The sequence below is a fragment of the Bombus flavifrons genome, chromosome 12 (assembly GCF_040668555.2).
Source record: "Bombus flavifrons isolate JBK064 chromosome 12, iyBomFlav1_principal, whole genome shotgun sequence".
NCBI classification, from domain to species: domain Eukaryota; kingdom Metazoa; phylum Arthropoda; class Insecta; order Hymenoptera; family Apidae; genus Bombus; species Bombus flavifrons.
The window spans coordinates 12,667,553-12,739,641 of NC_138453.1; the positions used below are offsets into that span (position 1 = coordinate 12,667,553).

General features: G+C 40.9%; 3 protein-coding genes and 1 non-coding gene across 27 annotated transcripts in view; 1 reads left to right on the forward strand and 3 right to left on the reverse strand.

Moving 5' to 3' along the window:
* Positions 1–2,435: 2,435 nt before the first annotated feature.
* Positions 2,436–34,244, reverse strand: LOC138185425 (echinoderm microtubule-associated protein-like 2). Of its 12 annotated transcripts, none has more exons than XM_069124365.1 (18): positions 33,685–34,244; positions 24,407–24,511; positions 17,280–17,510; positions 16,486–16,648; positions 15,678–15,791; positions 14,475–14,624; positions 13,586–13,654; positions 9,271–9,576; positions 8,702–8,774; positions 8,187–8,393; positions 7,623–7,860; positions 7,091–7,248; positions 6,497–6,754; positions 5,988–6,125; positions 5,783–5,899; positions 4,310–4,397; positions 3,917–4,143; positions 2,436–3,760 (listed from the first exon to the last, which is right to left on the reverse strand). In XM_069124365.1, the coding sequence occupies exons 2-18, from the start codon at positions 24,450–24,452 to the stop codon at positions 3,632–3,634; spliced, it is 2,712 nt and encodes a 903-aa protein (XP_068980466.1). In that variant the 5' UTR covers positions 24,453–24,511; positions 33,685–34,244; the 3' UTR covers positions 2,436–3,631. The 12 variants fall into 12 exon arrangements, with proteins under 12 accessions (XP_068980466.1, XP_068980467.1, XP_068980465.1 ...); XM_069124366.1 differs by lacking the exon at positions 33,685–34,244 and adding an exon at positions 24,607–24,631; XM_069124364.1 differs by lacking the exons at positions 24,407–24,511; positions 33,685–34,244 and adding exons at positions 17,797–18,108; positions 20,778–21,175.
* A 2,421-nt stretch (positions 34,245–36,665) lies between these two features.
* On the forward strand, positions 36,666–36,747 carry TRNAS-CGA (transfer RNA serine (anticodon CGA)). The gene has a single exon. It is a non-coding gene; the product is annotated as a tRNA-Ser (tRNA).
* A 309-nt stretch (positions 36,748–37,056) lies between these two features.
* LOC138185502 (MD-2-related lipid-recognition protein) lies at positions 37,057–39,157 on the reverse strand. Its single transcript, XM_069124481.1, has 4 exons — positions 39,008–39,157; positions 37,905–38,030; positions 37,545–37,714; positions 37,057–37,236 (listed from the first exon to the last, which is right to left on the reverse strand). Exons 1-4 carry the CDS (start codon positions 39,108–39,110, stop codon positions 37,153–37,155), a joined length of 483 nt encoding a protein of 160 aa, XP_068980582.1. The 5' UTR covers positions 39,111–39,157; the 3' UTR covers positions 37,057–37,152.
* A 5,056-nt stretch (positions 39,158–44,213) lies between these two features.
* Positions 44,214–72,089, reverse strand: part of LOC138185423 (GATA zinc finger domain-containing protein 10) — a 65,040-nt gene continuing 37,164 nt past the window's right edge. For 7 of the 13 annotated variants that reach the window (XM_069124356.1, XM_069124355.1, XM_069124351.1 and 4 more), the window contains 13 exons: positions 63,120–63,403; positions 56,727–56,864; positions 53,824–53,891; positions 53,451–53,743; positions 52,243–52,547; positions 48,530–49,754; positions 48,042–48,222; positions 47,359–47,492; positions 47,120–47,268; positions 46,795–46,974; positions 46,153–46,257; positions 45,343–45,543; positions 44,214–44,943 (listed from right to left, as the gene is read on the reverse strand). In XM_069124356.1, coding sequence (XP_068980457.1) covers positions 44,782–44,943; positions 45,343–45,543; positions 46,153–46,257; positions 46,795–46,974; positions 47,120–47,268; positions 47,359–47,492; positions 48,042–48,222; positions 48,530–49,754; positions 52,243–52,547; positions 53,451–53,743; positions 53,824–53,891; positions 56,727–56,864; positions 63,120–63,403 — 3,425 coding nt within the window. In that variant the 3' untranslated portion in view covers positions 44,214–44,781. Of the gene's footprint in view, positions 44,944–45,342; positions 45,554–46,152; positions 46,258–46,794; positions 46,975–47,119; positions 47,269–47,358; positions 47,493–48,041; positions 48,223–48,529; positions 49,755–52,242; positions 52,548–53,450; positions 53,744–53,823; positions 53,892–56,726; positions 56,865–62,246; positions 62,418–62,816; positions 62,966–63,119; positions 63,404–64,400; positions 64,700–72,089 lie in introns of those variants that run through there. The other 6 variants (XM_069124352.1, XM_069124354.1, XR_011174612.1 and 3 more) reach the window with 5 other exon arrangements.

A 72,089-nucleotide genomic window follows, 5' to 3' on the forward strand; every position in this document is an offset into this window, starting at 1 on the left:
TCTTACTCTCTATAAATTTTTATCTGCGCTTTTTACCTACGATAAAAGTATCGACCTTTACTTACGAGGTAACGTTTAAAACTTTTGCGTTTCACGCATTCGCTTTCAAGTTATCGCGGTTCGAAGCGATTCCTTTTTCAAGCGAACGCTTTTAACGTTCTTAAGCTTATTTACGATTCTCTAGCGAAAAAAATGTGATTTATCGCTAAAGAATAAATTTTATTTATTTGCATAATTCGAGCTGGATGCTGTTAACGCTCTTTAACGAGGAAAGTTTTTAGTTGGAATGATAATCGGAGAAAAATCGCGTGTGGGAAATGTCTTGTTCCTTCATGGTCTAGTTGCTTTACTACCTAAACACGTTTCAACTGAAAGTAGGTTCCTTTTTATAACAGTTGCTTGCGTCAGATTTAACAGCGCGGGAATAAACAACTCGATTTTCGTTATCTTTTATAGTTTTTCCTTTTTTTCCCAAGCATTTGAAAGTCAATTCGAAGTTCTAGTTATTGATACGACGAAACGATATTTACGTTCGAGTTTGCCATTTCGTTGATTTAAGCATTGCCTGATATGCGCAATTTAGAAGACAGGTACGCAATTATTTCCAACTATAATAACTACCAGAGCCAAACGAAACGATGTTCGATGTTCGTTTTACAAATAACAAAACCAACGAAATTAACGTAATAAAGATCAGAGTGTGGCAAAGATCGACAAAGGTATCGTTGTAAGCAGGTATCGTATGTTCCTGTCTAATTGTTCAAAACGTATTTGTACTTTTTAGATAAAACCGCTACTTCTGAGATACAGGAAAAATCGATTAACGAAAAATTGCAGTAGCGTTGCTGCGAGTCGATACTTTGTGCAAATTATCGAGCATAAAGAATTTCTGTTTGAACGGTCAACCGTGGATGGCACGTAACGTCAGGTACAGTGCGATTAAGGGAACTTTTCATTTACTCTGCACGGTCGGCGATTCCGAAACAGCGAACGAGAACAATCGCTCGATTATAGAGTTTGTCTCAACGGTGTGTCAACGGTTATAAACGGACGTGAGAAAGTGCAACTAAATTTCGCTGCAAAGTTTACGCTCCTTCGTCGTTGACCGACCATTTCTTATCACGCGATTCCTCGCGAATGGATGAACGCATATCCGAATTACAAAAGTTTAACGCCGAATTGCAGATGGAAGAGTAATTCGAAATCGACTTTTTACGTTTTTAGGTTCAACTGTTCGAGGATAAGATCCAAGTGCCAATAAAAAGCCACGGTAAAACGGGATTCATCGATTATCGTACTTCTAATCATAGGCGATTATGAGTCATGTAGCCTCGCATCGACTGGCTGCATAATATTTTACGAATTAATGCACGAGCAGGTTCTCGAGACTCGTTCTGCGTTTAAACTGAATTTTAAGCCGTGGAAACTTGCGAAACCGAGGCGACACGGTTGCCAGCGTATGACGTCCGCAAACTTTTACGCCTTAATCCTAGAGAATATGACCAAAGAACCGGGCCAAACGTAAGTTGAAAGGACACTAATCGCGCAAACCTTACATTTCAATAATCATACACAACTATTTTCCTATGTCATACGATTACGATGTGATCCGTTGTTCGATAATTGCGCCGATCAACGTGGCTATCCGTAGTCTATTATTATACGCGAATACGTCACTTTAATTTCTCTAACTTTAACATTAGTTTAATATCAATAAGCTCGACGCACAACGTGATACTTTAAACGACGCTGTATCATTTAATTCTGTTTATTAATTGAAAGCTATAACGCATTACACATAGTATAAATAATAACTTTATTTAAGCGTCGAATATTAAGAACAGAGTGTAATGTAGATTTGATAGATTTGGTCGTGGAATAGGTGATAGATAATACAGACTTAATTAATCTGCAAATCAATAATTATCTCTTATTTATCGAATGGTAACACGAAAGCACGATAATTATTAATTACAGTAGTCATTATTGCTCATTTGGTTTTCAAATATAATATCTATTTATAATATTATATCGTTGCATTATAAATTTGTTATTCTCGATAGTTTTACTTGGTCATCTGATTCGAAGCATCCTTCGTAATACGACTGGAATTATATGAATTACACATAGCAGACCGATCGATGTAACAATTCGACAAATGTAACGTTGAACGCGATATTTTCAATTTCTTTCCATTAGAATGTTCGTTAGGGTGCATCGATAGAGAACGATAGATACGGAACGAATCAAGCTATCGATCTAAAACCAACAACCAGTGGCCAAACTTCGAACAACGTGTATACACACACATATATAGGAATGCGGTAAAAGCTTCGACATAACATGAAATGAGAAAGTGTATGCCTGTTGATGACCGTAACAGATTTATACCTACGGTGCGTGACAAGAAAGTAATTAGGTGAAATATAATCCAGTTATTCGATAATATTCAAGACGTTCTTCGTCCACGTTTTTATTCATATTTTCAGAAGCATTACAAAAAAGCCTGCATTACAGAAATATCGTATTTCTGAAAAAGAAGAAAAAAAGAAAAAATTAGTAGCAGACCAAACATAAATACACCACGTGTGTACCACGATTTTCCGACGAAATAGAACAATTTCGATAATTTTAACGATTTAACCAATTAATCGTTTATCCTATTATCTCGCAATTTCTTTCGCTCTCCCCAATTGCATACTCTTCGCTCGATCTATCTCGGCTCTCGCTATTTAAAATTGCTTTGAGGGCTCGTACCGCCACAAAATAAGCTTACAGTAACTAAGATCGATGACGACCTATTCGCGAAAAATTTTTTAAACACATTGTTGGATGGTGGCTGGTAGCGTGATAGCCAACGTTCTGAAGAAATAGAATTTACGTGGCTGCACAGGCTAGAGGATAACGATGATCCTAGCTTTTTACGGGCACGAGCAATTGGAATGTCGACGTTTCCCATCGAATCGGTTGAAAGTCACTCAACTTCATTTTATCGCTACTAATTATACGAAAGTACGTATCTACTTATGTACGAACTGTGCAATTTGTGTGTTTACGTGGAAAAGATCACGGTGCGTTTCGTCAGCGATTACTAGACGAACAACACTCGCGTAAATTTGTAAACTCGGCGGCGCTTCGGCGTTCGAAAAATAGTCGTAAATACATGAAATATGAAAAAGACACTTTGTTACGTTACATTACATACTAATTGACCAAGTATAGTCTGTTATATCGTTCGCCACATTGGCTGACAAGATTTCACTAATATTTTCACGTCGTCTTGTTTTCGCAGCGCAAAATTACGGATCAAGATCGTTCGTGACTAACAATAATAAGAAATTAGCGTCATGACTTTCAGTCATTGATTCGTGAAGGACACTTAAAGAGTAAAATTATTTAACTGTACGCAGCATTTTTTCCGTTCCCCTCTCCTTAAACCAGCAGTTTTCCTTTCCGCGGTCGCAACCGACGCCGCTTGTTTCTTTCGACTCCTCCTTCGGCCAGCAACGAGAACAGTGGTCACTGAGTTCGTGGATTAAATTCGGCAGGTTATGCCGAATGCTATTTTGTGGTGCTTCGTACTTTCACTGTTTGTCCGTTTTCCACTCGACTCGATCGGTAGTTAACAGAGTTAGTAATTTACGATCCATTGAAGAACGCTCGTGTCACTTCCGCCAGTGGAAATTAGTCGCGTATCGTCTTGAAGGAACGATACGTTCGTAACGTGACTCGAATGACCACCGTACGCATGACACAGCGACTGAAACAGGCAAATTTATTCTCCTTTATAGCTATCGAGTATTTATCGCTTTCTCTTCTTTATAGGCATGCCCGAGCTCCGATTTCTTATATCGTAGCTCGGACAAACTTAAAACGTACGATTTACTTAGCTAAATAATACTATATCGAAGGTTACCTTCGGTTGACAAGCGGGATAAGAGAACAACTTGACTTTTCCGAAGTCGTCGCCGGTTGCGAGCAACTTGGAATCACCGCTACGGGTACAATTATTCACGTCTGTACCATCGGCTCCTTCCGGCCATATCCCAATCGTTTCGAAGGATATTACACAGGTGTGACTCGCCCAGTCCATGTCCCTCATCATCGATGGTTGCGGGATCTGACGACAAACTCCGGGATTCCCTGCGGTTTCATACGTATCGTTGATTATTAAATGTAATATAATGAATCATTATTAAAGCGTAGATAAGCCCTTCAACTGGCAAACGTTCTACTTATAAAATGCAAAAGCGTTGCACAAGCATATAGAAATTATAATTACAGGTAGGACGCGAGTTAATTTACTTACAATATAGCAGTTCATAATCTCCGCTGTTGCTACGTAAATATTGTCCGTCCATTGACCAATCCAAATGAGTTATGAAACTGGAATGTCCCTGAAACAAAATTTTGCCGTCTAAGTAATGAAAAAATATTCCTCGTCTCTCTCTCTCTCTCTCTCTCTCTCTCTCTCTCTCTCTTTCTCTCTATAAGCTGCGAATAAAAAAATGATATGACATTATAATAAAATGATTAGCTTGGCGATGTGTCCGAGTTTACAGCCATTACTATGAAAGGAGCGCCAATAATTTGTGCAGCAGACAATGACTACCGTGCGTGCTTGACGTAAGCAATTTTTAAAAAGAAATATCTGCTCATATGCGGCTATAAATAGCTGTGGCAATATTGTATCATTTTTAGAGACATTATATCGTCTACGAAATAGCACATTTGCATGATTGTTCGCGACAATCGCGTCTTATTACATAAATAAATCGGTAGAACTAAATTGCTTTTACGAAATTGTAGAATAAATGCTTTTGTAACATAATGTCTCTTTTTAGTTCTTTGATCAACTAAAAACGTGTCTTACACCACGCCTGCGTATCCTCTTTGGCTAGAAACGAAGAAAGAACGTGTGTATTATGATATTTTTGATTTTACGACGTTACTCTAACCCTAAGTAAATCTATATCGAACGTGTGGTTGCGAGTTGTTACCAGCTTTCTTCGTAAATTAAATATTACGTACGATGGGACTACGATATCGCTATGATGTACGATGGATGTGTATGTCCTAATTACGTGTACTTCGCTTAAATACATGTATCGATCCTTGCGTCGATTCTCTTTAGCGATCGCTTTAATATCGTAGAACGAGTAACGAACAACGAAATATTTACAATGCGTGTAGTTTTACATTCAGCCGATACATTTAATTCCATTCATATTCCATGAGAAACTACGTATACATTTTTCAAACATGGCGTGTATTTGTCTGAAACGAATCGTCTCTGTATGCATATATATATACATATATATATATATATATTACAACACGCTCGTAAATGAAAGTAGCTCGCTTTACTACGTAGAAACAATGGTCGAACGAACATCTAAAAGTACGAGTATCGTCGAGTGCCTTTTATACAAATGGTATGGTATAACTTTAATACGTAAAAGCAGTTTGTACAGCAAATCTTAAACCCATCGATTCGATATCAAATATACGAGTATGTTTTCTCATTTGTTTATACATGTATATATGTAGGACATTTACAGTATACGAAGAATATGAAAAATTAGAATTATTACGCAGTTTGAAATTGCACCAGTTACTACAATGCGTATAATAAAATAATATATCGAAAAGTTAGTCGACTGAAGAATTTCAATGCCAATAAGAATCGTATTATATGTACGTGGTAACAAATCTGTGTTTTATAGATGCGTTAATTTTTTGTATTAGGTAAGGAAATTTGTAACAAAGAAAACAATCTTACCATACATCGTCCAACTCGACTATATTTGACCGCGTCTTCGTTTACCTGATAAACGTAAATATAGTTGTCTCTGGAACCCAGAGCTAATAGCGTTCCATCCGGTGAAAATCTAACGACCTGAAAGGAAAACACAGGATCGTTAGAGAGTCGTTAGCGAAGTAAAGTTTATCGCGATGGGAAATAAGACAATTATAAGGAGTTTTACCTGAATAGGTTCAGACCCATCGCTGTGATGAGTGTATAATTCTCGAGTTTCACTGTCGATCGCTAACCATTTTCCGGAAGTGCATCCGACCACCATAACATTACCGTCTGGTGTGAACCCGATGCTCTGTGCTTGCTCCTAAATGAATGAAAATTCTGTTCAATCGCTGTACAATTATATTTACGGTACGCTCGTTCTTTCTCACAATCTGCGCGCGAAGTATTCAACGTTTATCTTTATTTGTGTATAACGATTGAGATACGGTGGACGCGCCGTTACGAATTATCGTTTATTTCGAAACCTTCGGCAATCCATATACAAGGTGAGTCGAAACGAAAAACAGCACACGAAAATGTCATCGCTATTTTATAACAAAGTTTAAGTTACACGTTCGCGTAGAACGTCGTATCCCAATACGGTTATACCAACAACGAATTCATAGGTTTGGAATGTTACGACGTTAAAGCGAGCTTGGGGCCTTTAAAATTCCGATCTAAGTTGTAATTTACCCCGATATCTTTGCTCCAGACCACAGTGTGACTGAGACTATCCCACATTTGCAACAATCTATCGTGGCCTGCTGTTGCAAACTGCGGTAAAGTCGGATGAGCTGCGAGTCCCCAAACTTCTTCCGCGTGTCCCAACATCGCCGGACTAAATCCCATTCCCACATCGCCGACTAAAATGCAATTCCTGGTTGTTCCGATCAGCAACTGTGAACCTCTGCCTTCCGCGAGTGTTCGAATCCCGCCAAAGTGATCCTCGATCTAATAAATCGGATATATTGTATTAACGTTAACGCGATAATACTGCCACTGCGTGTACTCCAAGTACTTCGAGGAAATTCAACGAAAAAAATTACGCTTTTAACGATCTAGTTTACCTATGCAGGCTTGCGTATCTTATCGATCGCATCTCTGTTACCATTAACGCTAGGAAGTATGATATATAAGGAAAGATCGATGGGCAAAGCGTTAACTCGAAACGATAAACGTCGTAGATAAGAATAAGTTTAGGTAAATTATTGCGTTTTAATTTCTAAGGGTCGCGATTAACCTTAGAGAACAGCAGTAGTAGCATTGGTATTATTTTCTTAAGCTTACTTGTGCTTCATCCCCCGTCAGGTTTAACGATTCGTCAAAATACAATATTTTGCCATCTTTGCCACCTCCGGTGACGATAAAACCATCTTTCAAAACGCAAATCGAAAATATAGATCCTTCGTGAATGTTCCTCGCTATCTTCGAAATCGTGTTTGTTCCTATAAAAAAGATGTTACGATTGTTACTATTACAAATATAGGATGTTATATTATCTTTACACATATAATATCGTGATTATGACGGCAAGTATCAAACGCGCGACCAAAACTGTTCATTTTTTACGTTCAACGATCTATGAGCGATCTAAGTGGCGTAAGTCGAATCACTTAGTAGTAATATAGCAGCGATATCTTGAAATAACCCGAAATACTTTTAGGCTTGAAACTTGAAAGAAAAATGCATTTGTATCTTATTGTCCTTTCGTCAACCTGAGTTGGCTGCCCGTCTCGCGGCATACTATCCTGTATACGGAAACATGTACGCGTTATATACGCGTCGGTCGGTGCGATCAGTAACACGAAATTCCTCTTACCTCTGCCCCAAACGATGATGTTACCGTTGCTATCGCCAGTAAGAACATCACCGCTCTGATTAAAAGCCACGCAGGTAACGTATCTTGGTTTTTCTCTGCTCTCGAAAATGCCCATCCGTTTGTACAGCATGCCACCGTTATCGAGGGACCAGAAGGACACGTGTCCCTTTCCGCAGGACACGATCTGGTTCCGTTCCAGCGGATGCCATTCGGCGCATACCACCGTGTCCACCGAGCACTGCAATTGACAATCGTCGTTCATAAAATGGGCCGGTTCCGGTTTCGAATCGCTGTGAAGCATCGAAGTGGGTATCTTTGTCAACCAAACTCTTTTTCTTCCTTCGATCCGTTCAGACGGCATCCAGTCGAATATACGCGCGTACATACACGGTGTCTAACAAATAGCGCTAAAATATCAAGTATCGTAACAGGAATTTCAAACGTTTTTTAATCGAAGGAAAAGTCGCAACGAAAGTACATTCGTACGAGATTAATCTTGACGAGTCTGCGTTACTTAAATCCGTAACCGCGCATAGAGCGAAACCAACGTTGATTGGAACGTACCTTTGTTTCCGTCACTTTGGTACCCCGTTCTCCTTTCTGCCAATCCCAGATCGAAATGTTGTGATCGGAAGTCTCGTCGATAGCGCACAGGTAATTTCCACCGTCCGCTTTCGAGAACGAGAGACAACAAATCGAGCCATCGAACTCGCCGTTACCAATCACACAAAGAGTGGTCAAACTGACCGAGTTCCATATCCTTATGTGAGGCTGAGAAAAATTCGCAATATATTTCTTGCACGTACGTGGTATGTGCGAGGGTCGAACCAGGAGCAATACACCTTCGATGTTACAACCTCCTAACGGAGGTAGTAGGTAAATTTTGAACCGAATCATATCGAACAGTCATTACGCGATCGTATTCACTTCAACTACAATTGCACGATAAATTGCCGCGATTTCATCACGCGTTCCAAACATATCGTTGGCACGTCAAGCGTCTCGGTATCGTCGATCATCGTTTTTAAAGTATTACTCTTCGTCCAACCCTGGTAAAATCTAATATAATACGTTCTTACCATAGCATCTCGTCTGTCGGTTCCACACACTTGACCAGTGGCGACCACGAGTTTGTTTGGGTGGATCGCTATGCTAAAATATTTCTCTATTAATACAAAATCACACGACAAGTCGAAAGGAGAAAGAGAGGGGCGGAGAGAGAGAGAGAGAGAGAGAGAGAGAGAGAGAGAGAGAGAGAGAGAGAGAGAGAAACAGATTTACTAGTTCAAATAAGTAATTGTTTTGACGGCAGACATTGAATCGAATCTTCGGTAGTAAATTGCAAGTTACTTTTCATTTCGTTCACCTTTAGAGACCGCGAGAAGAATGTATCGAAACTATCGAAAGAGATTCGGAGATTTTCTTAATTTTTGTTAATCTATTCGTTGCACGAGCGTGGCATCTTGGATTTTACAACCGCGAGTGGACGATCTCGTTTCCGAAGACGGAATCCAATTAATTAACATCCTTTCGGTTCGGTAGAACGATGGAGAAGAAAGCCGTTTGAAGACGCGATACCGCCGCCATTAGTTCCGCACGATCATTAAGATCGACGGAGCAGATCCACGCATGAATTCAATTAACCCACCACTTGATATCGTCCGTATGACCCAAGTAGTGCCTCTGGCTATGCTCTTCCATGTTGTACAAGACCACCACGGCCGCGACGAAATAAACGATTTCCCCGGTTGGCAGCAGATGCAGATTACTTCGACAGTCTCTGCCTCGGTAACCGTACACCCAGTCGAGTTTTAGTTTACTCTGGGGCGGTGTGCTGACTTTGTGAAGGTCGTACAACTCCATCAAAGGCGTCGGGACGTAAAGGACGACGGGCCGACCCCGTAGGTACATGCGGACGGTGCTTTCCTCCTCGTTGTACTGCATGTCTCTGGTACTGCGAATTCACAGATACGTTCCTTTTAATCTGTTCGCGCGAACCAACTTCTTCTTTCGGTACGAAAGTGGATTCGATCGAAGCGAGAATTTATATAGACGCGGATAAGGATGAGAAACGGTGGATACCAAGGTAGGTAAGTTTCGATCGTTCGAGGCGAACAGCTACGAACACGCACTCGTAATATCTCGAAATAACTTTCTTTCGTTCGCTATCGCGTACGTTCAAATTTCCATTATTACTTTCCACGATACTTTCCACGATCAACTCGGAACGATCGGTCTTTCTTGCAAAAACGAGAAACGTTCGCATTTCACGTTCCCTCGGTCAACGCGTTACCGCGTGGCAGTACTACTTTCCACTTTTATCCGTCATTTATCAACTTTCGCGTCGATAGCCGTACCGCGACAATCGCTTTATTTACTTTCATTTCAGTTTTTATCAGAGGAACGAACAGGTCTCGATATAGTCGATCGGGGACCGCTCTAAAAGAACGAAAGAAGAATCACCGTGTCTTATCGATTCGTTTTAGTTTCACGGATAGCGTTACACCTATCGGGCTTCAACGATATACCGATATACCGATCGAAATCACGAAAACGCGCAATTTACCGTGGCGACGTGTTCGAGAAATCAGGCAACAGTGACTCACGCGTGGTGCGCGAGACTGCTTTTATTACTCAAGCCGGGCATAGTTCTGCGCGTTACCGCGTTACGTCACTTTGGCCTTCCTTTTTGCTCGGTCGTCTGTTCTCCTTCGCGACTGGATTACGATCAACGACTGTTTACCATTCGAGAGGCGATTTACGACTCGTTCGAAATGTCCGAAACCGGTGATTTGGCGAGGCGCGGAGGTCGTTCGTTCTTTTCTCGATCGAAACCACGTTTTTCCGTTAACGGCGACCGTGAACCATTCCGGTGAATGCCAATCAGAGTGAACTGAATATTATCCAGTTGCTGCCGCGTCAGATATCTCGTCGAATCAAATATTCCACAAGATATACGACGCAGATTATTCCATCGACACAAATGAGAAGAACACGTCGCAGAGTGTGGCTCGCGGAGCATGCTACGATATCGTTCTACTTGGCTATGCGTCGAATAACCCCTAGTTTGAAAACACATTAGGTGAAATCTATCTACTTGTAAGGTTGAAACAATTTCTGTGTCGTGAAATTGTTAACTGTTACATAGCATGCTGACAAAAATTACGCAAGCTCGACCGTATGCAGTAGAATTTTTGCATGCAAGTAAACTTTCTGACCGGATGGTCAAAGTAGAGAGACGCGTTCGAATACCGAGCCAGAACGGTTAAACAGATAGCCGGTAAATGAATCGGTAAAGCGTGAAAAGCAACTTTCGTTACCTGACAAATTTTTTGCCAAGCGTCTAAGGTACGCTGAAAACGCATCGGCGTGTACCAGGAAACGGGGGATTCACGGTTGTATAACGACAAGAATCGCGATTCACTTTCTTCGGGAATGCAATGGCGGTGCTTGCTATGCGCTAAACGGCCCGTTATCCACGTGACTTTCGTTCGTACCTGTTGCCTCGTAGTCGTGCTTTCAGCCAAGTATTCCTTGGATTATCGTGTCCGAATCTATACGGGGCAACAACGTCTCGCAGTCCTCTTTACGTGTATCGCGGATAGCCTTTAACGCGCGAATTCGCGTGATTCCATGCCGTTTGCATATCGGTATACGCTGCGGTCTTTCTTCGTCTCGAATCGTTCAACGGAATTTGCGATTGCGTTTTTCGAGTCGGTCTTTAACCCGGCGACGCTTTAACCGTATCCTGAGAAAATATAACGATATGGCGCGGATACAGCGTGCTTCGATCAATTTTTTCAAACGTTTAAAGAATTACGCACATTTTTCACGATTAATCGTCGTACTTCTTTCTTTTTCTTTTTTTTTTTTGTCAGATATCTACACACACACATATATATAAATATATATATATAGATATAGATATATAAAGTAAAGTAACATCGCTGCGAGGAAAACATGTCGAACCATCTGGTATTCGATAACTCACCCGTTCGAATAGACGTGTCTCGCTATTAGGCCGAGTCTTGGAATTTTTATCACGATCACAAATCCAGAGACCGAGAAATGCGTCTCTGAAACGTTCCACGAATGTGCAGTGGATTACGGAGGGCTGATCGAGGAGAAATAAGAAGGCGAACCGCGTTCCAAACAAGATATTCCTTTCACGAGCGAAAAGAAAGTCATGCTCGAGTTACTACATTCCAAATAAGCGTTTCCCATTTAAAATTAAAACAAAAATTAAAAAGGTTCTTCGTGGTTCTGGCGAAAAAACGTAACGCATGCACGGACCTTTTCTTCGTTCTACGCTGCGAAGGTACGTGCCCATCATCGCCAGCGGCAATCTCGTGCAACCTCGTGTTATCCGCGTGCGAGGTCGAACGTCGAAGGCAACTTTTATTATGGTAATTAACGGCATGCCACGTTATCGTAGTACGATATCGCCATGTTCGCAAAATTCAGTAATCTTACTGAAATTCAGTTCCGTTACAGATATAACATTAACTGGTACATCTGTTGCAACCATACGGGATGGTCCGATGATTTTCATCGTCTTAACAATTATTTTCGTCGTTTTCCGCATTACAAGGATACAATATTTACATCGTACGGATACGTAACGCGACATTGACGACGTGTTTCTCGCTTTATTGGGCGTCGATTCATCGATTAGTACTACTGAAAGAAATTAATCGTAAAAGATCGCGAGAAGTAACGCGCGAACGAAAAATTATCCATGCCTTTCACCACTCACCTGAAAGAGGTGAAAAAATGTACGTCTTAAAATCGGCTGTACATGTGTACAACGTACAATGTGCACCATGCAACGTGTAACGTGCAACGTGCAACGTGCAACGTGCAACGCGCACATGGCGCGTTCATCCGCTTAACCCTTTCGTGACTAGTGAAACGCATATGTCTCACTTGAGTATTTAAACTGTAGAAGATACAGGGTGTTTCCAAAGTCGTGGTAAAACCGGAAAGCAAGCGATGCAAAAGTAAGTCGAAAATATAGAATAAAAGTTGGTCGAGCGATCTTCTTAGTTCATCCGGTCTGGCTAGCCAAAGCTTTACTTACGATTATGAACGATATCAGCAAGCATGGAGTTAAATAATGCAGATAGCTTTAATGGCACGTTTACTTTAATCGTTTACAACTTAGCGAAGACGCCGCGTTCGACGTGGCAGACAGATTCTTGCTCGACGAATTAAAGAAGCGTGAACTAACGATAATGATTTCCACGTCTCAAATTTCATACTCCTTACTTCAGTTTCCAGGCCTTAAATTCTCTACTCCGTATTCAACGTGTACACGAGATCCTAATTACTCCTTAATTATTTCCATACAAATTCCCCTCCTCCCGATATTTCCCATACCGTTACTAGTCTGGTCAAATACGCAAACACATATACGCCGACGTAAACGTAGGCCATAGAGACGTTACGATAACGGCCTCTTCGTTAACGTCACTGGAATCGCTCCCTTTCCGTTCGTACGATATTACGATTTCGGAAACATCCTATATATATATATATATATATCGAATCGTGCTTTTACTACATGTCAAATTGCATTTATCCACGCAAAGTCGTATCGAATTCCTTGAGGTTTCTCGCCTGATGTAGAAAGGACGTCTTATAGGATATCGATACTCTTTGTCATTCGTATAGATAGATTTTATCCGGTATCGGAGCAAATATCTTATATTTATTTGCATTAAATTAAAATTGTCTTATAGTCATGAAATGAAAAAGAGAGAGAGAGAGAGAGAATACACTGTTGCTTTTTATCGTATAAGTTAATAGGTTGACAACTAAAGTTGTTATTTGTTATTCAACGAGCTTTTGATTATTAATTTACCGACTTGCGTCTAAACAATGGCTTTATGGCCACGAAAAGGTGAAGCTTCCAAAGGTTGCACTACGAAAATCGGAAAGTGCGAAAAAATATCTTTATTTACCCGTGTTTCACGTTGTTCAGCGCCGGTGGCTTGAAGAGGTTGAACAGAGACTTGGTGGAGGCTGAGAATCTATAATGAACGAAAATGCAAACGAAAACCATGCGGTGCAAAACAAAGAGAATTATAGTAATACAAAGAAAAAAGAAGAGAGAGAAAGAAACAGGAATTTCGCGACGGAACGTACGTGCTTTTCTTTTCTTTTCTATGGACGATTTGCGCGCTCTCCCCCGCGATGAGCAGAATTATACGCTTCCGGCAGCGCTCTCTCGATTCAGTTGCCACCAAAGGGAAGCTCGAGCGAATGAAAAGCAACCGGGAGATAGTTACACGCTTTTGACGATTAATGAGCTGCGAAGTGAATTCACATCGCGAGACACAATCGATAGTCCGTTGCCCTGTTCGCCGCTTTGTCGATCGACGGCTGATATTTACTCTTCAGATTCGACTTGTAAAGTGCCAAGGGTAGAAATACGTAAATACGTATTTTACAAGGAAAACCACGACGACTCGACATCCAGAAACGAATTGCATCGTTTTGACGTTAAAACAAGCGACGAATGGTTTCTTTGAGACTTTAACGATGGTTATAGATGATCGTTCACCGTGACGACTGTTGGAATTTTTTCGAGAGGAAATTGCACTTTAATGGTTCGACAAACCGAACGAGGTGTTTCAAAGGCGTTCGTACTTGTGTAGGCGCGCGCTCGGTTTACTTTCATTCATTCAAGAAGAAAAAGCATGTTCGACCGTCGCGTAACGTAAAACGTTCATAGAAGCGAAAATGTGCACCGAGAGAGGGTTCGACCAGAATCGGTGTGTGAAAAAGGGGGAAATCACGAAAGCAGGCAAATGTGCACTCGCTCGTTAATAATATCGATCCCCTGCTTACCTGTTACTGACAAGTTGCGAATTGCTTCCCTGATTTTGCGGGGAATGCGTAAAGTCCCCTGTCGACGACCACCGTTTCGCCCTTCTTAAGCTGCTTTGCGGTGGTCCGTTCGATCTCGCTGTCGGCGATCTATCGAATAACAGGATTACTCTGTGACGAAAAAATCTCGTTACCTGTATGACGAAACTGTCACTCTGTAGCCAGGATTCGATTTATCTCGAGTTCAATGAAATTCGCCCCTCTCGTTCTCCGTTATTGTACGATAATCTCACCGACGATTCGTTCCAACGATATCGACGTTTAAATATCAAACGATTTGACAGGCGCAGGCGACGACTCGATTCATCGCCCTTTTACCGATTACCACTCGCATTGTTAATTGCTTAACCCCAATACGCAGTTTTTCTCCTCTTTTTTTTCTTTATTCTCGCCCGATTCAAGGCGGACGTTCCTGTGCGTGTGCGTACGTGTACAACGTTTGTTCACGATTTTTAATCGGGTCACGTCCTATTCGATGTAAAAAGAAATCCTGCGAATCCAGCGTTTGGTACGTGGCAGAATTCTACATCTTTTGTCTACTATAACGCGTTTCCTCTAGATACGATCCGAAACCTGAAAGATACGTATACGATTCGGCCGAATATCGTTCGAAAGGATTAGATTTCTCTATATCTGGCGTTTCGTCTCTAACATCTGCAATAAATTCGAAAGCAGAAGACCATACTACTAAGAACTTTCATGCTCTATAAAATTAACAAAACAACGACAGAGTAATAATTTATAGCAATAACATCGATAAATATATGGTTTGCATTTCACTACGAACAAGTACCAAAGAGAATGATTTCTCAAAGGGTATTTATCCAAAGAATAGAAACTTGTTTCCAATTTATACCGCTAAATCGTAATTCGAACAATTGTAATTGTATTCGACGACATGCACATCGAGAAGAATATCTACTTAAATCCTTAATCTAATGGGAGCAGTAAGTTTTGCATACAAGGGTAACGAGTTGGTAAGCAAGGCGACCACGTTCGTTTCGATTTGTTCCGTTTCGAATGATCGTCGTTTTCTGCTATACTGTCTACTAATCTACTAATCGTTTTCTTCATCGAAGATAACGAAATTGCTGGCATTCTTATTTAAGTAAGGAAACTACGAACGAAATAGAAAACGAATGAATTTCGTTGAAAAACGTGTACCTGGCTACTGGCAGTGGCGTGGCTCTAGGACTCGGCGATGGCACCGGGGAAACGCTACTACTACTGGGACTGTCCGAGTGTAACGAACCCGTTGATTGGTAATGAACTGACCTTCTGAAAATTCAGTTTAATTTGCTCCGTCTATTCCAGCCCATAACTGGAATTCTTGCCAAACGATATTCGTATATAAGATACTTTGCACAGTGAGTAAAGAAGGTAAGCGCAACGAGGATCGTAGCGTGATTCTAAATCTTGCAATCGACGGAGATTTCTAAACAAAATTTCGCCTTTGAAACGCATTTAAATGTCGCAATATTGGCTGTCGTGATCACGAAATTGTTAAATTAATCGTTGAAAATCATATTGTCGCGCGTAAAATTCTTCCATTATTTCTGTGTTCCGATATATCTGTAATTATTGATATATTCTTGCTGTTTCATTGGCAGCACGTTATTTCTTTTACTAAAGGTAGATGTACGTATAAACGTATAAATATAAATATATGGCGAATAAAGCTGCTTCAAGAATTATTAAAACTTTAACATTTTTTCCGTGAGAAGCGATCATTTGCGTCCCATTATTTTCTCCAAACTTTCGTTCCTGCTGATCGGTAGATCGCAATACGTATGACGAGTAGGTTGCGATAAAAACATTTGATCTTGAATTTCAAAATCTTTCTACTTACTTACTTACGTTCTTTACACCCTGTACATATCGTGGCACATAGGTAAATACACGTGCATTCAAGAAAAAGAGATATCGTATATTCCGATGATTCGATTGGAAAAGTTTCAAATGATATAAATACCGTTGAGGAAGTTGCGACGAGTGCGTGTAACTGACCGGTCTCCGTGGACTGGAGATCGAGTCTCGAATATCCTGGGAAGATCCTGACGAAGACGAATTCCTCAGACAAGAGCTGCCAGTTTGTCGTAAACGTATGTCTTTCTGGGGTGTTGAATTTTGATTACCTGAGACACACGAAATATCAACAAGGTAACATTATCGATCACTTTTTACAGGAGCAGACGAAGAGACGTTTAGATTCGTTTAGAACCAGTAGCAGCCCGGAATTCACCTCGAAGCGCACCGATTGCTCGATGAAACGCGAAGGTAACGAAACATGACCCTAACCAGTCGCGTGCTAACAGCTACACCCGATGAACTTTGTTTTAAATGGGCTGAAACTCGCGAGGCTTCCCCGTATCTGCGATTTGCGACCTGCCTCTACGGCTTCCGTAACAATTAGCTTCGAAGCTTTGGAATTCCTAGCCGCGATACGGGCTTTCGTGTCTCGAAAATTTATATCCTTCCGTTTTCTAATCAGCGGTCCATTTTCGCAAGTTAATCGAACCACCGATTTTCTCCATATCCACGTGAATCTTTTCTTCGTCGGTTCTTCCTTTTTCCGCTACTCGCTAATAACTGCGCAACGAATGTACATATACACAGACTCTTTTATTTCTAATAATTCTTGAAAATTAAAAAATACGTATCTAAAATGTTTTCTTCGCGAATACATCTAGACAATGAGCGAAGAACGTGCAAGTATCGAATTAATTCGCGCAAGGATCGCGACTGTAACGTATAACGCGTACTTACTTCTAAGCGATACATGACCGTTCCTTAAGGGCGAGGACACTATTCTTTCGTTTCTCCTCTCGTTTCTCTCATCCTCTCTTTTCTCGCGTCCTTCCAGCTGGGCAATTCGCCTCAGCGCATCCGCCAGAGTAGCTCGAAGACAAACTATCTCGTCCCTCTGCGCCAAGGATTGCCTCTCGAGGTCCGCGACTCGGCCTAACAGCGATCCGGTCTCGCACTCCAGCATCTCGTCTGTAAAAGGGAATTCGCGTTCAATGGAATAAAAATATGGCAATGAAACGTGGCAATTCTTTCGTCTTGTAAACGTTCAAACGCTATTTCACGGCTACGCGTTTATCAGATCTCTCAGATTTGTCAGATTTCTCTAGTTTGTTCGCGTATTACAGCGTCCACTTGGCTGTAAAAAACGATCTAACATACATTTCCTAGAATCGACCATCGTCAGCGTTAATTATTTAATTATGGATTTAAAAAAGGGAAAAGGGAAAGATGTGTTCGGAATTCTAGCGATACTCACGCCACGCCTGCTCCGCTTCGTCGATGGTGTCCATCGCGTCCGGCGTGGACATTGCGATTAACGATGACTTTACGATGACTCCGACGTATTAATACGTTATACGATCGAATTGATCAACGAACGCAAACAGAGCCAACGTGCTCCGTTTCGCAGCATGTCTCTTCGACCGACTGTCACTTTTCTTCTACGAAACGCGAGTAAATTTGCTTTAATGTAAATTCATTTTCCCTCCTCAGCCGGGTTATCACTTTTCTCCAAACGTTTATTACGTTCTATGGGTCGATGCGTCTCGTTCGATCCATCGTTTATTTCCTAATCGAAAGATTCGAAATTTCTTCGAATATATTGTATTAGAACTATACGGGCACATCGCTAAGAACGGTCGAACGGGTTTTGCGCGTGTTTTCTTCGACTTTCGTGCTCGTAGAAATTGGGCTACGAAACTTTTATCAATCGAACGGGGAGAGAACTACTGAAATATTTTCGTTAAATAGAAATATGGACGATTACGCGTAAAAGGGGATGGCGAGTCCAATGACGTTGACCTTGACCTTGAGATACGTTGTAGAGGAGAAGGTCTCGAGTAACACGTACTTTGTAGGGACGGTGTCGCGATCGTGGTTTAAAAGTTGGCTCAGATTAGGTTAGATGCTTCGAGGAATCTAGGGGGTTCGGCACCCCAGCCACTCAATAAAATCTAAACTTACGTAACTTGACTGTATCTTACCGCTGTTAAGATCGCAATCCTATGCAAATGCGTATGCAATTTCACTTTTAACCAGTTATATCGGTGTAAATGTAATCTAGCAAGTAGCATTTTCTTTTCGTCGTAACTTTTCAACCGCGATCGCGCCACGCTTCGTACAAAGCGCCTGTTACTCAGGTCCCTCGGGATAACGTATCCGAAATTGAACAAAATTGGAGTCGAGAGTCGAGATCGTGTTTATATAAAAAATGGTATGCGGTGAAAATTTCTATAAAATAGAAATATCGTGATTTCTCGGTATCGAGAGTGGCTTGGAGCTTCGAAGGAAATGCTTCTAATAATATACATACTAAAAAGCTATGATCGCTATAACATTGTATTCCCGTAAAGAATACGAGAAAGAAGCGAAAGAAACTTTTCACAAGGTTTATAACATACACGTTTACTCCGATTATATGCAAATCATTCTGTAACGTAGAATTATTTAATGACCCATTTCCCACAATTGTAACGCTAGATAGTAACAGCAAACTGTTCCATTTACCTTAATAAAGTATTAAAGTATTAATTACAATGCACTCGCACCAACCGGCTAGATCAGAGAGATCGATATAAAAAATAATTTCTCTCCACATAAATCTGGTACTGTACAAAACGAAATCAACGAAACATGTGCTATCGGAATGTCGTTATACGTGCAATGTGCTGATACGAGTTTCGCATCGATGTAACGTGAAACTCGTGACACTGGAAATTTTTTTAGAATTTCCATCAACAGCCAAGTTACACGTTCGTCGCGTTAATTCTCCTTACGTGAAAAGAACGCGGTAACCGTTAAAACTTTTATCGAACGAAAGATAAATCCGCCGTTATTTTTCGCATTCTTCTTACAACTTTTCACCACATTTTTATACAACGCAACACACTCTCTTCCTATGTTTATTCTTAGAATATATTAGTACCGTTTGGCGGAAAGGACCCAGGAAACTCTGTATACATAATCGATTGGAGTTGCGAAACATCATGAAAGTCGGTATCGTTAAAACGTTATTCGCAATTTATGACTAAGCACATATTCTTTCGGAAAAAAATCTTCGATAGCAACAGCACATGGGAAGACGCGGAAAAATAAATTTCGTATTGTTACGAATTAAATCTCTGTTTGTTGAAAACAGAACGAACAGCGAAAAACGAGAGATCCAATTAACGCTTTCTTTTGCGAGCGAGCAAATGAGTGAGAGGATTCTAATGTCAATAAAGACAAATTGTAACCAATAAAGGAGATGAGTGAAAAGAAGACACGAAAGTAATAATATATTTATTATACGCAGCATGAAATTGTAGAGATAGCGTGATACGTTCAAATTTGCGGCGTAGTCGTTCGAAAACACAGCGACGTAAATTTAATATCGCGTAAATCGGTATTTCTAGAAAAGAGACAAATTATTCCGGAGTTGCGTATATTACGAATTCTTAATTGTCGAACACCCAAATTCACTGGAAAAATGTCGTTTTATATTCAAAATATAAATAAATCCATCGACCAACGAGAAAAATAATTTTACGATCGGACAACATATGTTTTGCTTCTCACGAAAGATTGGTATTTCTTAATACGACAGACGTCTACTTACTTGCTATTCTATCATCAGACTCGAGAATATAATATCAGCGTTATATAAAACTATATCTTCCACGGATAGACGAAGAAGCGTTTGGTATTTCCCCTTCCATTTTCAAAAGATAAGCGTCGAATAAATTACGTTTACTTCTAAGGCTAAACATTTCGATCGACTATTCCACGTTATATCAAACTTTCAAACAGTTATTTATATTTATAGTTGTCATTCCACGATTCGAGAGAGATATACATGTATTGTACGAATACGTGTGTTACGTACTACTGTTATTCGGATCTGGGAAAGTTTTGCTTGACATCTTTATTACACCAGATAACAGCATTCGTTTGGAACGATGGTCGTTTCAATTATTTTTATTCTACTCTCTAAATCGTTTTCTTCGTTTTGTATAATAATTACACCGATATAAATATATCTTTTGCGATCTGCATTTTCGCCGCAAATAAAGTCATTTGCCTTTCCGCGAAGCAGATTCTTATTAAAACGTTCGCAAAATTTGTACAAGTACCGAGACGAAAACGGACATTGAAAATTCAACGGACCGTCGTTCTAAAATCGCCATGTACCTACGTGTATATAAATTATAAATATAAACTACATTTTCGTTAAAAACTATTACGAAAAAGGGGCGGAACCTTGAAAACACCGAAACATAAAAATTCCAAAGATTCACTGTCACTGATCCGCATCTTCGCAGAATCTTTCCCGGTAACACCGTACAAAACACGACTTCGCGTGGAACCACGATCCAACCTTTCGAATATTAAACCATCTGTTTACCCGAGAAGCATAGGAAGGAAAAATCGCGTTTCAACGAACCAGCGACTCGACCTGTTCCGTTCCGCTTTTTTTCATTTTTATCGACCGCAACGGTACTTGGAAATCGCTTGGATCGATCCGAGACAAAGGGCTTTGCACTTTCCCTCGAGTTTCCCCGTAGCTAGCAGAATGACGATAACACCGACGACAAGGACGTTTCCGTCGCGAGAACGCGTACACGTGTGTTTTCCGTACGGTCGCCCCAACGTTACTGTCAGCCCGAGAGTACAGCTGCTTAGCCGCGATCAATACGTTCTAGATACTCCAGATGATCCAGATGACTCGGCTACGTTACGCGAGCCATTCACCGGGGTCACGATACCACTGACAACTACACAAACACACACACACAAACAAACACAAACACGCGCGAGCGCACCGGCCACCCGTATTTTACGTGTTTTTTCTTTTTTTTTTTTTTCTCTGTTTGTTTCCTTCCTACTGTTTCTTTGAATTCTAGCGGTGTCGGTGTAGAGGGTGAAAAGTGGATACGTAGAATTCAAATCGTACGTAGTTCGAGGAGCGACGAAAGAACGTTCCCCTCCTAGGATTTGACAAAACGTACGAGTTAGTAAATTTAACGAAACCCGGTTAAAAACGTATCTTTTACAACGCTGAACGGGCATCTTTCTTAATTATATTGTAATTAATCGATGATCATACGAATTTTTATTAAATAGCAAGTTTCAATCTCCGTTATCGATTTGAAGATAGTACGATATTGTACAACGGCAATGACTTAAAATTGAATCAGTCTAAGATTAGAGATGACGAAGCGCGAATGAATTATTCGCATAAAGCACCCTGAAGTAAGCGACACACTTTTGCCAAATGGCAATTTTGTACGAAAACTCGAGTGACCGACTTACGACGCTCGACGATTTACGTACGACGATTTTACTTAGCCAGAGTTTGTTAAATTTTTGTATTCTTTCGTCTTAATCAGCGTTAATGCCACTAGCACTAATTGCGCTAATAACGTCTATTCCAACTCAAGATTTTAACTTAACCAAGCTTTCCTTTTAATCATACACCCTTTTCTAAGTATTAAAGTCTAAGTATTAAGTCTTTAAAACATTTTGCATTGAGAACAGAGACAAGCAGAGAACTTGTACGGATATTCGATATTTTATTTGTCAATTAATATAGATAGATATCGACATTTATATTATATTCGTTACGAAGTTTGTTCGCTTGATCGCGAGAAACCTATCCCATAAACGTAAACCAAACGACTCTACTCATTTCCGGAGATGAGATTAGACGCGTTCGATTTATCATTCGGGGTCGTCTCTAATGAACGAGTCGCATCCTGGTTATCGGACACACCCTAGCTATTCTTTGAAATCATCTTGTCCTATATCGACGGAGTCGTTCTATTAAAAATTACTTCGGTTATGTCATCCTCCGGCACGATTCCACCGGATCACGCAGTCTGCAAAACGAGTCAAGCTCTATCGAAATCGTAAACCGATTACCAAAACTTTCCATGCGACAGACAAGTTTTATTTTAAGCGGCTAAGAGTATAATAAACTATCTAACGGGAGACGATTACCGGCGAAAATTTTCTGATTGTAAGAAGGGAGAATTTTTCCGAAAGTCGATACTTATCGTAAACATCTGGTAGCCGATATTTGTTACACGTTCTTTACCAACTTCTTCGCAACAACTGCATTGTCCGTTTTTTAAAGAACGTGCGTTGCTTCCATTACGCCATTTATTGATCCACGAGTATCGAACACAACTAATACGACCCTTTTAACGCAGACATCTAGTTATGCAAGTTATCTATTATCGCTTAGTACAACGTTGTTGTAACGTAGTTGAAATTGATTTTCAAACTGATACACTAATTATAATACAATATATATATATATATATATACAAGTATATAATATATAAATTACGATATAATAATAAAGTCAGTGTAAAAACAAAGTTCAGTTTTTATCGATACATTTTGTCGTTACGTTGGCAACCGAACGGCAAAATAGCGAATTGTTGTTGGTTGCCGATGATATTTTTAGTCTAGACAAACGTTTCGTTACGTAGGTGTAGAATATTCAGTGGCCATGCTAGCTAATTTCGATGTATGTAGGTATATTAATAGCCAAAAAGAAGGTTACGCAAATATACAGCTATATATATACTACTTATCTCGTCTACTGTCTCCGGATATCGACAATTTCTAATTATGTCGCTATCAGATTACACCAATTTTCGTTCTAATCTAACGCAATTAGTGATTTACGTTATTACTAACACAATAGCATCGCATTATTATTACTTTGGTTATTTATCACGTATCTTAATACGGTGTTGTATCCTAACATAATTGATTAAAATATAAAACGTAAAGTATGAACGTAAATTAATAATATATAGGAAACTATGATTATCGGAAACGATCGGTTGTACGATATTCGTTATTATTTCGTTAAAAACACAGCTACGTTATTCAAAGATGAGATCAATTAATCGATCGAAAATTTCTTCCCCCGAACAAAAGGAATTTAAATTCGAGATTGGCACACTTGGTAACGACAACGGGGCTTCGATTACGCTTCATAGACCAAACGTTCCGGCCACACGATCCGATGCTCGACAAACTCGACGAAGCATCGAAACGTCGAACGTTTCCACCGAATTCAGGTGCTTGGTGAACGTTGAAATTTCGCGAAATTCCAGCCAAGCACCGTTACAACGTTACGATACATCGTCGACTAGAGAAGCGAAATGTGGGATCGATATTAACGAAAGAACAGGATGAGCATGGCGCACCTTCGCATAACGTCATCGCGCTACCTTCAATGCCTTATATAACAAGTGACACCGGTCACCATACAATATCTATTTTCCGCATTTACGACGCACGTTCGGCTCACTATTTCTACGGCAACGCGCCGCTCCAATCGTCTCCTCCAATCCATAGTTACATACATGTCTAACAGATATTGATATTTGTTTCCTTATCCTCAAATAAATTCTTTTTATCTTCTTCTTCGATCATCTTACGAAAATTGCTCTTTCCTACCTCCGGTAATTTTCCAATGTATCCGCTCCTGGATTCCTCAATTCTAATTAAATTCACACAGTATCGATTCTATCGTTTAACAGCTTATTAATCTACGACTATATTTATTCGAATTTACCGATTATCATGGAAAGATTTCGTGTTATATATACGCATGGTCTATGTAAGTCAACGCGATAGTACGTTTTCTTCGCAGATGACGCAAGTTTTGCTAATCACAAATAAGTACAAATAGAATCGCAGACATCGACTAGAAGACCCATTTTTACAATAGGGATTTTATCGTAAAATAGATTTTTTAAAAGAAGAATTCCCTTAAACGTGTTTATATAGTTAGAATATGTAATTTACGATCCAAAGAACGTACAACGTATTTGCTTGTGAATACGTATGCAATAAAAAAAACTTACTCATTTCTGGCTTCGCGTCCTGTGTCGTATGCCCGTTCACGTGCATCGTCGCGTCCGAATTTTTCTTTTCATACTGATATTGCTCCTTCGTTGAAGACTCCGTATCTAAAAGAAGAGACATTACAGATCGACTATATCCTTATCGAGTTCGTTGATTCTAATATATTATAATAATAATATACGTAGCAAAATATACGTACATGTACCACGATAATTATATTTTTGTTTTTAGCGACCGTTATATTCCATACAAAAAGACGGCGGGAAAAAGTTCTCTTGACTTTTTCTAAACCCGAGTGTCCATTTGAGAGTAAAATTATCGTGAGCTAGCTCTCGAGAGTATCACTCTCAAGTGAACACAGAGAGTCGAGAGTGACTGCTCGAAAGCCCCGTTGAAACGTCTGAAAGTTAAACCGTTTGCGATTTTCTCTGAAACGAATACGCAGTCTCAGAAATCGATCGCATTCTTACAGATCGTACGTTTGAAAAAGTTTCGCTTCATTTTTTTTTCCACGTTTCTTCGTCTCTACTCGAGAATTGAATTCCTGGCAAGAGGAAGAATAGAAACCCGACGCGACCTTGATCAATGAAAACGAATGGCGCTACGCGATCGCGAACCCAGGTGAAGTTGCTTTAGAAACTAGGACGCGTTACACCTTTCGCGCTTGCGTTCCTTTCTATATATATATATACATACATACACACACACACACACGTGTATAATATATAGAAGAAGAAAGTCTATCGAGTTAATTATCGTGAATTCAGATGCGGCAAACTGGCAATTTTCTCTCTTCGCAACTTATATACGTACGTATATATGAGTGTAATCGTTTTTAAAGCATCTGTTATCTAACGGCGAAACGTGATATTCGATATTTCCTTTTATCGGAAACCGAATGTTTATCTGTAATGTAAATGCAGGATTACGCGATTCGATTTAGAATCTTTTCGCTACATTAACACTTTACTCCACTTTGGACGGTATTATACAACCTTTTCAAAAATAAACGAGATACAATCGGATATATCTGATTTATAATACATATGTTCTTCTAAGCACGACCAAAATCAATTATTAATCACGTTTAAACGTTGCAAGTTTCCATCGCTGCTCGGCTCGTAAAACCTCGATTAACCGGTTCAATCGGGACCGGGGTGTACCGTTTAAATTAAGGCATGCCGGATAGTCGAGACCCGAAATGATAAATGTACAAGAATGTCGAACGTTGTAGACCTGCGGACCAGATATCCGTAGCCCGATTTTTAAAATGTCTAAAATATCGTATTCGTACGTATGTACGTACGTACGTAAGTAGATTATTTACATTCAAGCGTATTTCTTCTTAAATCGCGTTGAATCGCTAAATAATATTTCGCTGGTGATTCGCGCGAATGAAACGCGACTGCTTATCGCTTTCTTGACTACAGTCGCGAAAAATCTGTCGGAGGAAGAAGATAGCATGGGACGAGAAGGGTTATCAAATTGGACGAAACGAAAGGAATTTGGTTCGTAAGGAATAAAATGGTAGCGGGGAATGACTGAAAACGAGTCATATTGTTTGCCGATACGATGAATGGAGGAGAACCGTGGTGAATCAGGACGTATCGAGAAACAGCTGGCTTATCCTTCGAAGAAGGAAGCCTTTTGCTCGGGGGAGTCCTTCTACCAATGTACTTGAGCAGTGTAGGCAAGCATTTCGCTCGAAGCGGAGATCGTCGAAAGACCGAAAGAGCAAGAGACGCGGGAACGAGCTGAAACGCAAAACCAGTAAGCATTGACCTGGCCAGAATGCTGCCTTATTGGTGCATAAGACTGGCCCCCACGAAGCTTATTTTACGATACAGCCTGCGAACAGACACACGCGCGTCTCTCTTCGCGTTCGTTCCTTATATGCGCGCATTTAAACGCGACGCGGATAATTGGTTCGCCGTTCGTAAGCAACCTCGATATCAAGTCAGCGTTAAGATTCGCCGGTGTTCGGTTCCATGTATCCTTTGACAGGAACGTTCGACAAGAGTTTCATTCTGCCTCTAATAAATCTCCGTTATGACATACATCGACAACGAATTCGCGCGTCGATCTTACTGCGGCAATGCGATAATTAAAAAACGAATGAATAGAAATTTCCTTTTTCTTACGTTTTCCTTTCTCTGTCGAGATCGTTATCGCGTTACGCTGATTTCAACCAAGTCAGGTTAAAGTAAAGTTAGATAATTAGCGAGGCACACCTCCGCGATTAATCGCGCGCGCACAAAACACGCGTCAATATATCGTACATACACAGTGTCTACGTTTGTATCTATAATAAGTTACTTGTACTGTTACGCTCTTAACACGTAGTAATTAACCGGCCCAATTTAGCGACCGGCAACCGTAAAGAAATTACTATAAGTAAGCACGTGCTTGTTTCCTTGCTTTCTACTCGTATCGTCATTTTCACCACCGCCATTCGTTCGAAACGATTCCTCCACGCGTCCGATAGGCCGCCGTCTGGAACGGCCCTTCCCTTTTATCGTTTATTCTCGTTTCTCAATCGCCCCGCCGCGCATACTTCTCTCCTTACTTTCTTCCTTACGTAAGTCGAACAACGAATGACAATCTCTCGGCGGACATCGGATTATGTTAATGATAAACTGGATTTGCATTCACGCGAATTGATGTCACCACGCTATGAATGGTGGCCGCTGCGCATTGATATAGCCTGCTCGGCTCGAATAAAACTCGCCAGTCTCGTTAAGCGCGATTCCTGCTAGCTAACAGGCAGACCGACTACGCGCTCAAAGTAGATCACGTTCGTCGACGAGAATGGGAAAAGTCTGTTCCCTGTTTGCTCGTTCCTTTGATCTTCGCTCTCTATATACCGTATCGAGAATAAACGAAAAATAAATGTTTCTAACGAGTAATCCTACGTAATTAGATGGTTTATCTCTCGATCTTGCAACGAAAAGGATGGATTAATAAAATCGAGAAATTTACGAAAAGCCAAGTTGTTCGATGTTGTAAATTTCGCTTATTTTGCAATATGGTTCCGTGATGATAAAATCATACGGAGGAGTTTCTCGTTGCGGCAACACGCAGATGGTATATTCATTAGACTTAATGAAGCATCTTAATTAATCTGGAACACCTTATATAAGCGTAGACGCAGTTGCGTTACGTCTTCCTGGTCTCGCGCTCACTTAGAACGCGACTCCTTTTCCATTATCTACGATAACCGAAAAACTGTGTACGCTTTTCGTTCGAATCTATTCGATTTCAGTTGCGCGTAGCTGATTTGAAAATCGTTTGAAAATTAAAATCGTCCGTAAGTTTGCAAAGAAACGAATACGAGTTAAAAACGAGTTCTCGATTATGTACTCTACGCGATTGTTTAAGACCTTGAAAGCGGTTTAAAATAAAACATAGAAAGCGGCAGACACTGAAAATAAACCGTCACAGAGAAAAATATTCGCGTAGCTGGTTCTATCGAACTTTAAGCAGGTTGGGGTTAGGTATACTATATGAAAATGATATTAAACTGTCCCTCCCAAGTTGCTTATATGTTATAACAAATTTCTACTTTTTCAATTCTTTTCGAGATCGATGCGTCACAAACGTAACATTAAATGTCAAAGTAAATATTAGAATTAGAAAAGACCGGCGAAGCGATGGTTCCAAGGGTCTCGATGTCTAACTTCGAACGATCGTATCCTATCTTCTTATCGTTAGTGATACACACACACACACACACACACACACACACACACACACACACACACACACACACGCGCACACACACACACACACAGAGTTCATTTCCTTAAACATCACTTAGTACGAAGAAGTATCGAATTTTCGCGACAGACTTTTGTAATTGTGCGCAAATACTCCAATAGCATCGGCCTTCCAAACATAACGACCTTGATGCAATTGCAGCTGCTTACAGGCAAGAGAAATTTTCAACCCATTGCCTTGTATAAGAAATTTTTCAACATTTTATATATCGCGATAAATAAAGTATATTTGTACAAATACGTGAAAGTATCGGTTTCAAAGTTACGACTCAGTATCGGAACAAAAGTTCCATGTCTTGGAAAGTGACGAGCTTTCCTCGATCGATCGAAGAAAAGAAATTGTTAAAGTGGCACGTTAACCTAATTAATGTTTCATATAGGCGGTTGTAATTGCTATTTATTATCGAGACATATGGTTACAATACGACGCCGTACTCGTCAAGATACCTTCTTGAAAGCGTTGCGATGTATGCGTCACGGATATCAATCAATTCGAAATAGGTATATAATTATACGAACGTCTTCTGATCACGATACGACTCGACGAGTATAAGAGTTTATATGAAAGATACGTTTTATTACTGAGATTGTGCGCGATTATCTTGAACATTTTTCAAACTGGGTTCGATTACACGACATCTCTCGTAATTCTCTCTCTCTCTCTCTCTGTCTCTCTCTCCCTGATCTCAACGCACAATTTACAACGATTTACAATTATGTTAATTAAAGAGCACAACTCATTGAACGTCGATCGACATTAACGCAAAAATTGGTTTGATATGCGTATAGACCGTTATCGATGTGTCTAGGATTCGACGCACGTAGTGGGAAACGCGTGACGTTGACTCGTGATTAGAAGCTAGAAGTCGATGACGACTATACTTGCATAAATTTGATTCCACGTTGGCTATCTGTCCCTTGCTACCGTGTCATTAACACGGAGGATAGGATAGAGTAGCGAAATTTACATAATGCTATCGTCCCACGTTGCGTTCGACTAGGAGTTGCGCGAATAAGAAACACGTATACGCAATGTAGCGAATAAAAGAGAAAAGTTAGGCAAGTTGTGGCCCTTTCTGCGAACGACACAGATAATAAAATCGCAGCATCAAGTGAGAATAACGTTATACCCGCTAGTACCTACGTATTATGTACGTACCGTGTACCGAAAATGAAGAGAACTTTATTGTCATCCGCGTTGGTATTGTCCTACGATAGAATAGTTGAAATTCCAATGAGGTGAATTTAACCGCCATCGTTACTTCGCTCGGAGGTCGCTCAACTGCGACGCGATGCAAACTATGCACTTGCACGTACAGCACGGAATTAATTTACGACTGCACGTTTTGATTTATAACTATTCGACCGGTTGTTAAGACGATTTTTTCGGTATATTCGAAACGTGTCTCTAACGACTATCTTAAGTTCATCGATTTACCGAGTTGCTTATCGAGAAACGCACGCCTTGGTGCACGTAACGCCAAGGTCAGTAAACTGCAACGCTATGCAAACCGTGCATTCGCGTGTCGACGACGACGGAATTAATGCGCCAACTCTGTCGAAACTTGTCCACTTTCCAGCGATACTAACTAAATACGTAATACTGTATTTTCCCAAATGTATTCTTGCGTTCTATGTGTACGAGCTCTAGTTTGAGTTTGTTCGCGTAACACGCCATCAATTGTCACAACGCACTGCCGCTCAAAAAAGACAGATTATATTTTGAAAAAAAAAAATGAATTCAAAGAAAATGACAAAGTGACGCGAACAAATGCGATTCAAACGGATAATGGTAAAAGGACGAATAGTTAGGTAATGAACGGTCGAACAAAGATCTTAATAAATGCGCTTTCTAAGCCCACCTCGTTTAATTACAGCCTATCTCACGTGTCTCGGGTATTTTACGCACGTACACCCAAATTATATCGTTAAACGTTTATGTTAGATTTAACTGCTGATTGTTCAAGGTGTCTTCACTCGCAAGATAGCTACCGCGGCATTCTGAGATTGCAATTTAAATTTTCGTTCCGGAGAATGGAGAACGAGTTCCAGTGGTCGCCGGTGTTTCACAGAAAATCAGTATTCTACTTTTTCTCAACTCTTCCGTCAAATAGATGGAATTATTGCCACTAGAAATCAACGAAAAGCTCAAGCCGCAGTTCGCGTAAAGTTTATCCTTTGAAAGATAATTGCCAAAGATCGCATCGTTCCAACTACCTATTGCTATTATCTCCAAAATGTGTTTTATTATGAATTTGCGATCGGCACGTTGATCGTGTCGTTTGAACGATTATTCTAAACGACAAATTAATATTTTAGTAATATTTTAGTAAACGACGATGTTAGTCATTTTCCTTTGAAATAGATCGCTAACGAGACTAGAGTAATTGTAGGCGCGGAAGGCGTACGGACGAACGATTCTCGATGAAAGGTGGACGATGGTGTGTGTCGAGCTGTAATTCCGCTTCGGCTGGAAATAAAAAGCGCCAAAGCGTTCGTTGATCTTTATCGCGACTAATCGCAAACCAACCTCAGGCTTTGTTCGTAAACGCTGTTCCAGTATCTACTAGGTTGCCCGTTAATTTGACGAAACTCGCTCTATACAAATTTGCGTACGTATTCAAGTATGTACGTGTCATCGTTAAGTCCAATATCCACGCAGCCTGTTTTTAAAAACTTCATTTGCAATTCCTTCCTATTACGTATCGGCACGATTAGATCGCGAAGGTTCTCAACAATGAACTTCCTGCCGGTACTTCTTCCTTGTATTTCTTTTTGTTTGCATCATCGCAGGATTACAACAATTTTCCACGCAATTTCGACGATCTAAACGCCTTAAACGAGCGCCTTGTGATTCACTATTCCAACAACCTTGACACTTATCGTGAGCAGCCAAACACCGTTCTCCATTACGAAAACGGGGCTTACGTGTCTTACGTATCTTTCGTACTAAAGATAGGAGAACAATATCGATACGACATACAACGATATCGATCGTTTAGTACCGTGGTTTCGTAACGTGTACCCCTCGATAGACAATCAGATTCTCCATACATCAGATTTTCTTTTCTTTGCAGTGTTTCCGAGAATAAAAAAAAAAAGTCTCTTACCGATGTCCGGGTAAAATAAAGTCCTCGATTTAAAGTTAATTCATCGAATATAGGAAACTGTGAAAAAGTGAAAAAGCATTGCCATCTATCGTTTCGTCTCGTTGCTCGATACACGGTCTACGTGGAAATAAAAGCGTTTTGCGAAAAATAAAGCGAACAAGATTCGAAGCGTACCGCTTTGCCATTTACGAGCACTGGTTCTGACAATGAGCCAACAACGTGCTGCCGGATTTCTCACGACATTCGGCGTTGTAATTTCTCTCTCCATTGTCTCTACCTAACTACATCGAGTCGTGACGCGTAAAGAGTGCGACTCTTATCGGTGGTGTTTGGTAGCGCGAAAAAAGAGAAAGAAAAAGAAAGAGAAAAAGTGGAACGTAACGGTGTTGATTAAAAAATTGTTGTATCTTCACCTCGAGACGATATCTTGTTTATGGTCCGTCTGGAAAAGACGTGGACACGCTCAAACTTGCCGAAATCGAATCGGCACGCTTCTAACGGCGGATCCTAGCGATAGTTGGTCGAAAATCGGTGACGACAACGTGCTCTTATTTCAGTTTACACATACCACGCACTCGCACAGTCCGCAGAGTCCATTAGTTACTTATCCATTAGTTAGTTACTCGACGGTGAATTTTTTGCTCGCGCGGCTACGAGTGGTGCGCGAGTTGATCGCAAGTGGCAAACAGTTGTGGTGTATTTCGGTCCGAATATATGGCTGTCGTCATTTCGTTATCACATACGAGTAACCATGAATGTTACACACAGCTGTGACGATCTATAAAACATTCGTGAAAATCGACGCTCCGAACGCAAATACGTGGTAATGAACGGAGCGTGCGGATAATTCTGAACCGATCAAGCATACGTCGAGCGTACAGGCTATCTGGACGACGTTCGTTTACGCATAATGCATAGTCGTTTAGATGCATGTACGTATACAAGTACGCCTATGGCAGACAAAGAGTTGAAATCGTCAAATGTTTGAGAAATACGAAAGAAACTAGAAAAGAACGTAATGAAAATGCACGTATAAATCCTTAACGATCCGTGTCGAGTCGACATTATGACGCGAATGTTGACTCGGCGATCACGGAATGTCGTTTGCTGGAAAATTTGCAACCGCACGGTCCAGGGTTTTTACGCGAACGAGTACACGCTCGTATCGAAGGAATAACGTTCGATCGAAGATTATTTTCACGGCGCGGCGAACGACGTCGATTCGAAATTACTTTTAGGGAAAAGTTGAGAGCGTGGTAGTCCCTTGGCAGCTGTGGGAATTGTACTTTCACCTTTTCAGCCTCGCTGACGAAATGAATTTCACACGGGTAAAGGACTAAAGACGGGTGTGTAAGAAAATCACGCAATACGTTATGCTTTCTGTCAACCGTATCCTATTGCGGCAAGCACTTGTCAAACAACAATCACGCGCGTCACCGTCTTTTTATGCGTATATCGATGTCGAGTTATCGTCTTTCGCGTAATTACAACAGATAACGTTCTGAATCCAACAACGATGCGTATAATCGAGCAACGAAGCGAATAATATCAACGTTATTACATATTCGCTTTCTTATCGTTCGGACGCGCGTTTTTCTGCAAATTATTTTGCTCAACCGAAACGAACGAATGCCATCCGAATCCGAGATTTCTTTCGCTTTCTCTTTCATAAAGATATCATCCGCGAGAAACGAAACTTATTCGATATAGACTAAATTCGTAATTCGTCGGCTTTTCATCGTTCATTATACGCGTTGTACGTTCGTGTGTAAGTACAAATTCTACGCTAAACAGTTCTCGTCCAGTAGTCTTCTCCGAGTCGACAAGGTAACGAATATACGAAACAACTTATATTGATACATACGTACGTTCTTGCTGCTTCGAATTTGTCTCTAAGAATACGCATTGTTACGAGATGTAAACGCTATCGATCTAATACTATCGCAAGGTCAAAGAATAGCGCACTGCCTTTCGTATATCTACACACATACACGATATATACCGAAAATTCAGTTGGATCGGTAATCTGACGAACGTGGTAGCTGATGCATGCGCATCGTGCATCGAACTCGATCGCGAGAAGATGCAAAGAATCCAAATCTCAGATCGATAATAGTTTTGTAATAATCACAGTCGCTAATTGGTCGCCGTTGAATAAATATCCGTGTTTCTTTCGAACGTAACGGCGATTCGGCTGATCTACGGAGAACGCGTGACGAACACGCGGGAAAAGAAAAAGAAGAGAAAGAAGAGAAAGAAGGGAAAGAAGGGAAAGAAGGGAAGAAAGAAAGAAACGTAGAAGGAATAACGAGACAAAAGCGAAGGAAAGAAAAGAAAAGAAAAGAAACGGAAAGGAGCAAAAAGAAAAAGAAAAAAGATGCATTGCATTACCTGTGTGCGAAACGATCGTGCGGTATGCACGATCGGACGGAGTGGACCTCTTCCACGGGAAGACAGGAACGTTAGTCAGCAGCGTAAATAACGACACGATAGCCGGGGCTGAGGCTGGTGGGGTCGGACAGAGGCAGAAACAAGCTTGCGGATATTTCCTTAGGTATTTGCATACAATCCGGCTCGAGGCGAATTCACGGCGTTCAGGAATCCGTGGAAAGCCCTGCCGCCGTTGCTCTTCTCCCCTTTCCCCTTTCTTTTCGTTTTTCTACCACCTACCAAACGATCGACGCGTTCTTCGTTTGTCGTTTTCCGTTTTGAATTTTCTGGGCGTCGTCGATGCTTCCTAGCGATGCCGTCGCCCTTGTCCTTTACACGGATTCGCGAAACGCCAAATCCCAACGGTCCAGCGATTTCTTCGACTCGAAACCGCGATTCGTACGAAACTCTCACGGAAACGCACCACGAAGGGACCACGGAGACGCGATAACGAAGCGATCGCGAAGCAGCGCCGGGCGAAAGGAACCGCACGCTCAACAACCCAGCCAAGCACTGTTGAGGCCAACAGGTGAGCCGTGCCAACAGTTTACGGCCAGTGACGTATCACCCGCGTGTTCTATTCAGGGCAACAGGTGTGAGCCGACGCAGTGACGTACCATTGCGACAGAAAACGATTCACCGGTTTCCAAATATACTTTGCTCTCGATTTACTTTATTTTCTTCCTTTTTTTCTCGCGTAAATTAACGCCGCGTTTAACTCCGTTTTTCCCGATACGTCTATCGCACGCTCCACGCTACGAGTATCTTCCTCTTTCGTTTCCATCTCTTCTCTTTTTTTTTTTTTTTTTTCTTGTCACACGAATACAAGCAAAATTTGTTTAAAGTAATTTTATTTTATGTCAAGATCAAGTAGATCGGTTTCACGTAATACGTCTTTTTCGAATAACGCTCTCAAGTTCAATAAGAGATAATTAAGTAATACGACGTAATAGTATTTTTCTTCTAGAATTTCGTTCTCGTTTCAATTAAATTTTAAATAATAAATGTAGGAGCCGGTGTGCGCGTTCCGATTAATTATAAATTCTCCTCCCGTAACGCTGTCCATGGCTCGTTCGAATTATTAAATTCATTGCATTCTTGTCGTGTGTTACTTCGTATTCGATCAACACCTGCAACGTTCAAACGGCAAACCTATTCTTCTTTCATCGCGTTACCATTGAAACGATGCCTCGTTGGTAACGAACGATCGAAAGATCGGCTTTCGCTTGCAACGTTCGAGAAAAATGAAATCGACAGCGACGAAATAAAGTAAAAACGCGAAGAAACGTTGTTACTTGCCCTTAAGGGTATGACGAACGTTGTGTAATCATCTCTACTTATCGTTTAACGTACATGATAGATTATTCGTTATTTTATTCGAGAGCGAAAAATATCCGAAATATACGTTTCACCACTTCCTAAAGCTGTCCTCCGTCCAATGGCCAGATACGATAACAGAGACAGGCACGTAATTAGTTATGCGTACAGATCGACCGAAATAGATCCGCGGGCGTGGGAGAAATAGAATAGGATCGAGCAGAATCGTCGAAACGAATCGTATCGTATCGAACGTGGGTTACGTATCTACTCGTTAACTTACTTACAGACACCCGAACCGCTTCCTTTCGCGTTTGCAGACTTTCTTTCGTGCGCCGGGTAAAAGTGTATCCTTTGTTGGGCTACTCGATGGATATTGTGCGTGGCCAGTTAGTTTTGCAACTCTTATTCAAATGTTCGACAGACCGCTTTGCATTCCGAAAGTACTTATCTTCCTTTCTCCGTGCGTTTATCCGTTACGAGGATCCACCGAATCCGTCCACTTCCACAACGATTTTATTCCTCTGGATTCGATTCCACTGGATTCGAGTTCCAGCAGCGATTCGTCTACTATTAAAACATAGAACGATCGAATTATAATGCACGATGAATTTTGTCGACGATCACCATCTTTGGTGTGACGCTAATCGGTCCGCAAAGATGACTTCATATTTTGCGTCATTTTTAGACGCTATATAATTTTGTAAAACAAAGAAGGGAAACGATCGGTTCGTAGCAGTGTCGTACGTTTGGCGAATTAAACCAAAAAAGAAAAGAATCGATATGCGTATGAATATAATAAAGTTGTTAACATATATAAATATAATAAATAAAATAAAGTATTTTAACTGAAATTACGCTACCGCGAAATAAACGAGGCATCTATGAGAAATAATTATCCACTTACGTCGCATGTGCCCGCTTCGTATACGTACACGTATACGTATTGATTTTCGTTCGTTTTATCAAGAGAAAATCTCTTCTATAAATATAATAATAGTATCGATGTTTATCGAATCAACGACCATATCGATCGCAAAAGTATAAATTTTGATGTATTTAACAAGCGTATTTGACGACAATCTATTTCACCGTACGTGTATATGAAACATTATTTCTGTTGCCGTAATTTGTCAAGTTTTAATTCCAATCACTGTCAACGTTGCACCACGAACGAATCTCGTTGCACACTCTTATTCTGCACCGAGTCGATAACACGTCGCACATGGTAACACGAATGTGGTAAGCGAGAATATTACCACAGTCGATATAAATGTCTTCTGTAAACGTATGTACGTACTAATACCGATTACCAATGACCAAAACGATTTTGATCATCGATCCTGATAACGATCATTCCGGTTAACTCGTAATCAAAGTTATTTTTAGCCACCGTTCGATTCCGATACGGTACCTTTTTTAAATTTTCGATACTCTTGCAATAATTTCCGTAAAACATCTAAAAATGAAATAGATACGGAATATACTATGCGAGACTGTTCTACTTTTTTATGTAGATTACGATTTCGAAAGAACATTCGCAGGACTTTTAGCTTTATCCGATATTATTTCTCTCGATATTATAATTTGCGAATAAAGTAACGTTACGAATGAGCGTGGCGTAAGCTGCGGTGTCCGAGTGGTTAAGGAGTTGGACTCGAAATCCAATGGGTTTTTCCCGCATAGGTTCGAATCCTATCCGCAGCGGTGTTTTCTTTTTTTCCGTCATTTCTTTTACCTAGCGTAACGCATAATTATTTGTAAAAAAAGCAGCCATTGTTGAAATTTATGTGTACGTAACAGCGTGGAACCGTTTACACGTATACGAGAATATTAATTTCACGACGAAAGCACGTGGTCTTTGTATTTCGTACTTTGTATTTTCTTCCTTTAACTTAACTCTCGTATTTCATAGTCGATAGTTAACGAGCTATTTTAGGCGGTAGTTGTTACCGACTGATCCTAGACATTTTAATAACGTAAGTACGTATGTAACGGGAAAGGATAAACAAACTCTTATCAATACTTGTTCGTTTATTTTATTAAGTTAGCGAATGGTAAATTTTAATCGAGATTAAACGCAATAAGACGGTGAATCACACGTAGTCAATGTCATTTTGTTATCTTAATTTGAAACATAAAACAACATTCTTGCTCTTCTTCGTTCCAGATTTTCCATTTAAGATCGTACGTTCGCTGAAGTAAAAATAAATTCTAATTAACACACAATCGACACGATCGTATAATTTAGTAGCAGTACTGTACGCACGATGAGGCATGCATAATACCTAAACTGAAACTACTTTCATAGATACGTTCGCGCCTTAAGTACAAGAAAATAACACGTTGTCGAAAGTAATAAATACACAGGACGATTCATAGAGAAGTTTGACGATTTTAAAAAGCGTATCTAATTGAAACGTAATCGATAGACAGTACGTTACCAAAGGAGCTACGTATATCGTTTTACAGATACATATGTACACGTAGTTTCGTCTACTTACGACAGGATATTTCTTTAAAATTGGTACTTCCACGTGGTACGTATTCTTTTGTCCCGCTTCGATCGGACAAGAAGTCGATAAACAGGCATCGGGACTCATTCCCAAAAATGGAATATCCATTACCTGACTTGCCCAAAAAATTCGACCTTGTATTTTTTCCGACGAGAAAGCTGGGAAATAGAAAACGAAGAGTCGTTCATTTTCACAAGGTATTTCGAACTAAATTCTTGAAATCCGTTGATTTACAACGTTAAATTCGGTAAAGACGGAACCGTGTTACTGCCATGTCGTATTTCGTTTGTCGCGTTACATTATTTTTGTCCCTGAGTCGTAAACAAGAATAGTAGTACCAATACTTACAAGGTGTATAGTGGAATGTCATATTCCCAACGACTCCTCTTTTTAATTTACATGGTTTTCCTTCTGCACTTTCTTTACAAGGATCTATGTATACTTCGTGAATAGTGCAATTCGACTGAGTATCGGCTATAAAAAGAAAAGCATAAATTCTCGACGTTAATCGACTGACAAACTTTTACTACGTAGAATGTGAGAAATCGAGTCCAAGCTCCAAGTTCTCATCAGTGATGTTTCTGTAACGTTTATAAATATATACTTTGCTGATTATCGCATCTCTTCCTGCTACGAACGCGATATAGCGACAAGCTTATTATTATATATATGCACATATATATTCATATTTGCGATACGGTTGTTTATAAAACTGTGACGAAATAGTCAAACGCGATATGCCGTTGAATCAACTTTTTAATCAACTACATTTATCTCGATGTACTATGTACCATTTGTAAATCTAACATCTTCTATTCGGTGGATAGAGGGCAAAATGCGGCACGTAGAAGTTGCAAAGAATCACTATGAAACTACTCGCGTTTTTACGACCTTTGAGTAAATACAAGAATTTAAAGATTTTTAATACATAAATGATTATTTGCGATTACGATTTCAAACGAATATATCGCATACAAGGAATTACGTAAACGGGCAAAATAAATAGGTAATAAAGGCAAAAGCCGTGTCGTGTTCTCCTTTTTTACCGGGCAACGATTCTTACATGTTTCAAACGTTTGAACGTTTTCTTTTTTTTTTTCTTTCTTTTTCCAACATTTTACGATTATCGACTTCACAGCATTATTTATACTACTTGGTTGTACCTTTAGTTTCTTATAAAACTTAATATCGATTTGTTATTTTTAAAACGCAAACTTTTCTCAACTACGTATACCATATAGCGCGATAGCCGCGCTAAAATAAAAAAGTCAACAATAATTTATAGTTAATTAACAAATGACAAAATTCGCTCGTTAGACTCGCTACACCGTTTCGCGTTTTAAAAACTTGTAGTTTTTCGAATCGAATAAATTGAAATTTCGAAAATTTCGCTATTTCGCAGGAAACGCGATTCGAATGCCGATCCGTAGAATCGAACGAGCCATACTCACGATCAGGATAAGGACACTGCCGCCACGGCACGAGTTCCGCATAGACCATGGACAAGGCCACGAACAAGAAGAGGGAAACGAGTAGCGCACTGTTTCGGTTCATCCTCGATGGACGGTCGTTGCGATGTGAAGCGAACGAAAGACGACGATTCTGCTCTATCAACAGAACGTGTACGACTGTCGAGGGGAGTAGGGAAGGTTCAAGAGTGGGGCCATAGGTCAATTGAAATTGTATCTCAAGTAGCTTACACACGGTGAGACTCGTCTCGCTGCGTCTAGCGAGAAACCATTATACGTACGTATCCCTGATACAAATGCGATCGCGCGCAAGGAAGAAAGAGCGTACCCTTTGATCAGGCGGATAAGCGAGAGAAAAGTATCAGCTGGTAAATTTCTATACAGCAAGTATCGTTCCAGGCGAAGAATCGACTACGTTAACTAGATTTCCGATTGAAATGGTAAGAGTCGAAGCTAGTAACGATACGTAAATGATGGTTAAGTAGCGGACGAGGCAATATCGGGATGGACGAGTAGTAGGCAACACGATACCCGAGATCATTTGGCGTGAGATCTGATCTTGGATCGTGCGGCGAGGCGAGTCTCGCGGTGTGTAAAATGCTTTAGCAACGAGAAAGTAGCGAGTACACGCTTGTATCGTCTGCTGTCCAAGCAACCGCACGTTGTTATCACGCTATACTGTTGTTCCGTTGATTCAGCGACTATCGCGTTTCCGTAATCGTCAAACCCAGTTCTCATAATCGATCGCCGACTAAATATTTATCTTCGCTTTCTCTTCCATTTTCTTCCATTTATTTCCTTTGCTGTAGCATATAAATTTGCGTATTAGTAGATTATTAGATTTAATTTATTTAATTTAAGTAAGTAAATACGCGAATAGTACGAATATCCGTTTGCTTACACGGTAGTGAAAACTTTGTAACAAGACAAACCTTTCTATTTTCGTAGAAATATTAATGCAAGTTTTTCGCCAGCGTTCCTTTCAAAGTTTCTTTAACATACTTTTCCTAATTGGCAACCGCTTCGTATTATTCGCATATAAGAGCAAACTCTCGTTAAGGGCATTTCTATATCGATATCGAAGAGAAGAGAATCGTTATCTTGCTCGACGAAGCGGTTCGAGGTATCTTAGTCGAAATTCCCGACTTTCCATATTCCTGGTGCTTGATCCCTTTCCAACCTCCACTCCATTATGCAGTCGATCGCGCCACTTTTTACATGCTTCGAACATCAGAAAGTAGCATTCTCGACGAGTATAAGTACGCGCCGTATATAATACAATATATATATTATAATACAAGCCTATATAATACAAGACACGTTTGAACCATCAGAGCCGGAAATAAGAGTTCGACGATCGTTCGAGTGGCGTCGCTATGCGGATCGAGCATAAAGGCCGGCAAAGGGCTGCCGCGGACCGAGGCCAACCTCGGATGACCAATCAAACACGAGACCTCTGGAAAAATAATTGGACGCAATTGTTAAATTGTGCATTTCCTGATAAAAGTGGCCCGGCCATGCCGGAATTCAGTCTCGCCGCCGATTCTGCCGAAATCTCAAATATGAGATCCGTCTTACCCTCTCAACGTCCATTTACTTGTCATTTAGGCGTCGCCGCCACCTGCCGTTACGATTCCGACCATTGAAACGGTCAATTTTTCCGCCAATCTTTCCGCACTCTCGTACGTGATTCAACGAAGAAAATCCAAAAGTAAAACGTATTTAACGTAGTTAAATAAGCGTTAAACGAATTTCGGCTGGCTAAACCGATGGTTTACGATTCCCTCTGAATGCTGATCTTTTGCCTTCCAATCCGTTACACTACAGAGATCGTCACTAGCAAATTCTTCGAAAGGTAGAATAATTCACGTAATTAAGAATAGCTACGATAAGAAAATCAAAGACGAGTAATCGTCGCCTTTCTTTCCATGTTTCACGTGGCGGTCCATAGGCATACCACCTAAATGTATACTTTGTGGTCTAACTAGTGTCTAGTTAGGGTGTCAGGCGAGTAAGAGAAACGCGAGATTTGTAAAAGATCGAACTAAAAATGTAATCGGTACGATCCGAAGCGTGTATCTACTGAAGTCTGAAGTCGGTAAAACTATCTAACTCGTAGCATTAACGTTTGGAAAGTTCTACGGGAGAACTGGGATGAAGCTTCGCGTTGTTACTTACCTCGAACATAGTTTCACCTAATTTTTGAATTCTAATTCCCTCGGGCCAAAAATATGACGCAACCTTGTAACAGTTTGTACAGAATCAGGCCACCGTTTCTCAAAGTGCGATCCATGCCCTATTGGCGTTTTGTAACTTTGCTGCACGTCGAACCTATCCAAACGTGATCACATCGTGCTTGAACATAGAACGTAATTATATCGTTATCGTTAGCGAAACCGGTTATAAAGAAAATAAAAAGGAAATTGAAAGTGTGGAAATAATATTTTGATAAAAGAAAAATAAGTTGATAAAAGAAAATTCATTTCTACGTTGCCTCTAGCGCGTACAGCGAGATTCTTCGGTTATTTAATAAAATTAATATCACGGAAGGAAGTATTGATTTAACATTTTGTCGAACGAGAAAAGACGTTCGCGGCCGAAACTGAACAACGACGTTGATATGTCGGAGAAGCAACGACTCGAGCGACCAAGCAACGAAGCGTTTACCGCGGTTGGAACGAGCAATTGGAAGAAGATAGGATCGATGGCGTAAAATGTAAATGGGCAAGATAGACGAAATAATTATTATTCGCAGTGTCGATTAGAGCTAGTCCGATGGCTGAGGCCGTAATAGTGGATCACTTGGTCCATACGCCGCACACCGTACGTTATAACAGCTAATATGCAATTATTCAATTGAAAGAACCGGTTGATTCACAAGGTACTAGTCGGCGGATAGTTTAGAATTTAGAATAGAATATGTTTTCGTGGACAGCACGCTTTGGCTCTTACTTTTCAAACGAAACAGAGATAGAGACGGAGATGCGTACGAATCGCGAACAAGATTGGTCGCAAACAACTCGCAGTTTACAAATAGCAGATAAACAGCCGGCAAAATACGAATTTTTCAGCAGAAAAGCAAATATTCCAAATTTATAGGCTGATCGAATATCTTTAGGAAAGGGTTGGAAAAATACGACGTTTTACAGTTAAATTCAATTTCATTCGGTCACAAAATTTTGTTCGGTAACAATTTCGGTAACGATCGTTTATAATTCGAATCATTTTCAGAGAAAACGTTGGCAATTTTTCTAGCTTTCCATAATTTTCACACAAAGATACTTACAATCTCCTCGATTCGTATTGGAAACGCTTAAATCAAGCGCGTATATGCTTTGAAATATTGGAATGCTGCATATTTCGTTCAGATCCGTTCGTCGAACTAGCGTGTGTAAATAATTTATTAAATAAACGATTTATTGAACCATCGTATGGCTCTCTTCACTTATTTATTACATACAAGATTTAACAAAATAATAATAAACTTATAATAATACAAATATTAATCGTGACGTTAACGAAACGTTCTGAGAAACGATTAACTGTACAGAATTCGGCGTAGACGTATCGACGTTCGTCAGAAACTGTAAAAGTTTCATCGGGCAGTGTCGAATAGCACCAACTAGAAAATCAATTCAATGACATAAAGATATATTACTAGACGTAGAAATAACTGTTAGAAAGGTGCAACATGTAACGATGCTTAGTAACAGATACTTATCGAACCTACGAATATTATTAATCGATTAATGAAATCAATGTGAAATTTACTGTTAACGCTAATTGTAAGTCACGTGTCGCGTGAATTCGATATCAATCGTTGATATCGATTGAGAACCGAAGCGGCGTGTCATCTTTTTACATAATCCGCATGATTCGCAGTGAGATTGTCCTTGTTGGAGCAATCGTCATTACAGAGGAGCAGGTATCGATTCTTTGGTATCACCGTAATGCGCGCGCGCGTGCGCTCCTGTGTGTGTGCGTGGTCGTTTGACCGTAATCGAAACTGCTTGTTTTTCCAGCTTTTTCACACGACGACAAATTCATTTGTTCGAACGATCGATTCTTTCGAGAAGTAAACCTATATCGAAACCCCCGATGCTTTCCAACGCGATTTTATTTTATTTACTTCCAGTTGCAAATTACCGTCCGATCGTTTCATTCTTTAAAACCTTACCGAGAAACTGTAGGAAAACCTGTGGTTCGATCGTTGAAAAGAAATAGGAAATCGCAAATAAATAGCTGAACGAGATCGCAACTAGAAATTTATCGCGTAGACGCAACGATATCGCGTAGAAACGTAGAAACGTAGAAAAATTTGGCAAATTACATCGATCGCAAGAATCTCTTAGAGACGCAACACATAGAAAACGTGAAATCATTTACGACCATGCGATCGAAAACGTTGGATATAACGAGTTTAAAAAACATCGAGATATTTAGCTGGAAAGCTGAAATAATAGTGGTTGAATGGTTACAAGTCAAAACGTTATCACACTTGGGAAGAAAATTTCACTCGCTTCCTCGAATGACAATCTCCACCAACACACCACACACCACTTCATCGGCGACGTTCTCCCGTCTCTTTGGCAAATCTATTTTTGCTTCTCGTTCTCAATGCGTGTTCACGTTAACTGCTCGAGCTTGTTCTCAATCGGGACGATCGAGTCGAACCGTTCCACCGACCCGGACCGATCGATCGCAAGAAAACAAATCCAGCGCACGCACGGTCTGCCTAAGAAAACATGTTTTATCCATACCATCCTAGGTGATCGATTAACCGTAATTGTACGGTGCGGTGTAGAAAATAAAAAGTTACGCTAATGTTATTACAATTGGACGTTCGTTTAATCGACTGTCAACGGTAAAAAAAATTGTTCTTACCGTTAATTAAACGATTACCTCTTTTCTGTATAGAGATAGACGATACTTTTCCTAGAACGCTTCTTTGTATTTGTTGTTGTTTGTGTTCGCTGTTTTATGCATTTGTCGCGTATATCACGGATACGTGAGATATCCGACAACGATTCAGCCAATTATACATGATAATACATAAGAAGTATTGTACGCGTATCGATGTGCTCGCTTTACTAATAATTTATAATAAATTACGGAAGCAAAATTAGAAGCAAAGCAAGTCGACGAATAACGGAATCTCCAGAAACGCAAATAATCCTTGTCGCTTAACTGGAAAACTTAAATCGTCGATACATTTCTGACGCGCGTTCTATCCAGCACGTATTAAACGCGATACATTGCAGATTATACTTATTACGTATTGATACTACAGTCGAAAACAATACACGTTATCTGTAATATACGAATCGAAGTTCGAATACGTTTAGTACTATACGCCTATACGCCTATACGCCTATACGACTGGTAATTAATACGCGCAATGAATATTTCATTTATTTCGTCGTTAGACTTGCATGTTTTTCAAACATTAATTTACTTTTCAAGTGAACGGTCGTTCGCTTTAACGTTTCATCGTTTCATCGTTTCATCGTTTCATCGTTTCATCGTTCCATCAGGGAAATCGGCTCGTCTTTCGAGTGAAATCAGAAACGTCGCGCTTCGCTATTCAAAACCGATCGTTGAAAGCGTTCGAACGGATAACGATGAAACCTGAAAACTCGAAGAAACGCGATCGTATTAAAAAACGAAAGGATAAAAATTCTCCTTCGGCGGCTTCCGGATGTACCTGCTCGGAGTTGGCTGTGTTGGCTTGCAGAGAACAACGCGTTCCGTGGCACTCACACAACGTAAATTGGATCCTTACACACCGATATCCTCGCTTCTTGCAGAATCCTCAGCCTTGGTCCCAAGGGAACACCCATTTTTTGCAACCTCTCTTCGCTTAGGTAGGGAAGCTCTACCATACCGACTTTTTCTTTCTCAAACGCGTTTGCATATTTCTGGGACACGTTCAATTTGGTTAATCGAAAGAAAACGAAAACTGATGTTTTAGTCGTGTCTGATAACGCGGTAAAAAAAGAATCGCAGGTACGGGGCGTCTGCGCCGCCTTTCGCGCCGTTGCATCAATTTGAACGAATAAAAGTATCGGTATACAGAGCGAACCATTCAAATGGAAATATCTGTCGCGCAAATTTCTTCGACGCTATGTCGATCGCCGACGTTAATTGGCATCAGGGAAAGAGAGTATTTTTTGAAAATTTGCTCTGCGATTCATTGCGATTCGTTCATTTGATAACGCTCATTTCGTGGATAAACGCGCGAATCGATAATTCCATCAATCGGATTAGAGACATTGATACGACTAGAAACGAAAGCAGCGGTAATTCCAATTACCTACCTCATACCCAAGTTCCCTGAGGAACAGTCTGATGAGCGGTGGTTCTGTGCCGAAGAACTTGGTGAGCTTTTTCACCCTCGAAGGGTTGGAAAGAGCCGGCAGCTCGGAATCCTTGATCAGCGGTTGAGACTGCGACCTCACCATTGCCATGCTCGTTTGAGTCCTGAGTGCAGCAATCTCGCCCCTTATGTTCTCCATTTCCTGCGAATACCTGGTAGTGGTGAGTTTCGAAAATTCTCACTCGCTTCACCGCCTATACCTACACGCTATACGCTCTTTCCTATTTCCTATGTTCCCTCCTATGTCCGATTGCACTCGACTTTGTTACAACAAGTCGTTAGATAACGGTTTTAGACAAATTCATTTCGATTCAACTATACCGTATATGAGAAACGGTATATTCATTACCTAGGTACGTATGCATACACGTATCTCTAAAGAAACTGACCATGTAGACAACGCCTTTGAATCGTCCTCGTCTTTATTTCATTACCGATCGTTCCATTTCATTTTTATTTCATTTTTGTTGATTCAATGCGAAAGCTTTTTCAATCGCAAACTCGACATGCATCGATAAGAGAACTTTCCGTACGAAACGAGTTTCCTTTATTGCCGAGCATGTTGCTTTTTAAACTCAAAGTATTTAAAAAGTTGCCAATGCTCGCATATGCTTATACGTACGATATATGTACGATGAGAAATAAACTGCGGTACGGTAACAGCGGTACGTTAAAAATAATTGAAAATCTCGTCTTTCTAAAGATCTCTTGCAAGCTAAGCGTTTTTAAATCGTTAACCAGATTCTCTCACCTGTATCATCAAATGTTGCGTCCTCATCTCCGAACTCAAGTGTGCCACCGATCTGGCAAGCGTCACTACGTGAGATTCTAGTCGTTGGAAGCGTTTGTTAATGCTCTGCAAACGCAAGGACAATGCTTAATCGACCGCGTATCCGTGAAAATAGATCATCCAGCTTTAATTTGTGTAAGAACGAGTACTTTATCTACTTATTCTTCGATACAATTGTATCAAAATTTCATTTCTCCATATCGAAATCGAGCGTTTAATTTCGTACAATTCGTACCACGCATTTTCATTTTTCATATAAAAATGAAAATTACGATAGTAAGTGTAATAAAACACCGGCCGCTAAGTAATGGATTGCGACATGTGAGATTGTTCCTCGTTCGATATCATTCCACCTTGATTCGTTTAAACGAAACCTTATGCACGCGTCTTGCAGATACACCAAGTGTGGCGATAAAGTAAGTAACAGTAAAGACCACTATAAAGAGAATTCGCGCGAAAAGCAAAATGCCGTTTCAGTAAGTAAAATTAGCTAACGGAATCTATGGTAAACGGTAACGAATGGCCGATGAAGATTCGCGAAAGATGGACGAAAATGATACTAAGATGGTGAAATCGACGCGACGCGTCTTCGATCGAACCGACCTTTATGTCTTTGGCTTTCTTCATTCTGTCGTCGATCGCGTGGGATCTACGTTTATCATGGTGCCTTGTAACAGGTCTCGATGAAACGGATGACGTCGGCAACGATGAGACGGAACCGTAACTGGCCAGACCTCTGGCCTTCCGTCTTTTTTTCACACTTCCGCCGAGCAATTTCAGTACCTGCGATCGTTGGTAATCCTATTTTACTACAGCTGTTCGTGTCACCATGTTACAGGCGCAAGTTACAAGTACGATTTAACGTTTGTACATCGACTAATTTGTGGTAACTGGTAACTACACCAACGTAAGTTGCTACTTGTCTCACCTCGCTGTACATATTTTCTAGACCTTCCAACTGCTTCCTAATCGTTCTTGCGTCGTTTGTACTTAAATCGGAATCGCTTCTATCCAGCATCGAGTCTAAATCGAGTCCAGTGGTGGTCGAAGTCAAGTCAGCTGCTTCTACGCCGAAAACTAAATAAACGATAGTCGTACAGAGTCGTTAGAGAGGAAAGTAACGATGGTGAAAAATACGCGCAAAGAAGAAAATCGAACGTTACTTACGATGAGAGAATTTCTTCGCAGCATCTTTTTTGGAAGTAGACGCACCACGATGCTTCGAACTACCCGGGAACCCGCCTCTTTTCTCTATAGCCTTGCTGTAATCGCTGTAATTGGGTTTCGATCCGTATGGTAAGCTACAAGGCCCACAAATACGTGACCGTTAACATTGTCAAGAATCGCATGCTAAGAGGACGGTTAAACTGGCAAAGATTAGTTATTTCGATCGGATACTGTGTCATCGTTAACGCGACTGCCCCGTAATCGACCAGCGAAACCAACCGACCTTTACGTACAAAAGCGTTTCTCCTAAATCGAATAATCGTTTGGAACGGGTAACCTTTCCGTTTCTTGCAATATTCTTTATCGCAACTATGGTTGGCGATAAATCTCCCGAATTATCTTCAGGATAAATATCCTGAAGGATATTTTACGCGTCGAAATAGGAAGAGAAACAAAAATTCTGGTAGGTTCCCGATAGGTTGGTCGTGGTCCTAAAAGGAGCACACCCGCCTGCCTACGTTTGCCGACAGTTTGCGATCGGTTGGTTGCGGATCCATTTTAGCAGACCCGTATCGGTGCCTCGATGTACGCGAAGGCCAGAAATAATCGGAAGCAACCCTGGACCAGTGACCGGAAGCGACATCGGTTACGGGACGAAGAGGATCTGTTTGAAGTAGCGTTACCTCGCCGAGTATCGATTTCTCGATGTTCTGGGACTTTCATGGGGTGAAAGCGGCGGTAGAGGTGGCGTTACCGATGATACACTTTCGGACAGGGTGGAATGCGCCATCGCGGGCACGTCTCTTGGTTCTAAAATGCTTCTCAGTTCCGACTCGACTATGTCCACCCATTCGGAATCCTGCACTGTAAGTTCGAGTAAATCTACGTAATTATAAGTACAATTTTACAATCGCGACGAAACGTTTACACGCGTAGATTACGCGCAACTACGCGGTCGATCACCGATTATTCCGATTGTCAGTCATATTCGTAATCATCGAGGAAACATTTGCACGACACAGCTGCAAACGTAGGTATATGCATTCTACAAGCCTGATTAAAACTAGAGGAAGCTAGGATTACCTACCTTCTACCGTTTACGTGTATATATACTTTGATATACTATATACTTTGGGATACGGTGAAATATTTATCGTGGCGAGTAACAAACCTGGCGGGTGAGTTTGGTCTTCGGGTGGTGGCCGTCTTCCGCTGGAATAAACAGCAGATCCTCTTCCCGAATCAACATTGGAGGAACTCTGTCCAGCTTTATCGTAATCCGATCCAGATCCCTGATTCTGGATTTTCAATCGGCTGATACCGTGTTCTAGCTCGTCTTTCCTTGCCTCCGATTTCGCTAAGCAATCCTTTGCGTATTGATTCTCCATCCTCTTCAGAGGCTCGCCGTTTCCAATTTTCGACCCGGACGAACTCCTACCCACGTCCGTTTCGATACTATCCTTCGACATTTTTCCGTTGTAATGATTCTCCTCGGCTCGTTTCTGCAACTCTTCGATTCTTTTTTGCACGCAAGTTCCTTCCGACTCCTGACTTTCCTGACCGGCGGCCACTCCTAGCTGTTCCTGTTCCCTTTTCGAACACCTAACGGCATCGTCTCTGCGAATAGCGAAGCTGGTTTCCGGCCGATACTCGTCTTTCCTTTGAGAATCGCTTCTCCTGAATTCCCCTTGTCCACGATCTTCCACCGTGATCTCGTATCTTTCTTTGTCCAACGGATCCACCGTAAGAGTTTTTAACCCGTCAACCGGATTTCTCGATTGTTCGTTAACGCAGCCAGACCTTTCGTCCTCGTACGAAAGCTGCGGCTGGGACGCCGCCTTCTCGATACCTTTCGTCGAGTTTCGTCGCTGAAACTCTGCTTCCTGGTTACTTTCGGTTTTCATATAGACTTGCGGTACACCGTACCTCGGTCGACCTTGAGCATAATGGTAATACACTTCCTGTCCGGGCAGCCTGAGCTCTTGAGCTTGTCTGGAAGTGCTCGGTAGATCGATCTGAGATCTTGACATGGTTTGTCGAGCTTGTTGGTATTGCTGATAAGACACGTTGTTCGAGAAATAGCTTTGCTGCACGTTCCTGACGCCGGCGCCGCCGCCTCCGCCTCCGCCGCCGCCACCCCCACCGCCGCTGGTTTGGCTATTTTGCTGTCCGACCAGTTGCTGCTGCTGCTGATGCATCTGCTGGATCAGTTGTCGTTGATGCATGTTCTGTGCGTGCTGCTGCGCGAATCTCGGACTCTGATGATGGCTCTGATTCTGATGCAACAATTGTTGCGCACTCTGGAAGTTTTGATTCGACGGTTGCATCGCCGCGTTCCCCACCTGGTGCGGTTGCACGCCTAGACCATGAGGCTTCTGCATCTGCGTGCTCTGGCCCTGTTTTCCAAAATCGTTCCCGTTAATCCCGATAAATTCATCCAACCGTCGACCTCGACCAAACGACTGAATTAACCGACTAAATTAAACGACTAAATTAATATACGATATTATCGTAATGCGTAAATAACGATATACGTCATCGTCCAAGTACCACGAAAGCTACGTCAAAGTGAGAAAAGTAATGACAAAGATTGTAACGGAAAATCACGATATCGAACAATATGAAGGGTCACGGCAGGCGACCATAATCGATAGCCATGTCACAGAAATTTCTTGCGATTGAAATTTTCGTATCCGTTTACGCCCTCGGCATAGATAATTGCTTATTTGCCTCTACCTACTTACATATATTACTATATGTCGAAGGAGAATTCTCGTATTTCTCGTAATAACGGAGATAACAACTCGTTTAGAATATAACACGACCACGTATCGGAAATTTACTACCACCTGCAAAATTCGTAACGTATTCGTCAGTTTACTCCGGTCTCGAGCACGAAAGCAACAGGACGCGAACGTGTCCACACTCTTTTCACTACCTCCTCCCTCTAAGAGCAATTTGCATTCCCATTAATTATTTTACGTATTAATTACGAACGCCACTCGCAGCGTCCTGCTCATTTTTCTCCAATTACTCTAATTCATCGTCTTCAATAACGCATATTATTACAACGCGTACATTAACTCAGGTGTTTCACGCGGACGAGTCACGTGAGCGCGTTTCGAGAAAAATAACGATCTATCGGAGATGCCTGTCTGCAAGTTCGTCGGGAAAACGACGGACTAAAGGACAACGGGAAAGATTCTCACCACTCCTTATAAAAGGAACTTACGAATGGACCAATCGACGCGACGTCTTACATCGGGATATCGATAAATTTGAAGAGTCATACGCACAGTGCATCGTGCTGTGTGTGGTCGGTTTTAGATGGCATAAATATGGAACACGTATCACGTGCACCGGCTATTTGAATAGCACGTATGCGTCGCGTTATTGCCCTTTCTGAATTTATATGAGGAGAAGGTTACCCTTACTTACGTAAAAATAACCTTTCCGCTGGTTACACCGGAAATAACCATCGGCGATTTTACCTGACGCCTGGCGCGTATCCGAAACGTTTCGATCGTTCCTTCCTCGAAACACAATTTTTGCACGGATAAGACCTTGGAAAGAGAAGAGGCTTGGAAGCGGAGAGGCGGAAAAGCGGAGAAACGTCTAAAAATTTCATTGCGAACAAGTCGATGCGAATAAAGGCGTATTACGGGGAAATATGTTCGTTGAATATTTGAAACGTACGATCGATAACGGCTGGGAAACAAGTTGATTGCTTTGGCTGCAGAATGGTCGCGGATCCGAAATACAACTACTAAACTACCATTCCAATTCGTCATTTGCCATCGTTCGCATGTTTTCATCACGAAGAATGTACGAACTTGGCCTCTGGTATATTTTAAATGACAACCTATATAATCGTTATACGTTGTACAAATAAACGAACGATTATGCGCTATGATACAGGTCCTTAAATAACGTGGCGAATCACGCGCTACAAACGTGTCAGTTATAAACTGCAATTTTTATCGTAATGTCGAAGATTTCGAAACAATTTTTCCAACATATCCTCCCCGTATTCCAGCTTTTTAATTAAGAACCGAACCCAACGAAATTTTCTCATATTTTCTTCTTTTTTTCTTTTTTCATAGAGTCGTTATTTCGACGTGCAATAAACTCCCGTTCGCCACTTCGATATAACAGGTGTGCTTTCATATTTAAAAAAAAAAAAAAAAAAAAAGAATATACATCGTACGTATGCAATTTAGGAAGCGAGATAAAACATAGAAACGCGAAAATAAATGAAAATGTGCGAGCGATTGAAAATAGTTCACTCGAAAACGTAACGACTTTTTCATACGTTCGATGAAATGAAATTAAAAGCTGTCAGACGACGGAACGACATCTTTCGCTTTATTCAAAGTCGGTGCTAGCCGTATTTTTTTATACGAAACCGGTTATTTCATTGACAGGACACGTTTGAATCTCAACACGTAAGATACACGTTTACGAATGAATGAATACTCGTTTACTTTAAATATGCAATTTTTGTAATTCCGATGAATCTATAAAACGATGGTTTACGATAATTATCGTAGCCAGTCGCTACTTAGTATCGCGGATAATTGTCGATAGTAGAGCGAAGCGTCGAGATATTTGCATCGGTGTAACATAAGTCCAACGGAATTAAATCTAATCTAAGAATTCGATAGAATCAAATTGCAAAACTAAATACCATATTACATGGAAATCGCTGACTATACGAGTAATTTTCCGCGTAATAAGTTTCACGTTTAGGTACTTCCTACGTGTACATTCGTTGATGGAACTTTCGACTCGAGCGAGTAATTTAAAGTCGTTTGAAACGAAACCAACGCTGTCTACCGGCATTGAGAAGCGATTCACAGAGCGCGGAAGTAAATCAAAGATTACCTGGTTCTGAGGGCTCTGATGAAGTCCTTGATGCAATTGCTGACTCGGCAATCCAGATGGTCCCTGAACAACGTATTCCCTCGCAACATTTTGCACCTGCTGGCCACTTGTCGCTGATTGGCCAAAACCAGGAACTTGAGTTTGATGGACCGTTTGAACTCCTCCAGGTGGAGCGTGATGCGTCACGTGAAGCTGAGCACTTTGGCCTGGTAAATTGGGTTGAATCTGTGACGTAGGCTGAAGTTGTCCAGGAAGCGGTACGTTCTGTTGATTGCTCAGGTAACTATACGAGTGCCCGTACTGACCTGAATCAGGTTCAAGCGTTACATAAATGTCACTGTCCGTTACGTTGCGAGTGGGTGACTTGGACGAGTAAACGCGGCCGATGTTAATTTCAATTTTTACGCAGTTTCGATACCTTTTCGCTCCCGTTACATTTTACGTGTATTTTCGTTGAAAAATCTATGGAAAATAGGATATCGCCACAACTATCGTCTATCGCGTGGAATTCTAAAGGATACCAATCGATCGATTTTCTACTTTCCGATTTTCAACTTGTCTCGTCTGTTTATAATTTATAGCCACCGATCTCTATATGACAAACCTAATTATACCTAATCGTAGGTAAAAATCATTTAGCCGTATCGCGTGGGATGCCATCGAAGATCGATAGCATGTTCTCAAGATTAACCTATTGCCTTACAACCGGTGATCCTCTTGCTAGTTAACTAGCAGGCTGGAAGGCGGTGCCGACAATCATACCGCCGACTACGCTCTCTTATTTCCATTTTACATTTTACATGCACGCACATGCCGTAACGCAGCACACCGAAATTGACTTTCGATGACGGATCATCTTGTATAGAGGCAAAGCGTTAATCATCGCTGCGGCAACATTGTAACGCTATGGCTTCTAGTTAATTAGCAGCGAGAGGATCGTCCTGTTACCATAATATAGAATTACACCGGTGGCGTGGCTCGAGAGGCAAGATACCGAAGATACGCTGTTTAGCATCGAAGCTCCATCTTACCCGCGACTTTAATCGCAAACTACAAAATTACAAATTACCACCGTGAGAATCTCGCAATATCGTAGTACGATACGTATCGTAGTACGATACGTTTCAGAAAGACAGTGTTTTAGTGGAAATTCAGACAGAATCAGCACGATGTTGCTACATGAAATATACCCGATATAAAATACTCACCGCATGCGTTCTTTGGATATTGCTGCATATTAACAGGAGGTTCCTGTGCCCGTGGCTTCCCATAAATCCCTTCCTTCTTCTTCGCCTCCTCCTCGTCGATGCTTCTGCTGGACTTTCTCAGCTCTTCCGTGACATTGTTCAAACTCGCTTCCGGTTCCGGCTCGGCATCCTTGCGACTCTGTCCGAAACGGCTCGATATCATGTCCTTGATCGTGTGATAAGTTCTCGAAATGGACTTGCTCTTGTCTTCGTCGATTTTGGTGGTCCTTGGCGCCGATGCAGCCGACGTCGACCTTTGGAGAAATTGCGATTTTATCGGGAAAAATCAATTCTCGGATTCACCGAGTGCGGCGCGATACAGGTAGATATTTACGCGTAAGATTCCGCTGGCTGATAACTCCTGGCTTGACCCTCCTGTCTCACTTCTTGCATCTGAGTGCCCTGAAAAATCGTTTACATCGTAGTTACCTCTCACAAGCTCTTATCTCTCCGTGTTATCCGCCTAGTCGACTAATATTTCACACTCGTGGAATTTCGTTACGTCTGTCTATCCTGATAGATTCTTTGTTCGTAGAAGTTTCCAAGTTACACGTATTACGAAATGAAATGAAAAATAAAAGTTGATCTAGTATTTTAAAGTATCGCTTTAACCATTCCATACTCTATGTCGTTTCTTCCTTTTGTTACAAGTTCAGGCTGAATTATCATGCCCATGTGGTAAACAAATTAGATATCCCTTACCATCGGCATATGCTCATATGCTCGAACAAACAAGTCTAATCCAATTACGCGATACTCGCCGTACATACTGCAACGATGACAAACACCGGACGCTAGCAACCTAACAAATTCAATTATTCGACAGCAGGCAGTATCAATTTATCGGTAGCCATGTACGGTTGTTAAGCCTCGAGCTTCGTGCAATTAGCATCAGAGAAAAGTCATTGGCAGCGAACGCTCGAGAGCGTCGGCGGATAAAGCGATTGAGAAGCACCTGAAACTTTTGCTACGGGACACGGACAAGCGATTAACCAGCGTGGAGACATTTTACGTAACACGCTGTAAGGGAAAGTGTGGGATACGTTATTAAATCGCTCGGCTCAGTCGCTACAACTTTGGACTTTTGAACTTGGCGACAACCCGTGCAATTACTCGTTTTAACAAGGTTATCGCGACGCTCGAATAAGTTTTTCCGTATTAAAAAGCTTTTCCATTCAAATTTTTGTCCTCTGTCGCCCGTCCCTTCCCTTCTAATACTCTACTTCTAATCTAATTCTTTGCTCGATTACTACAAATAATAATCAACGTAAGCTTGACAAGAGTCAATAAGAGCGGATTATCGGTTACTCGCGAAATTTCCTACAATATACGCATTAAATGTATATTGTACGTTCACTTTTCAATATGTATTATACGCTTGGTCTCGGCGTGAAATTAAGTTATCTTTCAAATAAAAATAAGAAATTATCGATTCGACCGACACCGATAATCGAAAGATATCCGAACTGTTCGCCTTATCGAGTATTTCGAAAGCGGCGAGGCGAAGCACACTTCTCAGCGGAGGAAAGGCGTCGCGTTGGTTAGGGGAAACTCTCGACGCAATCTGCCGGAATCCACCGAAAACAATTCTCCGTCGAAGAGAACAGCGGCCAGCTAATGGCAGCATGTCCGTTTAAACCGCAGAGGGAATTTCAAAGTTGTCGGACTGAATCCTTTGGTTCTTAGGAAGGGATGTGGTTGGAATAACAACTGACACTGTCAATCAGAAGGCATAGAGGAAGAGAGAGGCAGGGAAGAGAGAACAGAGCCAAGTTTCGCCCGTAGGGCTCCATCGCACGCTTCGTGCATACGAAAAAAGATTTTCTGACTTATGGTCCCTGCACAGCTGCCGTGTCGAGGATTACGCTACGCTAAATCTAACGTACGAATATAAAATGTTAGGAGTCGTTCCCAATAAAGATACGTTGGATCAGGTATATTTTCTGTTCGTCGTAAGTCGGACCTGGTTTACGCACTTAAGCACGCAGACAACAATCAGGCTTTGAGTAGGACAAAAACATCTACTTACGTATTTCGGATGCTAACTAACACGCGCTTCGTCTTTCCGGCAAAGATCGTAAGCGCGCTTTCTTATCGTACTGGCCGCATCGCCAACGGTCATCGCGACGATCGCAGCTGCAACAAGATATGCCTATAATCGCCTACGATACGAATTTCCACTCAACTAGGACAGCTAGTTCTTACTAATCGTTTCCTAGCGAACGTTTATGTACGCGCACACGTACGTCATGGAACGAACCAAGGGAAGCAGGTAATAGATTCGCAAGACGCCTACATCGTAAAAACAATAGCTCGGTTTTACGGTGAAAAGTACGCGCACATATTGCTATTTACCATGGTGATTATAGGATAAATACCGTAACAAAGAAACGTTGAATTGCGCGAACATCGTCGTATGACGCGATTATCCGGCACGTTAGAAACAAATTAAAGAATAAGATCAGTGGGTTCGAACCGTGTCAGTGTTTCATCGACGAATCTAAAATAAATTAAACGCGCCGTCTCCGTGCCAGAACGACAAAGAAAGAACGCACTCTGAACGCAGATCCGACGATAATTCTCCATGTTCTTTGCACACGCTATGACTCTCTCACATCCGTTTGTAACCTACGATCGTGGAATAGTACCTCGTAGCACGTGCATTAACGACACCTACTCGCATTTCCAGCGATTCACGTAGGTGCCCGATCGCTGTACGAGTTGCACGCGCGCGAGCCAATCGCCGGTCAATGAAAAGATTTCGTAACGATCGCGATTCGACCATCTCTGCGAATTGGCGTCCATTTGCTCCATACCTGTGCCTTCGTACGATTTAACCGATGCTTTTCGAATCAGGAAAGAAGAGGGTTCAAAACTCAAGAGGTTGTGGAAGCATTTAAAAGATAAAGAGGTATACATTTTCAAATACAACGGCAATATTCTACCTTCTTCTCTCTACCTTATAAAAGATACTGTGGCGCTAGTTATAGTCAAATTTTCTGGCAATTATAAATTGTAATTAAGCGACCAACGAGCATAAAACAGATCCCGCATTTTAAACTCTGCTCGTCTTAAATCACATTGTTTCACGGTGTATACTCTTACATATTAATAAGCTATATCGGAGTAACGTTATCGCATCTAGTGCCAACAGTCGACCACGTTACGTAAGAAATTTGACTGTTTCCAGCCAGTCTTACCAGCACATTACGAACGTTAACAAGAGAATTAGCTTACCTCTTGAACCCAAGCCTGTTGTTTGATCGGAGCATCCGGTGCAATCGCCACTCTACCGGCAGTTCTTTGCTTGTACTCGTGTAGAATAGGAATCTTGGAATTTTTGTCTCCCGACGACAGAACAACCTCGCGTTCGATCTATAAACGAAATATGTAATTCTTATCGTTAACTCTCGATTTTATTTCTGTGTGTTCCGTGTTAATCATTCGCTTTGTCTATTTTGCCAATTTATTAGTAAATATAATCTTAACTTCGCTACTAACGACCACCGTGAATTTAAGACAACGATACGATTAAAGGAAATTTTCTAATATCGTGATACTGATAATTTCCTATCTGCAATATCCAAAGGATCCGATAGCGTCGGTAAATCGCGTACAATTTCATCATCCATCGTCCTATAAATTTGTTCGTTTATATAATTTTCTCACCACCCTGCCAAGTCTGTATAGACGCGGTGTACGTTCGACAGGCGAACGAATTGCAGTTCGAAAAACGTAGGTAGATTCGATGATAAAAAGTCGGAACAGAAGCAAGATCGACCGATGCGCGTTAAGACGATGCAATGTTTTCAACGAGGATTTCTCATCGTAAACGTCGCGTCGCTTCTCGGTCTCGATTTCACGCTACCTATCCGATTTTTCCAAACAACATCGAGAACAGGAGCACCGCTCGCCAATCAGCCGCTCTTTGCGTGCATATAATGCGTCTAAAAAGAGGTGTCACTGAACTAAACTCGCCTTGAAATCGCATCGCATCGCATCGCAGCGTATCGCAGCGCGTCGCAGCGCGTCGCAGCGCAGCGCATCGGTCAGAAGAAAGCAAGCGTGATAAAAACGAGAGAGCTATTGCAACAGACAATGAACACGCCTAATCAACGCCGTTCGATAGCGTGCGCTGTTTACGAACGATTTTCTGTGCATGCTTCCGCGTGATTTTCTATAGTATAATTTGCTACGAAACGAACAAAGAAAAGAAACGAGAAATATAAAGAGAACAGGAAAATTCTCGGTAAGTTCGTTGCCCGTGAAACGAGTTCACCGTTACGTATGTATGTGAAACTGTTCCTCTTGCATCGTCTTACATTCTTGTTAGACAAGTATTTTCTGAAATTTCTCGCCTCTCGTCTCTCTAAAATATGTGTCGTAATAAAGTATGTACGATACTCTGGAATTTCATTGGAATAAAATTAATATTTAAGATTTTGGAATAAAATAAATATTTGATATTTACCAGTTCGTTAAGTTACAGTTAGACGAGTAATCAAAATATTACTGTACAACACGATCACTGCGTTTAATTAGCTGCAGCATGGCGGTTTCACGGAGAGCAGCTACCGAGAGAAACTCGACGGGACGGGACGAGACGAGACGCGACGAGACGAGACGAGACGAGACGAGAATTTCCAAGTCACGAAAGATCGGCTGAATAATTCGCAAACAGTTAAATGCGCGGAATACATAACACGATTGTCGGCGGGTACAACAAAGGTGCCAAAGACAAGTTCGCCATGTGACGAAAATAGCGAACTTGCGTAGAAGTAGGATGTCGTCACCGACAATTGTTCCGATTTGTTCTCGCTTCGCGAGGCCGATCCACGGGGAAAAGTGATGTATCTAAACGGCTATCGCAACCCCCTTCCCAACTTCCGGTAAACGGTACGCAAGTATGATGTCTCGCTTTGTCTGGCTGGAGAATCTCTGAGAATTTTCCCAAGAACGTAACGAACGTACTTACAACGAACTGTTACCGAAGATTTCACCCAACATCTTCTGCGCAATGCGTAAGTAGAATGTAGAACATACGTGTTAGCGACGGTATCTTGTCAAGTCCGAGACGACGGCAATTAATCCGATGCTATTTTGCTTTCTACCGGAAAGGTAGAGATGAATTTCTGGGACGAAACGATGCACTATGGCGTTAAAGATTAGCCATTTGGTTGCTTTTTAATCACCTTCGTCTCACGACCATCTGTATGCTATTTCTTCAAATAGGCTCGTTTTCGCAAGCTTTTAGTAGCTTCGTGGTAGCTTTGCCTTTCGCCGCAATAACTAGATCGTTATTAACTAGTATCGTTTCGCGATATTAATTTTAAATCATTTACCACTCTCCTTCCTCTGTTCCCAATTAACAAGACGACTAAATTGTACTTGAGTGGATGCACTATGACGGATCACCTGAGATGTTATCCAAGATACGGTATAACGTGTTATATCAAACGTATACCGAAAATACGATAGTACAGGAAATATACAAGCAGGCAATAAATTACGCTACAGTGACTTTCACTTTCCTCGAAACACCAGAATAGTTGGAAAATAGATATTTAATCGAAGGAAAATTGATTCGAAATCGTAGCTACGCTACGTTTCAATGGTGATCTTGATTTTCCAACAAACAACGAATAAAACGTACGATCCTGTAAAGACTGCTCGGAAGAAATATATTTAACTCGTTTGTAGCATGAGATTAACGAGGATCGAAAAGAAGAACGATAGAAAACAAAGTGAAGAAACATATATATGGTTTCTCGTGAGTTGACCAACGAAAGTGAAAGGAAGGAAAGAGGGGATGGGATAAAGAAACGACGATGGAATATACGTGGGTAAGAAAATAAGATATCAAGCTAGTAAGATTTAGGTTGTCGACGTTGACATTTTGACATCGTAATACATTTTAACGTCCAATTTAGACTCCTTTCGATTTATTTCGTCCGAAATATTATTTCGATATCGTTTCATGTCGACTTGACACGGATGACAAGCGTGACAACGATATTTATTAACGGCCGCTAAAGTTGTAAAGAAATTTTAGAAAGTGTATCGTAACGTAGAACGCTGTGTCATGAAATTCAGCGAAATTGGTATAAAAAAGGGAGCTCAAAATATCTCTACGCATATTTCTATCGTAAGATAAACACGTTCGTTTTTACGAGATTGTCTTTAACGGTTGTCTTTAATCGATCAAGTAATCGATGAATGTAATTAACGTAATTTATTAACGAATACTACGTATCACGAGAGATACAACAAAAACATTTTATCTTCATATTTTAGACGATCTGGCATAGAATCCAGCAAACAAAAACAATGCTTGATAAGCATTTTTTAAAGTTAATCTTTTACCGTGCCCTTTGCGACTTGTACATTTCTTGAAAATAAAAAATACGAAATAAAAAGTGTGGATAAGAAAATTTAAAAGGATAATCTCGTAATTACTCAAAGTGCAAATTCATCGAAACGGATGAAGCCGCGTTACTGTTCGACTGGCTGTTCTAGTATGGAACTGCTAACGGAATCGTCGAATTAACGAACGTACGATCTGATTTTCATTACCCTTGATGCCAACAGCCAGCAGACACCGTGGACAAGCATTCGGTTCCGAACGAGTCATCGCACATGTTCCCATGTTCCTTCAATTTGCAAAGAAAACTCGTCCATTTTCTCACACGCACGATCCCGTAAGGATCCAGCAGCAGGCAAAGCCGTTGCTTATCCTCAGAGGAAAAAAAGAACCGAGATTGAAGTTGATATCAGAGGAGAAATGGAGCATTGAACAAGGTAGAAGGGGAAGGAAGGCAACGGGCGGAATAAAATGCTTTCATTCCTGCTGAAAGGAGAATGTCAAAGCGCTCTTAAGAGCGTCTCTTTGATATACTTCTACACAATCACCGCGGAACATCAAGGAGGATATTAAATTCACACGTTTTGCTTGTGTTCCTTCCTTATGGAATTTAATACCTGCCCTGTTATTACGGTCCGTTTGATAAAATTTATTTGCAAAGCATCGCGCGCCGCGATAAAGCACGGCCATCCAAAGAATGGCGCTTTCCTTCCCAAAAGAATAGAGCAACTCGAGTTAAGAGGAAAATGATTCCGCGCGGCATTTCCGACAAAACTTCGAAATAAAACCAATCGAAAGCACGACAGTCGGCTTTCCTCATTATTTTCCAAATAATCGATCGTTTCGTCTCGGCATCGAACATCTCCACTATACGATTCTAACATCCAACGTACAACGTATCTCTTTAATCGATAATTTATCACTTTGACAAATGGAATCCGTTGGTCAATGAACAATGTAAATTTCTGCCTGACAAGCCCGCTGTTACCCTTTTTCTGGCAATCGCTAAGTTCTAAGTTCCGATATAGCGTCGTACAGTTCACAACTGTAACAAAGATGAGAGAATAAAAATGGCGTAATTTTGATATTTATTCTACGTTTTAACGTTATGGAATGGTATCCTGGTTATGTAGCACAAGCGGTTCTTTCTCAATAAGATTAAAATCAAGTTTAACAAGTTTAATCTTCGCTCTATATCGATACTATCCTACCGTTAACATTACTTTATGTTTTCCGAATGCGCGTACGTTTGACAAATTAAACGAATCATCGAAATTTCTGTTGCAAAAAAAAAAAAAAGGAGAAGAACAACGATTAATACGAATAGATCTTTTTCGGATAATCTAATAAACGTGAATGATATGTTATAAAAAATACCAGCAGCCGTACGAATTAAACTATTATTTGAGAATCGATGTCGTATTAATAGAAATATTGAAATATTATGTTGTAATCATGAGATATCTTCGTGTAATATATTTCTGCGTGAAACAATAACGAAAGAATTGTTAACAAGAAATTAATTCTTTCAACAATTCCTTTCCTATCGTTATTCTTTTACGAGCTTTCTATTACGTTCTACGCGTAATATAAATTACGTCTTTTGTTTCACTCGTACCTACTGTTATTCAAATGTTCCACCGAAATGCGAAATTAACCATCTCCGTTTTACGAGAGAAAGTTAATAACGGTTAATTACTTATTACCATACAATCAAGAACAGAACGGGAAGATCATTATCGCCAAACAAAGCACGATAATTTAATATACGAATCGAATGTGCAGCATTGTATCGTTTCTAACAAACTGTAAACATTTCTCCGAATTACTCGAATATATCGCGTCAATTACAAATGCTAGATATTTCTCAGCAATTCTTTTCTTTACCCTTTAGATCGCGTTGTTCTTTGTCTATCGATAACGCCGAGAAGAGACCGAGTTACTAATATAATTATATTATCCTTATACCGAATACCGAATATGGGTAAATAGTCGACGACGGTTTAAATCACGTTTAAGAATAAAATAAAATAAAATAATAAAAAAAAGATAGGTTCATTGTCGAAAAAAATAAATTTGTAAATGTATTGATACGCGTGTACCAGACCACGTGTTTCCTAATTAAACACGTTTAAACTTTGTTCTCTTGAAAACGAGAACTTTATACATTTTTCATTTATTTTCACATACATATATAAGAAGCCGCTGTCGATTATTTACTCGTAGCATAGTCGCCACTTGGGCAAGTTAAAGCATACTTTATAGTTAAAGCATACGATTACCATCCTATCCTGTAGTGGTAAACTTGTCGTATACGTATGCGCGCTATATACATATATGTACACATGTCGGATCGACAAGCATCTATTCACCGTGTAAGCAAAGTAGGTACTTACTCGTTTCGTTCCAACAAACGTTCAACCCAAAGGTGACAGGTGTCGAAACTGAGCGTCGTGCGTGAATACGATTCCCACTTGGATTCGTAAAAACGATTCTAAACGAGATGCGGCCTTGGATGTGCCGTCGGAAGAGAAAAACGCAATTAAAGGGACACTCGCACGCTGGCTTACTCGTTGCTGGCAGTAGCAACAGCAGCAACAGCAGCAACAGCAGCAGCAGCAGCAGCATCAACGTCCGAAGAAGAGGTACAAGAGAAGAAGGCTAGAAAGTCGACGGTGGAGACCATACCGAATAAAGCGCTACCGCCTTGACTTCTAACCGTGGCGTTTCCTTTTTTCATCGACTTCCAAGTCAAAGTCCACGACTAGAATCGCCATATTCAGTCTGTTACACCTCGAAACTCGTCGCGTTATCGGTGTTGGTAAAAATTCACCGGCACGCCTATGCGCTGCGTGTCTATAACAAAAGTCTCCAGCCCGCGACCACTTCTATATGCCATGCGTGTATAGAAGCGTAACAGTGCTCTACTATCTACGTATATACGTATATACATAATACATATGTACCATCCACGTTCCAGTGCACAATCGGTGAACACAGGTAGGTTTTTCGCGCACGTGCAATTAATGCACGCATCGTTAATACGCATCGTTAATTAACGCGCGACCACTGTCCGTGACGTGGTTGCATCGCACGGAACCACCCGTATTCTACGTTATTCTTCCTATGATCGTGTTATTTTTACATGGCTCTTGGTCTTGTTCTCTTCGCCGAACGAACCTCTTCGTTGGTTGTTCAAAACGCTGTCGCAAATTAATCACAACTATAATAGAACAGGTACATATCCGAATGGCCTGAAATAAACTTACTGGAAATTTGCTGCTGTGAGTCTGCAAGTTAGCTGCCTGTTGAGTCTGATTCGAGCTCTGTTCCTCCCCGTAGAGCGGTGGCATCCTGTATTCGGGTGCAGGATTCTGCCCGGAACTTCGAACCTGATTGTCGTCTAACGTCACGTTCCTTTCTATAGCGGAAATCGGCCGCGACGATTGCTCCACTACCGTCTGCACTCTGCTGCTCTCCTGCCCATTCTGATTCTTTTGATTGTTCGGCACCGGTTTCGGTGGTGGTACAGGCTTGTAAAGTCCCTCCTCATCTGAAACACGTAAACACGGTACATGTTTCGTTTCTGTTTGTTCTCCGCGATCGATATGTTTGTTTTGCTTGAATCGGATCGAATCTTGTGGATTCAAGGGTTAACGAAAGTAAAGTCAATGGAAGAACTTCAAAGTTAGACAAAATTGTCATGCGTCTGAAAAAAAAAGTCTCCGAAACATTCAACCGCTAAATAGCATTAGTTCCTGATAAAAGAGTAATTACGATTAAACGGATGTTGAGCTGCGCGTAAAGTTCCATTTAGTTGGAGCAAAGTTCGACGTATCCACCATAGAGAAATGAATTCGCGTTCGGTGTCGTCTTCTCTTCTAGCAAATTTATCGGCATTATCGTAACCGAGTTAATCTTTAACCTTTGCTCATTTAAACTTCATTGTGTTTCCGTGCTGCGCTTCGCTGTATCGGAAATCACCATGTACGTACGTTTATCTTTATATATATTTTCGTGAAATGTTCGCGTTAGTTTTCAAATTGTCGTTTAACGTATCGTTACCTCGCTGCGCCAGTAACAAATAAACGATGCTCTGATCAATCTCTCCGACTTGAAACGATATCCTATTTACCTTTTCGCACTTGATTAATCGCAGTATAAATTACATGTACGACTTGCTCACTGAATATAACGTTGTATGCGTTTAATATATTAGTATTTAATATATTTAATATACAAAAAAAAAAAAAGACTTATAGAAGATAGAATTAGAAAGAACTGAAAAAGACTGTTTCACTATTTCCAAATCTTTTCGTCTTTTACTAGGGAATGTTATAGGCGTACGTTCAACTTCATCGTCGCGATAATACTTTTCACGGTATTTGACAAATTATTCAGTAAGAAAGTGGAGCATCGATTATCTCGTAACGTATAACGTTGCAGGTAGCTTCTATCTAGCGCGTTTACACACACGTCGCGCAGATCGAGAATTCCGACTGCCATTCGAGGGACGCTAGACACGCGTGACTCGACCGTGGTTTCTATACCTTGATTTTGGTTTTGTCGCCTCAGACGATTCTCCTGCTTAACTCTGCGAACCGTAGTGGCCATCGCGTGTTGGCTGACCATTTCTGAGGTATGCTGTCGCGAATGCACCAAGAGCCTCTCCTACGCGTTTTACGAACACCTCGCGAATACCTTCTACACCGAAGGAACAACCTGTCATCACTAGCTGGCAAATTCCAAGTCGAACGATGCGTTCGTAGCGTTTTAATCGAGAAACACGCGTAACACGCGAGTGAAAGTGTGCTCGTTGTATCCCGTTTCGCTGGAAACGCTGAAAATGCTGAAAATCAACGGCCAACCATGAAACTGGCCTGTGAAACGGGACTTTATCCGTAGCTCGTTAATTCCTTCGTTCTCGTAATAGAAGGCCGATTTTATCGTCGTTCGAATTAACTAAACCAACGAGTTTCGTGTTGGCAAAAGACGCGTGTCGCAAGCCATCCAAGTTTCCATCATAATTACACTCTCGTCGAATCGTACGTTCCACGATGAAGAAAACGCACACGAGCAACGTCGTGATCGCGTCCGTTTCCTTCGCTGTCGAAAATGTTCCACCGTAGCTCGACAGAGTCTCGTAACGACGGTACATATAGTTTTATTTCACGATATTTCGCTCGAATCTCCACTATTCTCGAATAAAAACTTGCCACTTTTCTACGTAAAACGTTTACGACTCGAATAAACGTTCGCGTTGAATTATGTACCGTTCAGGTAGACGAATTATTAAGATCACGCGTTTCGTTTAAAATCCCGGCAATCGACGCCACCCGGTGCTTCGTTCGACTATAATTATCGTAGTCTTCCATTTCGAAACACACGTCTACACAGTACGCATCGTTTTTCCGCTTCCTCTTAAAAAATCACCATCTTCCAACTCCAACGTATCTTTCAACGTGCTACGACTCGGATCTTCTTCGAAGCCGAACATCGTTTCGCTCGTTCGTTCTTCGCAAGGATACCAAGAACGTTCATCACCGATATTCGTCGACTCGATCTTCTCCTCCTTCGCGTTTCTTCGAAGTAGTCGCATCGATGCCGACCGATTCGTCGCGTGTTTCTACGAAATCGAAAGAAACGCCAGGGCACATCTTTCAGCCCGGTATCACCGTCGCGTCCGACACCGATGTGACCGAAAGGGGATTTCCTCGTCGATCGATACACGACGAGAGGAAGGATGCGATCGTACGTCGAGCGAACGTATTTTCTACGGTAGTTCGAGTTTGTTCCGTGCACGCGCGAGTCGCGAGCGGGAATGCTGCGGGCCCGGCGAAAGAAACGGATTTTCCACGCGAGCGGAACTCCGATCTACGCTCGGCCCTTCTTAGACGCACTGAAACGACTCAAACTTTCCATTGAGTGAACGTCTGGTTCCGCCGTTCTGACTTCACTTCCGGTATCGTCCCACCACTACGAATGAGAAATCGTTATAGACACCGGTGGGAGAACGATCTATAGGGGAAAGAGACGGTCGTTAGAGAAAAAGGTACGGACGATCATAGAGAAAGATGGAGAAAGATGGAGAAAGATGGAGAAAGATAGAGAAAGAGGGAAGGAGAGAGAAGGGTACGATGGTGAAAAGGAGAGAAGAAGGACAGACGTTCGGATAATTTATTCCGCGTCCATACGCAGACGGACTCCGTGGCGTGCGTCCGACGAATATCAAGCTGCTCGTTGGTACTGCCACTGGCTGCTCGATCTCTCCGATCTCCGATAGTCGATGCCGATTGTCGCGACACTCCTCCGTTCCTACACTTTCCTTCGCTTTACATATCGGATTGCTGACGACGCTCTCTTTGTATAGTTCGTATCCGTCGCTCATTCTTTCTTTCTCATTCTTTCTCATTCTTTCCCATTCTTTCTCGTTCTTTCGTTTTCGTTGATCTGCGATCATTCGATACCTACGAAAAGTACGAAAGTGCCACCCTACAATTTCCCGCGCCCTACCATAAATTATCTTCTTTCCATTTGACGCTTTTACGGAATTTTTACAGCTACACTGCAATCGATAAATTTATTTGTACGCTGTAAAACGACGCCACATTCATAATTTTACGAGACTTATTAAGAGCGGATTACATCTGACACCCGGTATATAACAATACCGTGCAAAACGTTTCACCCATCGACACAGCTGCGTATACCAACACCGTGGAAAGCGCTCGAAAACGAGCGAAGAAAAAAAAGTGGGAACGTCGCGAAAGAAAGTGATAAACGAAAGATAATTTAACTTGTCAACGGCAATGTGAATAACTGGCAAGAAACGAACATCTATCGTAGGAACACGATCGCAATATCACGGATCGAGTCTGTGTCTGTTCCGACTACTAGCTTGTTTTTCACGTTTCTTTCAGCTATTCTGCGTTCCTATTAACATAGTTTATGCCTTATTACCATGTTATCTACGCGCTGAACGACCCATGAATTGGATCAAATAGCAACCTCGTGTATTTCTAACGATTCTTTACATCGGATCGTTAGAGATTAAATTTCTTTACTTTTTAGAACGACAGTGTATAGATTGCCTGCGACATAATATTTTTCGAAATAATGCCAAGATATACGGAAGGGCCAACGATTAAGGGTATAAAGAATGAATCCGTTTGATCGCAGACTTATACCTCTTGGTTTCGAATCCTCTCAATTACGTATTGCTTCTTTCGAAGCTGAATAACCATTGAAATTGGTGGAGCTAGCCACGACGGACAGTAGTATGTATCTACATATGGTTACATATGGAGTAGCCTGTTCTCTTGTCTTCGTTTTTCCCTCTTTTTTCCACCACTCGGTTTAAACTTGTTCTCCGCGATGCGCGTACCAACCGACTGTGTGGTCTCCTCGCGAGAAACATCGGCAATATGTGGAATCGTATATAATTGCGCGCACGCCGTGTAACCACGGTTTCCACAGGTAGGCATTCGACCCAAGTTTCCGCAAGCGATCAGCGACTTTCGATCCTCTTTTCGGCGATTTAAGCGCGCGAAAGGCTCCCTTCCATAAATCCGAGTGTTCCATAAACGTGCCTCGTTTCAACGTGCTTCTAAAGATATTGGTTCGTACGCCCACCCAAATAAACAAATATACATACAGTCAGTGTGTTCGTACACCATTTAAAACGGAGTAACTTCTTTCAAATTGGATCAAACTGTTTGAGACTTTTTAACAAGTTAGGAACATTAATCTACCGTCTATCGGATGACGCGTAAACGGTTTTTTGACAAGATTCCACACGACCGAATCGCAAACCAAATGCTAAAGATCCTTACTACTTTTTTATCCGAGCTATAAAATGTACTCCAGTTTGATCTAATTCGTAAAAACGTTATTTTGTTTCGAGGGTGTACGAATGTTTTTTTTTTTTTTTTTTTTTTACACCAAATCCACCTATAACGACCGACAACGCAACAGGTCCTCCAACGATAAGACGTAGCTAAAATGGGACATTTTATTTTTTAAGAAACTATCATGTTGTTATTTTCCGTGTATCGAACATTTACGTATATAGAACATATTTTTCATGCCGATACTTATCAAGATACATCTTATTCGTTAAAGATCGATTATTCAGCAAGGTGGGCATCGCCTACTAAAACTGGTTGTATCATTTTCCTTTCTTTTTGTAATTCAACCTCTGTTGAAACTGGATCTGCAAGTATTTACTATTACTAAGAAGAGCACCATAAAACTAATAGTTTTCTTCTAAACCTCTCTTGCGTCGATTACTCGCGTCGAATTTCCTGTTTTGGTCATCGAACGACGAAAGATGCGATAAACTATTTTGCTACCGATAACGATAAATTACGATACACATACACACACACGTTACAAACTTTCTCCGGATAACATTGCTCTTTCGAGATTCTAAGGCAATATATGCCGAGTCGTTCGACTCATTGTCGATCTTCTTGCCGGGAGGTTCATCACCTCCGCCACTTTGTGACCCGTTTCGTTTGAAATGTCCTTGTCACCCTACACGCCACCGTCACGCCGGGATCATCGGTCGTCGATTTAAGAAGATATCGAATTTGCCGCCAAATCTAAACTCGTGACTATCGGTAGCCTGATGGTTCTTGAGAGTTTGAAAGGTCTCGACACGTGTCGTTACTCGCTACCTCTATAGAATACGGCATGGCATTAAAATGGCGTGTATCCGTTGCTCGTATCGTCCACCGTGTATTCTTACGTATTATCCAACATATTCACCTATCGATCGATTTCATTTTCCAAAGTTGAAATTATTTCCACTTCGTTCTATCGAATACGCGTGTATAAGGCATTCGTCGTATCTTCACGGAATTCTCTTTCGCTGCTAATTCGCATATATACGTTTCCATTAATTATTTCGTTTAGTTTACGCCCTGATCTACGTATTTCGTCTGCGTTATAGGAGCATTATGAAGCATTATGTATCGAACGCCTTCGAGACTTCTCATCTTGAACGTTAGCATATCCGATCCTAACGAAATTTTTATAATAAAAACATTTCGTCTCATTTTGACAATTCTTTTTATCCCTGATCTTTTCCATTATCGCGTCTGCCTATTCTCACACAGAGTCGCGACACATCCATTTCACGTGGGAAAGAATCAACACATCGCATCGCATCGAATCGAAATGCCATTTGACGCTTCTCTAGGAGCGAATAAAGGTCGTCTCACATTACACGTAGCTACATTGTCATGTTGTCTTTGTCACTGTAGCAAGCACCTACATGGACGCAAAGAGAATCGTCGATTAGCCATGTCGATTGTCACGTAAAAAATATATTTCTCGAAAACGCTTGACCTTTCATGACGGTGCGCGTAGTGTGAATCCACCCTAACGTTGAGTGTAACGCGACGTTATCGAGACCCTCATCGGTTTCCAATGCCGCGTTCCTCCGCGTCTGCGACGTCCACCGCCTAAGAAGAATCTTTCTATGAGGCGTGCTCGAGAAACAATCGTTCTTTAACTCACTCTTCATAGACACATTCGATTCGATACCCTTTCTCTCAAACGACGTTATATATTATACATGTTATATTCGAATAATATTACATATACACATATACATTCGTATACTTACGATTCTTTGATTCAAGATTATTTAAAAATATATACGCACAACCCGATACAGATAGATGATTGTGCTATTTCGTTTAAAGTTCATTTCCGTCGAGTCAAATCATTCGTAATTAGATCACATCTTTATATATTCGTTGTATAATTATTCGAAACTACATTCGTTATTCGAAAACTAAGTTCCCGGGGAATCTTCAAATTTCGTACACGCATAATACAAGATTGAAACATGAAAAATCCAGCGACGTGATATCGCGCATTAGATATTCGTAAAAGGTTCGACATACTTGTTTATATGTGTAACTGTTTGATCGACTTACTTAGAAAACTGGTTCAAGTACATTGTTCGAATGTCAGTAGGAACAGACTTACGATCGAGTGAAAAACATAAAGATAACCGTTACGCAACGATGGAACAGTTTTACAGCTATTTCTTTAATACTTGCGTATGATGCAAAAATGGTTTATGTTCGATAAAATGCAAACGGTATGTACCGTACTCGTTGCGAGCCTATCTTTCTATACCTTACTTATATCTTCTATTGCATTTATATTTAGCTACATATGTATGTACAGTGGGTAATGTGCAACTACCGTTCACATATTATATTATAAAATAGGGAATCAAAGAAGGAAATCTTTCCCTATATAAACCTGATACCTGTTTCCTATATAATCGGAAATCTATATAATTTTTTAAATTATAAATAATCGAACAACCATATCGATTTGCTGTCTTTTAAACTCTTCGCTATGCCGAATTCTATATCGGTTCGTTGTCTATAAATAATGGCTAAATCTTCAAAATCCGGTTATATAGCTAATATTAAATCGGCCTCCGTAAATAAAACGAACCACTGGAACGTGTCAAGCAGCGATGCGTATCGCGAAAGAACCAGATGAAAAGGTTCGAGGGCCCACCAAATTTGACGGTATGTTCTTCCTGTTAGGTCGAAGAAAATTAAGTGGTCGAGAAAAGAGAGTGTCGTTGACAGTGGATGACGTACGTAAGTAGTACATACGTACATTTACGTACTACGCGAGGTGCCCGTGAGAAAATACGTTGAGGAAGAGAAGTCTAGGAAGACGGTAGGTGGGTCGAAAACAACCAAAGACTAGAGCCGAGCACGAGGAGAACACTTAAGGAGCTCAACCATGCGTGCTTCCCCGTACTCGCGAGCGTTACAGGTGAGCCGAAGTAACCACGAAACGAATCTTCTTCGAGCGTACAACAACGAGAAAATGGATTAAAAAAAAAAAAAAGAGACGGACAACACCAGAAAGAGTAAACAATAGATCCATGTACCGTTTAAAACCTGCATTTCCATTCGCTGACTTTTTAAACATTCAACATTCACGATTTCAATTCGTTCGATGCGTTATTACAGAACTTTGATATTTCGATTCGTTTTACTAAACTCCATATTTGGTGTACCTTTTGCAGATTTCAATGAACTTATGGAAATCAAATATTCTTAATATTGTATATTACGTTCGATTTGTACCAGTAATATACATACGTATGTATATAATTAAATGAAAATATATGAACAACGCAATTGACTTTAAACCACTAAGTTGTACGCTTGATTTTAATTCAATCCTAACTATTTTTAATATCGTGTGTTCGCATATACGTATACGAAGAAAAGGACACGACCTTCAGAACCAGCAACGTATAACGTTAGGTTAAAAGGGAATTTTTCTGACGGTGACCCGCAAGAAGACACGTCCAGCCGAATCTTTCCGACGTAAGAAGATATTCGTCGACGGAAATTTATCGAATTTATCGAGAAAACTGGCGGAACGTAATATTGCACGAGGTTGTTAATTACCTAACAATAAGACGTTAAATACGAATTCTTAATATTTCTACAGAATGGTTGGTAAACCTTTTACGTGCAAGTTAGTTGCAACTGGCAACGAAGCGGATCTTATGCCCGTCTTCGAAATAGCAAGAAAAACACGTAAAGTGGAAATGTAAGAATTCTTTTGGTGAAATTTTATCGTCTTGCGTAGAATACGTATATCGTCAAATATTTCGATCCTTCCTGTTAACTAATGTTCCAAAAGTCGGTATCTGCGGCAATAAGAAGCGAGTAATTGACGCATACTTTTATCGCGTTTAGAGGTTTACGTAAGAGGATTACTCAGTTAATAACTACTTGGTTAATAATCATAGAATAAAAGTTAGTAACTTTTAATTAGTATAATGTAAAAGGAGGATGTTGTAACGAAGTTTAGTATTTCAGTCGTTCTGTCATCGAAATATTCTGTATATTCCTAGTATTTTTTTTCATATGCTAACTGTGCTAATCGAATCCTAGAGGAATCTGTAAGTGTTAAATTAGCGACAATGTGGTTAAGTATCATGAAATTCTAGTGTCATTAGCAAACACACGTTGCACGTATCTTTGCACATCAGTACGTAAAGCATTATTGCTTTTCCACGTTCATGTATACATACATTACCAAACGAGCTTCGGCAACCACGTATGAAATTCCCGTTCACTTAGCACTTTCATATTTTTACCTTCTACGTTTTGTAAATTTCGCGCAATTCGTTACAACATCTACGAAGAGACGCGCGTACGGGGAATTATTGTCCGGGA

What these genes read in the sequence shown, in the direction of transcription:
- LOC138185425 (XM_069124364.1), bottom strand. Translation starts at nt 17,848, where the DNA reads ATGTCCACGCCGGACGCGATGGACACCATCGACGAAGCGGAGCAGGCG. An exon ending in TGACGGGGGATGAAGCACAA is followed by an intron (nt 6,755 to 7,090) that starts GTAAGCTTAAGA and finishes CCGATTTATTAG; the next exon opens with ATCGAGGATCACTTTGGCGG. An exon ending in ATCCCGCTTGTCAACCGAAG is followed by an intron (nt 3,761 to 3,916) that starts GTAACCTTCGAT and finishes TGCCTGTTTCAG; the next exon opens with TCGCTGTGTCATGCGTACGG.
- LOC138185502 (XM_069124481.1), bottom strand. Translation starts at nt 39,110, where the DNA reads ATGAACCGAAACAGTGCGCTACTCGTTTCCCTCTTCTTGTTCGTGGCC. An exon ending in GCAGTGTCCTTATCCTGATC is followed by an intron (nt 38,031 to 39,007) that starts GTGAGTATGGCT and finishes TTCTTTTTATAG; the next exon opens with CCGATACTCAGTCGAATTGC. An exon ending in TTTTAAAGAAATATCCTGTC is followed by an intron (nt 37,237 to 37,544) that starts GTAAGTAGACGA and finishes TTTTTACTTCAG; the next exon opens with CGAACGTACGATCTTAAATG.